The sequence below is a fragment of the Nanorana parkeri genome, unplaced genomic scaffold (genome assembly GCF_000935625.1).
Source record: "Nanorana parkeri isolate BGI_ZX_2015 unplaced genomic scaffold, ASM93562v1 scaffold144, whole genome shotgun sequence".
In the NCBI taxonomy this organism is placed as follows: domain Eukaryota; kingdom Metazoa; phylum Chordata; class Amphibia; order Anura; family Dicroglossidae; genus Nanorana; species Nanorana parkeri.
The window spans coordinates 120,420-191,522 of record NW_017306412.1 but is presented as its reverse complement, the minus strand read 5'-3'; the positions used below and the strand labels follow the sequence as shown (position 1 = coordinate 191,522).

General features: G+C 41.7%; 2 protein-coding genes across 3 annotated transcripts; one reads left to right on the top strand and one right to left on the bottom strand.

Annotated features, from left to right (window-relative positions):
- Positions 1-7,502: 7,502 nt before the first annotated feature.
- On the bottom strand, positions 7,503-10,375 carry DTD2 (D-tyrosyl-tRNA deacylase 2 (putative)). Its single transcript, XM_018554159.1, has 3 exons — positions 10,265-10,375; positions 9,038-9,107; positions 7,503-7,828 (listed from the first exon to the last, which is right to left on the bottom strand). The coding sequence occupies exons 1-3, from the start codon at positions 10,373-10,375 to the stop codon at positions 7,503-7,505; spliced, it is 507 nt and encodes a 168-aa protein (XP_018409661.1).
- A 2,973-nt stretch (positions 10,376-13,348) lies between these two features.
- On the top strand, positions 13,349-49,850 carry NUBPL (nucleotide binding protein like). 2 transcript variants are annotated; one of them, XM_018554157.1, is made up of 11 exons: positions 13,349-13,369; positions 21,105-21,252; positions 22,290-22,324; positions 24,853-24,943; positions 25,058-25,097; positions 34,842-34,932; positions 36,397-36,490; positions 39,916-40,001; positions 43,195-43,309; positions 44,376-44,464; positions 49,620-49,850. In XM_018554157.1, the coding sequence occupies exons 2-11, from the start codon at positions 21,153-21,155 to the stop codon at positions 49,668-49,670; spliced, it is 792 nt and encodes a 263-aa protein (XP_018409659.1). In that variant the 5' UTR covers positions 13,349-13,369; positions 21,105-21,152; the 3' UTR covers positions 49,671-49,850. The 2 variants fall into 2 exon arrangements, with proteins under 2 accessions (XP_018409659.1, XP_018409658.1); XM_018554156.1 differs by having other exon boundaries at positions 43,195-43,315; positions 44,382-44,464.
- Positions 49,851-71,103: the final 21,253 nt, after the last annotated feature.

Below are 71,103 nucleotides of genomic sequence, written 5' to 3'. Positions count from 1 at the left end.
ACGTTGCCACAAGGCTGCTTAACACAGACATCCACTGACTATACTTTGTATGAACCTGACTCTGACAGAGTTATCCAGGCTCCTAGTTTTGAGTCCAAGAGACTATGTAAAGGTTGTTAAAGCCCTGATAAAGGGGGAATTTTTGGCCCTTAAAATGCATTGGTTGTCACCCAAAAACCTTTTGACACCCATAGAATGACTAATATACAATTCTGGACTCTTGAGGACCCATTCCCACCAACACGTTGGTGTGAACTGTGTCCATCCGTGACAAGACAAATTTCCTTGTCTTGCGTTGGGGCTGCACTGGAGAAAACGGTACTCCATGCAGTACTTTTTTTCAGCACAGCAGTATGCAACGCAGTACAATTGTCTCACACCACGCTGTGCCCATAGAATTTAATGCGATTTCACTTGTGACATTTCAATAAAGTTAAAAAAAAAGTAAACAGTGCGATGTGCCAGGATTGATGATACTAAACATCCATTTCCAAAGCCAGAGGACCCATATATCAGGAGGACCCCCACTTTTTGGAGAGCAGCTTGACCCAGGAAAATTAGAACTAATAAAATACTTTTCTGCCACAAAACAAAGAACTGGGTCCAGAGCCTCGGGTCTTCCTCTACTAGTGGTAAAACTATAGCAACAGCAGCCCAAGCAGCTGCTATGGGGCCTGGGGGTGACGGGGGGCCCCATTAGGTTGTTGAGGCAAATTGAACATAGAACTTGTGAAGATAATACAGTACTGTATTATTAAGGGTTGGAGGGGTTGCAGTTGATGACAACTGTAGTCCCCTGTAAAGTCTACAATGTAGAGATGACTTCAGATGCACAAGAGGAGTCTTTGGGATCTTGGCATCATTACCCACAGCTCAAGGAGAGGTCGTCAGAGGACCCCATCACATTTTTGCTATGGGGCCCCCGTGATCTGTAGTTACGGCCCTGCTTCTACTCCTGTAACTTCCTCTCTCTGGTTCATGTGTCTCCTATCATACTCAATATTCCAAGTCTGGTTTGTATAATCTGAAGCTGTAATAAGTAATGGCACCTATCTTGATACATCCGACCTTCTGTAAGTAAATGACAGCAGGGGGTGTGTTTGAAAATGTATTTAAAGCATTAAAAGCATGTAAGCCAACTGGGTTCCCAGAATACTGACAAAAGGGAGTGGGATGGACTGGTGGACGTGGGCTATGCCTCAATAAAAACTAAAGCCACAAGGAAATAAACAGAGTTCCATGTTTTCATTTCAGGGCTTGTTCACACCATGTTCGGGCTAGATCCGGACCAGAACGTTTTTTTCTCTGCACCTAAAATGCATCCCAATGTATTCTTATGGTATTTCTGGGCTCTGTTTACACCAGTGCAGTCCGCTCCGATGCGGGTAAAACAAATGCTGCATGTATGAATTTTTCTGGTCTGGAACACACCAGAGCGCATATAAACGCATTAAAAGTGCATGCAATGCACTGGACTGCTCCTGAAAGCCCATTTTAAGCTAAAAAAAAAAACCTGCACTGGAACGCGTCAAAAACACACTGCGCCGTGTTTGCAGATCTGGTCTGGATATGGTGTAAACAAGCCCTCCAGGCTTTATTTTCAGTTCTTGGTAGTGTGTAATTTTTAGTGTAGTGTGTAGTTTTTTAGAACTGTACTGTGTCTGCACTAGATCCAGAAGAAAATTCTGTTTCCCCTTTATTTTATTACAACAAATTTTAGAACACTGCAGAAGAACTTTCCTGGCCCTTTCCTATCTATATACAGAGGAGGCCTGGATTGCCACCTGAAAGAGGAAGAAGAAGCCAGTTATAGCTGATCACGACATCACAGCAGTTATGATTGTCTATCTCAAGAGTGCTTATAAAATGTGTGCAGTTGTTGACATTTTTAAGGCTGAACTCTGGGATAAGCATATATTATCTAAATACAAAAGGCATGAGTATTCCTTCTTGAATCTTGTAGTGCTTTGTGTACATCTTCCAGACCTGTGTCAGTGTGAAACGTTTCCTCTGTACAGGAGCTTCAGATAATAAAGACCAGTCACTGCTGCTCTCTGTGCTTGTGCAGGGTGACTGGTCTTGTATCCTCCCCTTCCTGTAGTTTTCTGCAGTGGGTGGGGCCTGCTGGGTGCCTCTCACAGCGCTACTCTCTGCACATGCTATGTGCATCCCAGCGATGTTGGCATTGCTACCTTTACAAGGTTTACTATTTACTAAATAGTATTACTTACTATTTAGTTTAGCAAAGGCATTTGGTGCACACAAAGTGGATTTATATCATTTGTGGCCATTAAGGAATATATTTTGATGATTTTGTATCAGTTTGAGCAAAAATCAAACACATAGGACTAGTTTTCATTAGATTGCTATACCCTGGCACCAGGTATTTTGCAGTGTGCAATTATGTATACAGTTTTTCAATGTAAAAGCTACAGTAGCTATACAATAGAGATCATTGTATGGGATGACCAGTAGAGTGTGCTACTGGAGCATTATTGGCTTTACCATGTTCTTTGTCCTCAGACACTACAACGCAAGGAAAATTTAAATAATGCGTTTTGGTGAGTGACTATGTGCATATGTATCTAGGATTGCCAAATAAGAGCAAAAATAATGTTTCTTAGAGACAGAATACACCAAATAATTTTTGTAGCTCTCTGGACCTACAATGTATTTGCAACCCACTTTTGACACCTACTTAAGTTTACAACATACATACAATCTCCTATTGCAGAGACTGCTAGGTTACAGAGTCTGTTCAGACTTCTCCCAGACACTGCTTACTGTGCACCCTAAGAGATTGTCCTAACTGCCCCAATTCCACCCTCCTATTTATCAATGTCACTTACTGAAATGTAGAACATGGAGCAATGCTGTCTCATCCATCCACTCACAGAGGAGCTGTTGAGGGCAGGCGCAGAATGTAACGTTACTTTAGCATGTGTCCCCTACATTTGGCCATGTGGTAAAAACACAACAAAACAGGCATATACCCTGGATGGGGCTTTTAAGGTATGCAAACAAGGCCTTCAATTAAAACAACATATAAGCTCCAATATCTGAGTACTGATTCTGCAATTACCTAAATGCAGTTTGAGTCCCACAATGTCGTGATGAAATAGTACCAAAGTGGTAGTTGGAACATTGATGTTTCCTCAATGCATTTCACCATACATGGCTTCTTCAGGAGGATGTTACAACAAGTGTGGACCAATAGAAACAAGGACATGGACTTGAGCTATGGAGACTCCCCCCAGGGGGCTGCAGGAGGGGGAACGACCGTGCAAGGAATGTAAGGGCGGACGCATGTCCTATGCTGGCATGTCATAGGCTCCCACTCCCCCAGAAGGTGCACTGATAGCTATATAAAGGTTCTATTTAACTATCAAAAGTCTTATTCTGCGCTAAAACCTTTATCTTTCCTTTTAATTATTTTGTTTGCTATGTTGAAAAGCTAGCATACGGGAAACGTCAACAAGTTTCACCAGTCATTTTTTACATCTAAATTCTGAATGGTCCACATAATTAGGGATGGCAGGAGTGTGTGCATTGCCCAAAGCCATTGTGGTAGAAGGTGTTTTCTTGCTCTCAAGATTTTCACTCCAAGATCTGCAGTGCACAAATGATGTTGCAACACTACTGTGCTCTGCACAATTCATAAGGACAATAACTGTCCAGCACAAAACCAAACCCAATCATTTACCAAGAAGTCCACTATTGTACTTGCATATCCTATGGAGTTGCTCCTTCATTGCTTAACATTGCTATATCTTGCCATGTCACTGCCTCCTCTCTAGCAACTGAATTTTGGCAGTGATTTGAGCAGTGATGGAATGACTTTCCCTAGAAACGTTGCATTCCAGTGATCGTGCTGCTGGCGAACTATTGCCAGGAATACAATTACCCAACTGGCATGGCTCTAAATAGCCTATAGCTGCACCCTGTGTCATGAAAGCAGCAAGTACCCAGCCCAATGCAGGGCAATCCTGTAGGCATTGAGGTGTTTATACAGATTCAGAGACATACTAATAATTATGAAGTGAAAATGGTACATAATAGTTTCTCTGAAGTATGACATATCCCTGCATACAAGAAAAACGTGATTCCTTACTGACTTGCCCTTGTGAATCATTTCCTTCAAGAATGACGGCACCAGTTCCTAGACTGTATAACTTCTTGCTCTATTTTCCTTGTGTATTGGCTAATGCATGGGAAAAACACAGATGATGTCACCTTTATTTAAATCATTACAGAATACTATCAAAAAGCATGTCCTGTAGAAATTTAAAAGGGCACAGTACTGTACTTACTGTATATTATATTAGTATATATATTAAGGATTCTAAGATTTTCTATGTATATAATACTGTAAAGAAGTTCTAAGGGTGCTATACATTGTACGATTTCTGTTCGGAAATCATACACAAAAGGTCTTTCAAACAATAATAGAACAGTTGATGGTACACCGCCGATCTTCATTTTTGATATTGTGATCTAAATTTTTCAATCGGTCAGGTTGCAAAATCTTTCTCTGGCTGAACGAAAATCGATGCACATGCGCAACAGGAAATTATTTCTGTCTTTTGTCAAAAATTGGTGGGTTAGTATGGCTAAGGAACGATTTCCGAAATCAACATTTGACTATGCCTGATGGGGAAGTCTAGGCATAATCGAATGAGGGTTCGGGCCAGAAACGAAAAGTTTTGAGCGAAAACAATACAATGTAAGGCTACCTTTAGGCATTTTAATACAGAAATGCCCCTTTCAGACAGGTGGTCGTATCAGCTCCACCTGTTAGTTTTACAGACGGATCCGATAGGAAGCCAGATGTTATTCCCTGGGCTGCGTTTATATCTGATTCCCCATTGTGCTAACATGGGTCCGGTAAGTACATAGTTACATAGTATTTGAGGTTGAATAAAGACATAAGTCCATCAAGTCTAACCTTTAGCGTATGTGCATTTATGTTTGAGCAGGTGCGTGCGTGTGTTTTAATCCATGTGCGATTTTGCTCTTAGGCGTACCTGTACCCCTGTATGTTATGTTCTATGAGGAACGCGTCCAAGAGTTTCTTGAATGATTCCACACTCTTAGCTGCGATCACTTCCTGCGGCAGCGAGTTCCAGACCTTAACCGCTCTAACTGTGAAGAACCCCTTGCTCCCTGTGTGAAAAAAAAATAATTCCACCATTTTTTGGTTGTGCCCTCGGGTCTTTGTTACGGAGCTGACTGTGAACAGTTTGTTAATAATGTTGCTGTCGCCCTTGAATAGTTTATACAGGAGAATCATGCCCCCCCCTTACTCTCCTAACCTCCAAAGAGAACATATTTAATTTTAACAACCTCGTTTCATAGTTCAGGTCCTCGAACCCCTTAATAAGTTTGGTTGCCCTCCTCTGGACTTTTTCCAGCTCAAGGACATCCTTCCTGAGTATCGGTGACCAAAACTGGACCGCATACTCCAGATGTGGCCGAACCAGTGATCTGTAAAGTGGCAAAATGATAGACTTGTCCCTGCAATACATTCCCTTCTTAATGCATGACGGGACTCTACTTGCTTTGTTTACAGCAGTCTGGCACTGCGAGCTGTTCTTCAATCGGCGGGCTATAATGACCCCCAAATCCTTCTCCGTTTCCGACTTCCCTAGTGGCACCCCCATAAGTGTATAGTCTATTTGCCTATTTTTTTACTCCAAAGTGCATTACCTTACATTTATCGACATTGAACTTCATCTGCCATACAGTTGCCCACTGCCCGATATTATCCAGGTCCTCCTGTAATGTTATAATGTCTAAATCCGTGTAAAAGTAAAAATCTTTTCCTTCATCGTAAGATAGAGAAAAAAGCTAGACATACACGAATGTCACAATATTGACATCCCTTTCCGAACTGCTCTGATCTGCTCTGCTCTGCTGATCGGAAGTGACAGGCACCCGTGTGAAAGGGGCCTAAGATACAGTATTTAAAATTCCTGAAAAAAATTCTTATGTTGGTGATTTGGTGTATGGCAAGTGCGCATCACATGTGCGCCAAAAAATTAAAATGTTGTAACAACAATAGTTCATCATGTCCACTGTCTTTATCACAGTTCACGCATTCATTCTACACGTTGCCTGAAGTTGCTCTTTAAAGGTTCACTCCAGTCAAAACGTTAAGCTGAATCTTGGGATGCAAACAGGAGTCATCTGCTCAGGGATTCAGATTTTTGTATTCAGGCATTGCGGTTATGCACTAGTTCACCCCAATGACCTTTGTCTGTTATCTGCTGATCTGGGAACCTCTGATGGCTACCTGTTTATAATGCAGGCAAGAGATTTTTTTTATTTCACTTAAATTTGTTAGAGGGGATTGACTTTCCCTGACTTCATGGCCATACGCACTGGCATCCCATCATCCAATGACCCTGCATTAAATGCCAGTAAGGACACTGTCTAGAGACATGGCTCCTACTTTTTACCCTTTCACTGCTGGGCACTGCCTCCAATTTTTACCTTCAGGTGACCAAACCAGCTCTTCTATTTTTCACCTGTACATCACAAACTTGAAGGAACGCAAAAGAACCCAGGACCATTTCTGAAAGCTCAAAACCTACAGAATAAGGAAATGCCCCTGACTATTTTTTCTACCCCTGAGTCATTTTGAGAATGTCTATTAAAACATACACAAGCTAAAAAACGTTTCTACGGCATCTATTTAAAATCTTTGTAATGTAAACATATTTTTTGTATCTATGAATCCTTATTTGCGTAGGTATACATTATGGGGAATTTATCAAAACTGGAGCAGTTGCCCATCTCTTTAGTTTGCTCAGTTGAGATTTGCAAATGAGAGATAGAAGCTGATTGGTTGCAATGCTATTCTGCTCCAGATTTCGTCTGCTCCTGTTTTGATAAAGTCCCCCTTATGTGCGTATTGCTTAATTTTTTTTTAGATACAAAAATGTTTTAAATGTTTTCAAGTTTTACATGTTTCAAATAATTTATTTTATTTCAATTAATTAACTTTGTTAAATTAATTTGATCAAATAACGTTGACAAGTTCATTTAAAAAAACAAAAACCTTTAGATGTTTCCCCTGTGTGCCGAAGACAGAAATTGGGGCCTACTTAGTAGAACAGCACCCAGACTGGAAGAGGGAGGAGCAGCGCTCCATAACAGGCATGAGCTGACAAGAACCATACTGACAGGAGGAGAAAGCAGAGTGAACAGGAGGCTGTCTCATCGCTGTGCTGGTACTGTGGCTTTACTCATTCAGTTACAAGCTGGGGGCAAGAATAAAGCTATGGAAGCAAATCAAATGCACATGTACACAGTATGGAAAGCATTTAGTAATTGTAGGTCATTTTCTATAGTGCGTTCATATTACAGCATATGATACGATGCAACATGATGCAAAGACTTTTTAAAGAAAGTAATTAATTTTTATAAATCTATTTACTTTTACACTTAACACAGGAGCTATGGCAGAAGGAGGATGGCAACCCTACTCCTGATGTAAGAGTTCAGAATTCCAGTAAATGTGTGTAAGGTCCATTGGTATCAAGCTGCAAAACCTGTCTGTTTCCATATGTCCCATGACGCAGCACAGTCCCAGCTTCAACCCAGCTAGGGTGAGATTCCAATTCTTGTTGGCACTGAGATATGAACTGTGCATACAACTCCATGCCAAGCTCCTTGCCTGCATTTGAATGGTACTGCATGCAGCGGCCCTTTGCCTTTCCTCCAAGAGTTGCCTGAGGGACAATCAGAATGTTTCCTGGAAGTTCAATGATTGATACATGCTTCCCATTTTCCGTTTCACTCAATTTTATTTTCAGCACCGAGCTCACTGAAAAAGAGACATATCTTAAGGTTTACAAAAGAAAGAGAAAAAAAAAACACAAACATTTGTCCTACAACAAAAACTGACATGGTTCTAGGTCTTACGTACCAGAGGGAATCCCAGTTTTGCATTGGGCACGTGACTTGAAAGGTATTACCAATTTGTCCCTGACTCTGTCCACATATATGCCATGTGGGAGAATGTGCAATGTCACACGCGATCATGCATTGCATGTTGCAATGCCATTATTTCTTAATGGCACCCCAATGCACCGAGCCATCACACGTGCGTTGTATTGCACCACATGATAACCTATTACCGTGCGATGAATATGCAGCACATCAGTCAAGAAATTACTGCTTTAATAAGAGCCTAATGGCACAGGTGTTTTGCTGTTAGACAGGTTCTATGCTAACACACAAATGTCATAGTTAGGTAAATCAGATATCCTGGCAGTAGAGCAGGCCTCACTTGGTATATAAGGTGTGGAAGCTGACCTACATTATTGCCCAGTGATCTAAAAGGATCCTGCTCTTACCTATAATTACTTTACTCTTTCAGCAGCAAATAGATGTGCAGGACTGACCTGACTGCCTCTGGCATCTATGCTCATCACTGGGTACCTACACACAAATGTGGTCACATTGTGCAATTGTTCATTTTTAGCCTAGGGAAGGAAGTGGAGGAGAGGCTCTGCAGATACCTCCAGCATTGGTGATGGTGGCGGTGGGGGGACCATCGCATTCAGACATGGTTTTCCAACCCCAACAAACTCTGGCCAGAAGGTATCGGCTAATACCCCATACACATTAAAATGTATGCAAAGCCAAAATGTTTTTGTGTTTTGTGTGTTTTTAACAGCATATGGAATGGTTAAAACCTGTCAGTTTATTTTTTGTTGTCTACCTCCCATTGAGAAGATTTCCCTTCACTTCATGTCCAGGAAATGCAACAAGTGTTAGGTGTCTCCCTTGAAAGATTTCCTCTTTGTTCCTGTTCAGGTGAGATCTCAACATTTTGGATTTTCTCTCACTTTCAGTCCTTGTTAAAATGGTCATTTGGAAAAATAGGAAGTGTGAACCTTCCCAGCAGTTAGACAGTAATAAAAATAGAAACATGGAAAGTTTATTTAGAGCCATCTAGAATATTAAGCCGGTCAACAAAAAGCGCTTTCATTTTCTTTATTGGCACATAATGAAACTCCTCTTTACATACCTATTTTTGGAATTACATCTTTGGTTGATCCTTTAAAAAAGCAAAGATAGATAACCATACCCCTTTGTATCTGCAAAGAGAGAAGTAAATGCTGTTTAAACAATATTTAGCTATGCAGACTGCTTTCATTAAAAACAAAATTAGTTTTCATTTTTTGTTGTTTTAATCCGCAGCTTCAAAATAATTCATACAACAAATTCTGCAGAGTTTACACCATCACTCCCCTTTTATATATTGACATCAATGTGCATATATGTGTTTTATTGCTTGAATACACACATCTCCTAGGTCAATGGTCTTTTGACATCTTATAATATCCCAGTTGGCTGGCTAGCCTTGGGATATAAGAACAAGATTGGACATTATTGCAAATTAAGGGATGGAGAGGATAAACAACAGAATATTCTTGCTCTGCACCTATACACCTATAACCAAATAATAAAAGAGTAGGGAAAAATATTGTACTCTGCTTGCAGCCTCCACCACCCATTGTCCTTCATTGTTAGGATGCAGGCAAATCCCGCTACCTAGTGTCCTTTATTGCTAGAATGCAGGCAGCTCCCACCACCTAGTGTCCTCCGTTGCTAGAATGCAGGTAGGCTCTGCGGCCCTGTGTCCTTGATTGCTAGAACACAGGCAGCTTCCGCATTCTAGTTTTCTTCATTGCTAGAATGTAGGTAGCTTCTGCCACCTTGTGTCCTTTATTGCTAGAACGCAGACAGATCCTGCTGTCTAGTGTCCTTTATTGCAAGAACACAATCAGCTCCTACCATCTAGTGTCCATCATTGCTAGGACACAGGCAAATCCTACCATTTACTGTCTTTTATTGCTCGGATGCAGCCAGCTCCTACCGCCTAGTGTCCTTCATTGCTAGGATGCAGGCAGCTTTCTGCACCTAGTGTCCTTCATTGCTAGGATGCAGGCAGCTCCTGATGCCTTGTGTCCTTCGTTGCTAGGATGCAGGTAGCTCCATACCACCTAGTGTCCTAGCAAACAATAGAGCACATTTGTGCAGTATGCTGTCAACATGTGAACATTAGCTGTTTGTGTCCCCATTAGAGAAATTTCTAATCACTTGATATCCTGGAAATGAGTAGAAATCCCCTTAACAGGGACACCGCAATAAAGACCTGACCTATTACCCCTCTCGGTCAGGTCTTTATTGCGCTAAAACAAAGAGACATTTTGGCTGGAGTTGGGCTTAAATACATACAAAGGCTTCTTACCTCTGTCCATTCTGCCTCAGAGTCTTCATCTGGAGGTTTAACCTGCAGCTTGGCATGTAAACACTGTTGAAGGATGACACGGGCAGTTACCTCCCTGTCAACTGCTGCCATCTGCAACCAAACACAATGAAATTACAGAAAATTAATCAGCCTCAATTCACAAAGCTTTAACACAAGGATAAGGATCTTTATTTTAAGCATGTAACTGTCATTTCTGAAACTCAGCAGAAAAAACTGTCACCTTTTTTTTGAGGCTGGGTTCCCACCTAGGCGGTTTTCCGCGCTTTCGTACTCGCGGAAAACCGCACAAGCAGGGAAATGCCATTATTTTCAATGTGTATGGTTCCCATCTGTGCGGTTTTCCGTGAGTACGAACGCGCGGGAAACCGCCCTACGCCCAAAGAAGTACATGTACTTCTTTGGGGCGTTTTGGTCGGGCGGTTCCATTGGGATACAGCCAAGTATCCATAGTATCCCTCGGAAACGCGCGTTTGCCGCAAGTTTTTTTTACCGCGAATCGCGGTAAAAAAAAAAGCGCCGAAAACGTGCATATTCAATCCGGGAACCCAGCCTGAAGGTAAGTATTCTTAAAGCATATCTAAACCCAAAGCACAATGTAATATATTGCAGCTTACCAATTCTTAAAAGTGGCGGCTGCATTAATTTTCTTTTTAGGCTTTTTTTCCCCCTTTATTTTTACCTGGTGATCCGGCCATTAGCACACTTCCTTGGCTCAGTACTTTTTCATACTGGACACATCGCCCTCAGTGCAGCTCAGTAACTTAGTGCCCCGCTTCACTACTGCCCTCTGTCACACACACGTGCACTGGCCAAGGAGTTGACATGGTGGAACAGTGGAGCCTGATGTTGAGACACTAGTTTTCTTCAGGTCTGGCTCCTCTTAGCTTGACAGCGAGGTAATCCTGAGGAGTGAAGATGAGTAACTAGTTGCCCATCAGGTCCACCTTTCTTGTGATTGACAGCAGTGGACAGATTCCATAGCGCTATGAAATCCGCTAAGGAATCCACCCACTGCCATTCCTAATGGGGAACTGGTCTCTCATCATCAGTCATCAGGCTCCCCTCACTGTCAATGTTCAGCCAGGCATCATTGGTTGCTATGTTGCTGTGGGATACACAGCATCACTGGTTGCTAGGAGGCTATCAGCTATACAGCCTCCTAGCAGCCAGTGACGGTGTGCAGTCGAAAAGCATCCTAGCGACCAGTGACGATCAGGGGTAGCACACCCAAAGATGTGTACACATCTTTGCAGCCTGACTCTGAGCACTTTGGCCTCTCTCTGTATGCCAACAGAGACTTGCAGGGTTATTCACAGAAGGGTGAAAGGTTTGGAGATGGCCGGAGAAATGAACAATCTAGGGCAGAATACCTGATTTGGAAACATTCTCAAACTCAGCTCACTTTCCAAATTAGCTATGTTGTCCTAGATTTTTCACTTCTCCTGCCTTCTCCAAACTCTTCACCCTTTTGTGAATAACCCTGTTGGTTTTAATTACCTCCAGGTAAGTTAGTAATATCTCCTCTTCTTGCACCTCCTAGACCAGGGGTCTCAAACCTCCAGGCCCTCCAGCTGTGTTGGAACTACAAATCCCATGAGGCATTGCAAGATTCTCACAGCCATAGACATGACTCCCGAAGACAGATGCATCATGGGATTTGTAGTTTCACCACAGCTGGAGGGCCAGAGGTTTGAGACCCCTGTCCTAGACCTAACAAGCATTTAAGCCTTGCAGTGCAGGGGGAGTGAGCGGGATGCAATGAATCTTTTGTATTGCCTCTGGAATTGGGCTTGCCGACACTGTTTGGGTCGCAAGGTGGTGTGGCAATCAGAATTTTGAGCCCAGCCTCATCACTTCTGCCCAAAAACCAATGTTGTTTGCACCTTCCACTGATAAGCAGTAACAAGCTGGGAACAGCTGCATGTAGGCTGGGCAAATGGATCTATATTTTAGACCCCATTCACACTGAGCGACATGAGAAATCGTGCGATTTTCCACACGATTTCAAGCTGGGCGACATTGAGCTACATTGAGTGACAGTGCACATTTTGTTGCACTACGTAGGTCGACTTTTGGGAGGGACTTTGTTGCTGCTACGTTGGGCTGTTACTAATCAAAAGTCTTGATGTTACATCATTCGTTCCTTCCATATTGCTGTGCAAAAGTGATACTCTTCTGTAGCACAATGTCGTGTAATATCACCGGTAATGCACGACATTGAGCGACACCATTGAGTCTATTGAGGCCAAATCGCATGACATCCGCCGAAAAATAGGTCATGTTCAAGCTTGAGTGAAGAGCTACAGGCGACATTGAGCTATGGAGATGGGGTAGGAACTGCATGTTTATGGGCAACACACAGGCATTTCATTTGTCATATAATCTCATCAAACAACTGACCAGCTGTAATGGAATCCTGCTGCCCTAATATAAGTCAGTAGCTGGTGCTCTGTTCTATAAACAGAGGGGGGAATTTATCAAAACTGGAGCAAACAGAATCTGGAGCTGTAGCCCATAGTAACCAATCAGCTTCTCTCTTCGGTTTGTTCAGTTAAGATTTGAAAATGAAAGCGAGAAGCTGATTGGCTACTAATTGATAAATTCCCCCCATAGATTTTTGGCTACAACAAGCACACGTTTATATCACCAACACTCTATTATCACACAGCAGTCAGATCTTCTCCTGTCAGTGAAATCAATTATAGTCAATACAAATGTGTCTGGTGATCCTCTACTTGACCTCTATTTCAAATCATCATGAATGCAGACAGTGTGATGGTCCAGCTGTATACAACTCCCAGCACGTCCTGTCAATGAATCAGCTATGGCAGTTGCTACTCACCGTCCATGTATCCTTCCAGCTACTCCACTCTCCTCCTCCTGATTGGACAGACAAGACAGAGGCTTGGAACGCATACTTCCGCCATGTAACCGAATGGAACGCATGTCGGACTGAGGGCTCGTTGCTAAGAGACGGAAATGGCGGCTGTCAAAGGCCTCATCCAGGGGACCCGTGTTCTGAAGTCCCGGTCGTTTCTGCAACTGGGACAGTATGTTGCCTCCAGGGTGGCCTCCTTGTCCTCGGTAGGTAACTGGAGGTTATATTCCAGCAGCCTTGTAATGGCGCCCCAGAGCTGAGCACGTGGTTTAGAGAGGGTGAGATGTCAGCTGATCCTGAGTGTCAAGGACAGTCCCTGGGGTGGGAGACTTGTCCCTGGAAAAGTCTCCTTTTTCCTGTGTTGACCGATTGTACTATAACATGATTTGTATGTTGCATTGAGCTCTCATCAGAAGTTATGTTCAGCGAGCTTTTAATGTTGAAGAGCAACTAAAGGCAAAAGTTTTTTTAAAAATTATTATTATTTGGTTAGAGTGACAAGGTTTAGACCAAGGGTGGGCAACTCTGGTCCCTCAGCTGTTGTGGAACTACAAGTCCCATGAGGCATTGCAAGACTGACAGTTACAGGCATGACTCCCAGAGGCAGTCTATTGGACCCCTAATGTCACTTAGGGAGCCCCAAAAGAAGCTGATAAAGCAGAGATATGTTTTACCAGCTTCTTCTCTGGCTACAAAAGCTGGAGAGATGACAGGCTGAAGGTGGAAGTGATGTCGGGTCCAGAGATCAGAGGAAGGACCCATGATGATCTCCCTCCGATCTAAGTTCATAGAGCTGCTACGCTGGTCCCAGGCCTACATGGGGACTGCAGTGCCTGGGCTGGCTGGCAGCAGGCATCCGGTGGGGGCTCTGTAGCTATCCAAACACTAAGGCTGGGTTCACAACTGCACGACACCCGGGACATGCGGTCCTGTACAATGCAGGCAGCGATTGCCGATTGATTTCAATGGGGTGACATCCGTGCGTCATTCGCAAAAAAAAGGTACAAGTACCTTCTTTTTGTGATACACGACGTGTGTTCGGAAGCACAGGTGGAATTGTGGTGGGAAAACGTGCGATCCACCTGGGGTGCCATTAGAAAAGAATCGCACCCACAGCGCGATCAGTTCACACCTTGGCGACTCCTGACCGAGCAGTATCGTGCACGATTGCCGCGAGGTGAGGTGTCACCTAGCTGTGAACCGAGCCTTATATGTATAAAGCCATCGCTGGCTGTTTAAAATGCGGAGAGTTTTCCGCTTGTGCGCGAAAGGATGTTTTGTTTAAAAAGCGGACCCACTTTCAGTGTCCCATCCGGCCGTTTCATTACCACGGCCAGATGGGAAGGGGTAAAATTGTATTACCAGCTACAAACATTTTTTTTCAGGTTTGGACGTAGTGTTAAAGGTTCTTTGCTGTCTGTGATCCCACTGGGGAGCTTCATCCACTTGATTTGTAGCGGTGACTGTTGTCATAGACAACAGAAACAGGAAGTGAGGAGACATCCGTTCTTGTGGCGACGAAGTGGCTATTCATGTTGTGTCTCTAGGACAGGAAGTGAAGATAACTCATCCCAACATGACAGTAAAAGGATACTTTAACAGCACGGACATGGTCGGTGGTAAACATTGTGTCCAATAATACACACACTAACACCCAGAGATGTTTGGAGTGACCTAGAAATGTTCTTCATGGCTGTTGACACCTTTATTCACCAAAGTGGCATAATATTAGGGCTGCAACTAATGATTATTTTCATAGTCGATTAGTTGGCCGATTATTTTTTAGATTAATTGGATAAAAAAAGTTAAATAAATACCATCCTTAATTTTAAATAAAATACACAAATGCAGTGTTACAAACATAACGTTTCTTCAGAATAAAACTGCATGCACAATTTTTTGCAATCGGAACACACTCAGCATTGCGGTACTGTGATTTCCAGTGCAGGCGATCACACTGTGGGTAGGAGGCGCGTTTGGGATGCCATTGAAATGAATGGCACTGCAACGCACCCCCCGCAGCAGAATTTGTCAGGCTGAAACCGAAAATTACTTTTTTTTCCCCACCTTTTTATCTTTTTTTTTTTAAATAAATAACTGTGTTGTAAGTACATGGCGCTTGAACAGCTCCCGCCAGGGAAAGACAGCTGCCAGTGGCAAGATACCGCAGCTGGCAGCTGAATGTAAATCAGCAGGTAGTGGGGCTGGTGCAATAGCCAGCCTGCTATTGGCAATTTCTATTGCAATAGCAAGCTGGCTATTGCTCCCGCCCACTGCTTGCTGTGCTGTCCTCCCAGCATGGAGGAGAGAGCTAGGGGATCCAACCAACTAATCAATAATGAGAATAGTTGACTATTCTCATTATAGTTTATTATCGATTGGTTGGTTGCAGCCCTACATAATATTGATCTGAAATTCTAGATAACACATTGACATTTTTTTTACGTCATATCATTACTTTAAAGGAGAACTATGGGGTCAGGGCTTTTCCCCATAGTTCTCCTTAGGGTAACGGGAGGACACAAACTAGCGTCCTCCCGTTACCCTAAGCTCAGTATACCGCGGGCTACAGCTCACGGTATACTGAGACGCCGGAGCGGATCCCGACATCGATGTCGAGATTCGCCCAGCTGCGTGAGTGACAGCTGGATCTGCCTATCTAGAGGCAGAGCCAGCTGTGTCCGTTCCGTCAGTCAGCGCTGGCGGATCGGAGCGGGGAGGGGGGAATCCATCCCCTCCCCTGCCACGGCAGAGAGAGCATGTGTTCACTCACCTCCCGATCTACTGAGCCGACCTGTGACAGTCTCATTGTCACAGGTCGGCTAGAACTATGAGGTGAGTGAAAAGCACTCACCTCATAGTTCTTTAATAAAAAATAAAAAAAGCATTTATCAAAGAATGTTTCACCATAATAACAGCTCTATATGCCTTTAGCATTCCAGTTGTCAGTTTTGGAAGATATTGAGGAGAAATTTCCCAATACCAATGAGTATTCTGACAGACGCAGGTACCAGTTGTCAAAATAGAATAGGTGGCAGGGGGATTTCTTTGCCTGCGTGAATGGAGGAATCTATTAGACTTCTTATATTCAGACCACAGACCATAGGCTAAATTGTCTCTTTTGCTCACCTAAATCCATAGTCATGTGATACTTCAGTCCGGGTCTTCTCTCTTCTTCTGCCTGCGTGATATGGACGCTTCCTATTGGCTGTTTAGCATCAGGATCCAGGTGAGAGTCTGCATGCAATGAGGCCATTGTGAGGGGACTGTTCAGGACTGGGTGCCCCCTGCATCCCAACGGAGTACTTGGGGGTGAATATAAAATGTTTTACAAAGTAATAAGAAAAACAAACTAAATGGTTTTCAGGGTTGTGGTGCGTGCGTGCGTGCGCGTGTGTGTGTGTGTGTGGGGGGGGTACATTTTGGCTCTAAAGGGGAATTCCACCTTTTGAAAAAAGAATAAATTCACACTTCTTAAAAGAAAAACATGTTAGGTTCCTAGAAACAGAGTTACCAGGTATGTAACTCCAATTTTTGCATTGGAGGCAGAAAAACTTTACGGCCATGATCAGTGGATCATAGGTGCAATGCTCTGGCTCCTGCAGACTATTCCTCCCATCCCCGTCCATGCCTCTGTATAGACATTCAGTAACATGGATGGAAGGAAGTGTCAATAGACTACAAGTGCTTCACATTTGTATTCTATTAAGAACTAGTCCCTGTGGCGCATTGGCTGATGGGACTTGTAGTTACTCCATTCACAGATCCTGTCCAAGGAGCCACACATAGCTGTGCTGAATTCAAACATATGAACAAGCCTGCTGGGAAATGGGGGTTGGAGGGTTTTGCGTTCTGACCTTGATTTCTGTTAATTTATGTTGCACCCTAAATATGTGTGTAACATAAAACTTGGTCAGAAACGTGAACTTAGTCTTTAACTTATTGCAGGGGCAGGGGAAAAATGGAAAGAATCTGACACTTCTGGGTGTGTCAGATTCTTCTTTTTACAGCTGCCCTCTGTATCTTATCCCCCTGCGTCAGACATCATCTAATCATGTAGGAGATAAAAGTCCTATCACAGTGTGGACCTCTGGTGATGCAGGCTCAGCAATTTCTCATTTCCTTAGCACCAATATTAACGCCTCAGGATACACTGACACAGAAATGTAGCAGCTTCTTCGTGTGTTGAACATTTATTTATTCAAGGTTAAAAACAACTCATTTTCACTTCATCTGAACTCTGGGATAAGTAAATATTGTTAATACAAGAGCCATGTGTAATCTTACTTGTATTTCTTCCAGATCTGTGCAGTGATTCAGTGTGACCATTATCTCTGTGATGGAGCTTCCTGTAATAAAGACCGCTCACTGCTGCTCTTTCTCTGTGTGCAGGGTGACTAGTCTTGTCTCCGCCCCCTCCTGTAGTTTTCTGCAGGTGTTCTATCAAAGATTGGGACAGGGTTGGAATGTGTGACCGGTCACGTGGTCACACATTCTAACGCAGTCACGCCCATTTTTCCCCGGAGTTAAAATATGTGATGTTCATTTGTTCCAGGGCAGATCGGCAACGCAGAATGTATGTGCAGGAGAACCAATCTGCCCTGGAACAGCTGATCGGTCCTGAAATCTCACTTCTATCCGACTATGTGAATGCGATCTGACATTTCACAACGTCGGACAGAAGTGAGATTTCCGGACCAATCAGCTGTTCCAGGGCAGATCGGATTTCCTGCACATACGATCTACGATGCCGATCTGCCCTGGAACAGCTGAGAAAGCTTTGAATTCTACACCTTTTGCCGGTCACATATTTTAACACCGGGGAAAAATGGGCGTGACTACGTTAGAATGTGTGACCACGTGAACGGTCACACATTCCACCGCTAAAAAACTTGGCGGGATTATGTTAAAATGTTTGATCACGTCACCGGTCACACATTCTAACGCAGTCACAAACTTTGATAGAACACAGGCAGCCTGTAGTGGATGCGGCCTGCTGGGTCCCTCCCACAACTCGGGTCTCTGCACAGGTTATTAACAGCACAGTGATGATTTCACTGCTACTCTTAGGTAATATCTGGGTTTGCATAGACATTTTTGTGCACACAAAGTGGATTTATATCCTTTGTGACTTTTAAACAAAACAAAACAAAACTGTGTGTGTATATGTATGTATGTATATATGTATGTATATATATATATACATTTTAATATCATATCAGTATCTTGTCTGACTTAGGTCAGGTTAGGGCTGACCTAGGCACTACACTGACAGGGTCCAGGGGGGTGATTGTTGTTATCCATGACCACATTCACTTTCACACCTATCTTTTGATGTCCCCTTGATTATAAAACATCAGTGCTTTTCCAAAACAAAGGCGTTTCCTGGGGATTTGACATTTTTGAAAGCTAGTGTATTTTGTTTAGTTTTGTAAACTGCTGAGCATAGTAACCAGTCTTAAATGATTTACACTGTGGGTATTGCTGCACAAGCTGGTGAAATGTCTTGGATACAGGAGAGATGGACAATTTGCTGCATTATTAAAGATGTTTTGCAGGATGTTATATATTCAGTCTCTGCATCATGGAGGTGCTTCGCTGATAGGTGAGGCAAGGACCATTGTCCCTTTATTGCTTATGCTGTATGTACTGAATGTATTTTCCTTTAAAGGTTCTGCCTCAGAGCAGAGACAAAAATATTATTATTCAGAATTTGTATATAGCCAACAGTTTGCGCAGGGCTTTACAATATAAAGGGGAACAATACAGTTACAATACTATTCAAGACAAGAAGGTAAGAAGGGCCCTGCCTGTGAGCACTTACAATCTACAAGGGAGGAGCAAGTGATACAAGAGGTGATAAAAATGTCAGTTTTTAGGTAGAAGCGGGATAGGGTTGCTTGAAGAGATGAGTTTGGAGGGGTTGCCTCTAGACAAAGTAGTAGATAACTGGACAGGTTGGGGTAGGGATTTCCTGAGGATGGTAGAGACTCTGCAGAAGCCTGGAGGTGAGCATGGGAAGAGATGACAAAGGAGCTAGAGAGCGGGTGATCTTGGAAAGAGTGGAGAGGACGGTTTGGTTGATGTTTTGAGACAGGGTTGGAGGTATAACTTGGAGCAAAGTTGCGGATAGCTTTCTATGTTGTTAATATTTAAAATTGTTATTCTTTGGGCAATCAGAATCCAGTGGAGGGATTGGCACAGAAGGATGGCAGACACTGTAGGCTTGTTCACAAAATAAACATCTCAGAAAGTTGGGTGGTATAAGGCTGATGTACATAAGTTAATAATAGTATATCTACTGTGTCACCCCTCTCTTCACCTGACTATGCCATTAGGTTGGATTTACACCTACGTGCTTCCAGTAACATAATACATATTTACACGTTGTAGGTGGGCATTGTATTTCATTCTGTTTTTAATCTCGACTTGTGCAGAAGTAAAGTCCCCTCGTACACCCTGAGCCTAGGATTCACTCCAGAACAACACTTCAACACTATTGTTATCTTACTAAAATTTTGGCCAGGTCAAGTTCACTTTAAATCTCTTAATGCCTCTAGCAGCAGGATTCTCCCGCCCAAATTCCTGGCTCTCCCCTTTCCCACCTCATTCCACCTACTGCATTCCACATAAGAATAAAAAAAAAATGGAGATCTAGAGCCCCTTATAACAACTTCTGCAGGGGAGCAAAATTGTAAACATGGAACACAGGCCTCTCTGCAGGAGTCCTGCAAGACATGAGACAGGGAGTTTGAAGGCTCTGGCATCTGCCAAGAACTGAAACATCTTCGGGGTGGCAGTATGCAGTACATCTGTTCTCAAAGTATTCTAATATCTCCAGCATAGATGCAAAGTTACACTACAAAATTGAATAGAATGCCACTGAGTGACTCAATGTCCTGAATGCACAATGTAAGTTCAAAATCAGAATTTCTAAAGCATTCCAGCAAAGTATTTGTCTTATTCTAGCGTAGCTAACTGTCAATTGTTCGTATTTGGCTAATATATGGAAAAAAACTCTTCACGTGAAAATGAAACATTTGTATATTAAAATGACACTGACCTCGGGAGTTAAACCAAATACATTCAAGTACCTTAACTATTAACAACAATGTATCTTATTTGTATATCACTCGGCTGTAGAGCCTCAAATCATCTCTGAATTGGTGCTGACATTGTCCTTCCTTCTGGAGGGTGGCTACGTTTGCTCCCCATGGTCCCTGTGTGTGTTGTAAAGTAGCCAGCGCTCCAAGATCACTCCTGTGATGGACTACAATCTCATGTTTAGTTTACCAATTTTAACTGAGATTGTAGTCCATCACAGGAGGGATCTTGGAGCGGAGCTACTTTACAACACTCACAGGGATGATGGAGAACAAAAGTAGCCCCCCTCCAGAAGGAAGAACAGTGTCGGCACCAATTCAGAGATGATTTGAGTATCTATAGCTGAGTGATACACAAATAATACATCTTCTTTTTTTTTTAATAATGTATTTGAATGCATTTTTAAGCATTCCTCAACCCCTGAGTTTAGTGTCACTTTAAGATTTACTTGTAAAAAACAGGTGTAACCTTTTCAGTATAAGTTATATGCTTGTATGTAAGCAGTGCCCATTGCTTAATTCAGACATTAAAGCCGTTAATATTGACAAGGTTGGATAACAATGGAGCAGTACTTGGGGTATAAAGGACCACTTACATTACTACAGAGTTTTGGGATGGCCATACAATAGCTCCTCTGTGGAGCTGGTTGGGAATTTTTGGACCGACTCCTTAAACAAAAGTTGATATGAATGATGAAAAATCATATGTATCTAAATGTAATATTAGTCTTTTAGTTACTGGCTGCTCTGACATATAGCTGTTTACCAATAGGTAATCTACCTGATGTGGTATCCATCTGATTTCCAGTCTGTGATTTCTTGTGTTCTCTGATTGTAGTCAACAACATCTCGAGAAGAGAAGCTCAAGGACAGACAGATTCAGGCGATGGCTCGTGGCTTGCCAAAGCAGAAGCCGATTTCTGGAGTTAAGCATGTTTTGGTTGTAGCTTCGGGCAAAGGAGGTGTTGGCAAATCCACAACTGCAGGTATGAGATATCGAGATGAAGACCTAAAATGGTCTTTTTTTTTTAACCAAAAGCAAGCATTGTTATAAGTTTATGCTTACTTTATTTTAATCACATTTAAAGCCACATAAACCAAGTTCACGAAGTGAGCACACTGCAGATGTGTGCAGTTCATATATCTTCTGTGAGCCCAAGACTGCTGCATGGGGGGTTCAAGATGGAGAGCGAGAGGATATTGGTGAATGGGAAATTCTATAGGCTAAATCAACTCATCTCAGCTCTGAGCACTTCTGGATCCAGAGTCATCAGAATCACGGTGACAACAACAACTGTGGACTCTTTGTCCCTAATCTGCACTGGCTGGAGGCATTAGGGGTCCAATAGACCTATGTTGTCTCCATAAAGAGTACCTATTACTGCCTCTGTACTTGAATTAGAAGCTTTTGTCAAGTTGTATTAAAAAGAATAGATGCAAACCTGAATAAAATATAACCCCCCACACACACAGACACACACACACACACACACACACAGTGTGTATATATATATATATATCTGTCTGCTCGTCGCAGACGAGTGGATTTTCGAGCCCTGTGTATATGTATGTATGTATGTATGTATGTATGTATGTATGTATGTATGTATGTATGTATGTATACACACACGTAATTAGGAAGTAGCTCGGCTCCAAGCTCACTCCCCTGATAGACTACAATCTCAAAAAAAAATTATTAAACTAAACGTGAGATTATTAACTAAATCTTGCTTTTAGATTTAAATAATAGTATAAAGATTATAGTGTGTGCACCTAATTATCACATTTGTGTACATTTTACTGAAGCTATAGATTTCATAAATACTTCTGCAAGAGAACACATGCAGAAATGTGCAAAATAATTGTGACATGTTGAGCTGCATTTGGCACGCAGTTTGATGCATGTTCATGTGTGGTGATGTGTTTTAATGAGTTTCCATTGATTGAGACAGCATACACAACTTTTATTTACTTTTGTGCTGAAGTGTTAAATGTATTAATATATTTATTTTGTTTTTATCAGTTAATCTGGCATTGGGACTTGCAGCTAGTGAACACGTAAGTCCAGTAGTTTTTATTTATTAAATATTATTTTTATTTTATTAATAATAATAATTATTTTTGTGAGGATGAATGTGATTAGTCTGTGTTGACGTATCGTGCACCCCAGAGGTTGCTTGAGCAGCAGAGCTTCCAACGGGTCCTTGCGGAACGTCTGACCCGTAACTGTGTATAAAAGTTGGTAGACTCTATGCCAGAATCTCCTCACCCTGGGACAGGACCACCAAATGTGAATGACCGAACCCTCCACCCGGCAACTTGTAAAGGGTTTTAAAATAAAACAGTAGGCAAAACAAAAACCTAAGCTTCAGTGAAACCATAATTATAGCTATGTAGCCATGGGTGCATTTTGGTTTTGGATGCATTGTTTGAACATTGTTGAACTTTTTGGATGGAATAGGAAAAAGTTAAAACCTCTGCCAGTTTATTTTTGTTGCTCTTGTCCCATTGGGGAGATATCTCTTCACTTTCTATCTCAGAAACGTGACAAAAAGTGTGACAGAGATTCTACAAAGTGAGCAGAATTCCCCTCTCAGACAGTCACCAGAATATGTGTCCCCATATAAGATTTACTGTCCCTTCTTATTCTGGTGACAACTCTTAAACTTTGGTTATTCCCTCACTTTCTGTGTCAGAGATAATGACACCCAGGACAAATAGAGAGAGTTTGCAGAGACAGACACTATTGAAAACTTGGGGTTGTAACCCGTCTCCCTTCTCTGCTCTAAAAAAAACTAAAAAAACTAATTGGGGTGTACAGTACATACACTTTAATGGTCCTGTTCTATATAGGATACTTCCTTAGGGGTAGTTCTGATTTTCACCCCCACATTGCTGTACTGCAGTAATCCATCCCACTCCCTTTTGTATGTATTATGATGATTCTGGAACACACTTGCTAGTGATGCTGGGACACAAAACATGCAAATTCTAAGAAGTCTTTCATTGCTACATGCTAAGCTAACAAAAATCAAACGTGCCTTGGAAGTCCATATGTAATTGGTGAATTGCTGATCCTGTCAACAGAGCCAGTGAAGTTACATTGCACAGGTATCGGAAAGTACGCTACTTGCTACCGACCCTCTGTGAGCCCATGGGGGTGATTTACTAACCTAAACACACGCACGCACCAGGTGCGTGTGATTTTTCACACAGCAAAACGTATTTATCAACCAAAAAGTCTCTAAAAGCATATTTCCACTAATGCCATATATGGAAAAATCATGCACATGATGCATATATAATGCTGCTTCACAGTTTAGACAAAAATGGTTAGCTCATGCATTTACATTCCTGCATTCATCAACGCAAGCAACACAACATAGAGCTAATTTACACAACATCACCTTGCAATTCATGCTTGGCTATGCACAACACACCTGCTGGGTGTGTACACACTACAAAGGTGTTTAGATTCCACCCATAGATCATGCTGGGAGGGAACACACTACAGAGGTGTATACATGTTCATGGTGTGTTTATAAGGTTAGTAAATCAACCCCTGTGTGTTCATGTTAAGCAGGGGCTACACAGAAATTGGATTAATACAATTTGAATGAACTTTCTGACTTAAAGGACAGGCGCAGTTTTAAAAACCCACTAGCTCACCCTCCCTAGCCCCTAACTTGAATGAACCTAGAACTCCCTCACCCAGATACTTACTTAGCTCTCTGACAAAGGCAGCCTCCTCCAATGTTTACTCTGTTTTGAAATCTTCTCCTGTGCTAGCCACCCCATCACAGTGACTCCCCATTGACTTTACTGGAGTATGTCTCCATTCAAGTCTATGCGGAGTCAACACACGGGTACAGCTAGCGCTATATACTTCGAAACTGAGATGGGTAAACACCAGAGGAGGCCACCACTATCATCGAAAGGCGAGTAATTATCTGGGTGGTGCTGGAGTTCAAGGTAAAATCAGATTAGGGGACTAGCAAGGATGGGATAGTTGGTAGTTGTTCAAAAGTGAACTTGAACTTTAAAGGGGATCTTGCACAAAATGAAAAGTCCAACGGGTAATGCCCTCCCAGTCCACACCCTTCCCCCCTGAATGTACAGGGATCATGATAACTTTGCAACTTTATCGAGGCCTGAATGTTCCTTTATCCCACCCAACTATGGCCTACAGTATTCATTGTTTACTGTTCCATTTAAGGGCTGGAAACGAAGCTATGCTAACTGACGTAGCCTCCTTCACTTATACCCCTGTTTCCTTTATTGTATTCCTTTATTGTATTCCCCTATTGTGCTCTTGTGAACCTTTTATGGTGGCGCATGTGCACCTGACCAATGCCTGTAAATTTGCTTTTGTTAATTCTCACACAATAAAAAAAATTACTTGTGAAAAAAAATAAAAATGAAAAGTCTGCTTATTTAATTGCGCAAAATCGCAGCATTTGTCCTTTTGTGGTGTACTTCAATGAGATCATCCTGAGGACTGACATTGGATAGTTCTGTAATAATTGTTCATTATAGCTTTTCACATTTACAAAATTGGATATAAGATCTAAAGTTATTCCATCCAGGTAAATGCTGTGGGCTTATTGGATGCAGATGTATATGGACCGTCCATTCCCCGGATGATGAATCTGAAGGGAAGCCCGGAGGTGACGAGTAGTAAGTAACACAACCTTTTCTGTCTATTTGTTCCATTTAGATGCCGTAGACTTGTGATGAGCTACAACCAATTGCACTGGAATGATACTGAATATAATTTATTTCCTTTTGCAGAAAATTTGATGATCCCTCTAGTCAACTATGGCATTAAATGGTAAGAAATGACAGATGATGCCAGTGTAAAATAAATTTACTATAAGGGCCCTTTCACACCATAAACAGCGGTCAGCCTCTGGAACACACTGCATCGCATTCCGGCCAGCTTCCTATGTTCAGGGGCGTGGCGGTGCATTGAAGTCAATGTTCACACGTACTGTTTATGGTGTGAACCGGCCCTAATATTGCAACTTAATTTACAAATCACTTTATCAACTGCTTGGAATTAGGACTGTCCTAATGACACTTCTAAGCGGTATGTTTTAAGCGGAAAACTGTTGCAAGTTGAGTGGCAGATGTATCTGAGAACCTTTCTGCAACTGTCCGTGTTGACTTTGAAGATTGTAGGTGCAGGGGTTGTGAACACACAAAAAACTGTTGCTAAAAATGTGTGCTAAATGAGACTATTGATTTGCACTCATTATCTGCCTCATTCTGTTGTACGGTTGCTTGATAAATATCCCTCTGTCTTTAGTTATGGTAACCACATTAGTCCTGAGTTACATATACAGTATGTAGGTCTTCCTACTAAAGTTTAAACTTCTGCTGCAGTTGTTGCTGTATAGTTGTTTGCAGCCATCACCTGGCTTTCACAAGTGATCAAGTGGCTGTAGAGCAGCCCAATCATTGTATGCTGCTGAAAAGGGTGCCTTTCAGTGACTGATCCCCTCTCTGCTTACTGAATCTGGAAGCGACAACGAATTCATCACTTTCGGGTTCAGGCTTTCATCTGCAGTGGCCGGAGAAGACGGCGATGAAGCACGATCTGTGCTTCATCAGCTTCTGTGAGGTCCATAGGTGGCATTAGGGATGTAATGATATCTTCATAAAGAGGGCGTGTCACTTCCTGTGCTATCACATGGGGTCTTGTTATCCCCTATGTGATAGCCATAAAGTAAAGTGTATTAAAAAAAAGTTTAAAAAATGACATTTAGAAAAATTGCAAGGCCCTCACCCACGTACACGCACATACAAACGCAAACACGCATCAGGTGTGCCTACGTGCAAAAATGACAATTGCACCACACATGTTGCATATCACCACGAACGGAGTGAGAGCAATAATGCTAGGGGCCATCACTCACTGTTAAAGGAGAACTATGGGGTCACGGCTTTTCCCCATAGTTCTCCTTAGGGTAACGGGAGGACACAAACTAGCGTCCTCCCGTTACCCTAAGCTCAGTATACCGCGAGCTACAGCTCAAGCTATACTGAGACGCCGCAGCCGGAGCGGATCCCGACATCGATGTCGAGATCCGCCCAGCTGCGTGAGTGACAGCTGGCTCTGCCTATCTAGAGGCAGAGCCAGCTGTACCCGGCCCCTTTCCACGTCCGTTCCGCCAGTCAGCACTGGCGGATCGGAGCGGGGAGGGGGGAATCCAGCACCTCCCCTGTCACGGCAGAGAGCCGTGACAGGATCGAGAGGTGAGCGAACGCCGGTATCTGTTCGCTCACCTCCCGATCTACTGAGCCGACCTGTGACAGTCTCATTGTCACAGGTCGGCTAGAACTATGAGGTGAGTGGAAATCACTCATCTCATAGTTCTCCTTTTAACTCTGATAATTGGTGAGCAATAAAGGCTTTTAAAGCATCGCCTTTGGGCAATTTTGGATACCATAGTTGTTTTTGCCATTTCATGGGCGAGCACAGTTTTACGGTTTGAGGTATCTTTTCCTAACCATATTGATTTTAATAAACATTTGTACAAATACCGTGCAACATAGAAAATTGCAACTAGCATTTTTTATTCTGCATGGCTTTTGCTTTCAGAAAATATATAATTATTTGTTTTGTTTTTTTTTTTTTTTTTAGCCTAAACATTCACAGGGTTATTCACAAAAGGTTAAAGAGTTTGGAGAAGGCAGGAGAAGTGGACAATCTAGGACAACATAGCTAAACTGGAAAGTAAGCTGAATTGGAGAATTTTACCAAATCAGCTATTTTGGCCTAGATTGATCACTTCTCCTGCCTTCTCCAAACTCTTCACCCCTATGTGAATAACCCTGTCAGATTTTAACGTGTGTGTAAAAATTAAAAAATTGCTCCAGTAGCGAAATGGTTAAGGCATTCCAGCCAAGAGACCTCAGCTACTCAGACAGGTTTTTAGTGATACCTCTAGGGGGACCATTCAGCATATTCCTATGGATAATCAATAACTAGAGGGTGACACTAGTTGTTACATCACTTTCCCTGTCCTGGACTCGCCAATAATATAGAAAGATCAATTTATCAGGTGACATTTGAAGCTTAGTCTGACACAGCGTCTTTTTTCTTGCCAAAGACCTTCCCTCTGGGGTTCCCCCCCAAAAAACTCTAAGGCGGTGGTAGGTATACTTGATATACGGGACCCCAAGTGTGGCCCCTGACATGGCCATAGTGCTGTACATAATATTCAGTGAATATAATGCTACAGGGAGCTGTCATAGACTGCAGACAGGCAACAAGAGATGGTCAGAGACTGGGAACATGCTATATGAGTTACTGGAAACTGGAGACATTCATAGACTAGAGACGTGAGGCTGATAGTGATTACGGCTTTATAAATCAATGTGTCCATATTTGTGCTCAATATGCCCCCTCCTCCCCCCTTAAATATGACTTCACCATATTTATTACATCTTTCAGCAAGATCCAATATAAAAGACCAGAGAACAAAAATAACAAGACAAAAGAGATGGGCAGCGCAGAAAAAAGAAAGCTCTGTACCAGCCCAAAAAAAAAAAAGAATAAAAAATGCACAATTCTTTCTGAACTTATCTTTAAATCTGGGTTTCCCCATCTCTACTAACCTTAAAGCAAAACTCCGGGCTAAAATGTTTGTATCCCTTGCAGTGGGACTACCTCAGCACTGCAAGGGTTAATTGTTCTTATTTGTCTAGGTTCTAAAAAGAAAAAGTTACACTCACCAAAACCGCTGAGCTGGCTGGCTGCTACTCCGGTCCCTGAAGCCTGTCTCATCCACCGCTGTAGCGATGATATGTCCCTCGGCATCATCACATCCTATACACTGTGTATAGAACATGATGACTCAAGGATACTTAGACGGGGGGAGGGGTAGCCCACTTAAGAAGAAGTTAACTTAAGGGTTAAAAACCCTTTTGCCCGGAATTCTGCTTTGAAATTTTGAAAAAATATTTTGGGACCCAATATCTTTGAGACCCTATCTACCCTTTTTCTGACAGTAAATGCATACACATACAGGTACTGCTGATATCACATAGGGGTTTGCAGGGCATTAGTGCCCCTAGATGGCATTGAGTATAGGAATTTCCTATACATGCAGCACCATTTAGGGACTATAGTGCTCTGTGAACGGCGTAGCCAGACAGAACTTTTATAAATGAACCCCTTAAAGTGCAATATCTTAGTCTGCCCCTGCCCCCCGTTATTTAATACAGCCACATGACGGCTGCAAATTACAGAGCTTTGAATGTCTGCTTCTAAGGCCTCATTCACATGAGAAAAAGCCAGCACGTACAGCCCCATGCTGCCATGCTGCGTGCGCGGCCGTATCAGACAGCTCCCAGGAAGGACAAGTGCTGCGTGTGATTAGTACACAGCCCCCATCCTTCTCTATGGGAGTATGCGGCCGTATGCCGCCCTACGCTTACCCTAAGTGCAGGTCGGTACGGGTGCGGGTGTTTCCCGGCTCGGATGCAGACCACAGGCAGGATCCATCCTGTCAGCGTACGGGCACCCTCACGGACGTGCAGGGCCGGTGAGCGTAGGGCGGCATACGGCCGCGTACTCCCATAGAGAAGGACAGGGGCTGCGTACTAATCACACGCAGCACATGTCCTTCCCGGGAGCTGCCCGATACGGCCGTGCACGCAGCACGGAGCTGTACGTGCCGGCCTTTTCTCGTGTGAATGAGGCCTAAAGATACACCTGCAATCCGTGTTCTCCTTGTACCTTTAGGACAGCCTTACCTGCACTTGGCTTGATCCATGAGCCGAAGTATAGCTGTGCTGATGTAACAGAACTCTAGAATCAATTAGTATTAGCATTATAAAGCTTTGTTACCAGATATCTACGGTAGCTGTTATAGCTGCTCTTGTAGTTTTCATTGCGTAAAACAAATGCACTTATTGGTGTTCGTGGTGTTCTATATTTTATTGAGTTAGTATCTGATTTTTCCTCAGACAGTGACTGAAAGGAATGCATACCTTTTCATGAGCAGGTTAAATGATGAGTAGAATCTGTGAAAAACAACCTTTATTGATCTGTAAACCTGAAAATCTTGAAACATGCAGGTAATATCTATAATTAGTGTGCTTGTGTCTGCATTTTAGTCAGCATAGTTAGATGGGTATGCAGAAACTCTAATCTTTGCAGTTGTAGTATAATCTTTGAGTCATGAACTCAACTATGCTTTCTGACATTTTATCACGCAGTACAGCTTGTCTGGTTTGACCACGTTTCAAAGCCAAACATGACACCTGTTCAACAGTAAATGTTAGTTGGAAATGTATTTTAAAGCTTTATTTTTTTTCTCAGTGGTTTTGTGAACAATAAAATTTGCTAAACATTTTCTCATTTCTAGATTACGCTTTAGGTACATTATTATTGTGCAGCCCCAAGTGACAATGTAAATTTTTAGGGACCCAGCAGCTATAAGTATGCCAGTTGATTTAAGACTCCTGAATGTAAGTACTGTCATTGAACCACCCCTATTAAATTATTATTTATTATCGCTATATAGTTACATTGGGTGAAAAAAAGACACAAGCGCAACAAAAAATAAAGTAAAAATCTTGCATCCTCAGAGCCCTGACATGACACTGCTCTTACTAAGGCAAGTATTTAATGCTCATGCGTTTTAAAGCAGATGTCATCCAGAGCATCCAATCTATTTATTGGGACCTGGGAATGAATGAATAGAGGGCATCATTTTTTTTTAAATTCATTTAATTTGTTACTTTTGATTTAATTTGTGATTTTGTTTGATCTTTACATCTTTTTTTTTTCTTCTCACACACCCTTGCAGCCACAGATTAATAGTGATAGCAATCTATTTCCTGCAGTTATCATAAGCAATAGATTGCATTTGCGGTTATCTGTTATCACAAGGAGAGGCAGGACATCAGACAAACTTATATCAAGTGTAAATGATGTTATGGCAATTCCCTTTAAAAAAAAACAATTGTGGATGTATTGTTTTGTACTACACTGCTATAGAGCATTTAGAGCATGATTAGATGCGGCAACATATATATATATATATATATCAGAAATATGGCAGCTGAGGTCCAGCTGCGGAAACATTATGTGATACCCTTGCAGTGTCTGGGCACCAGAATAGGCCACGAACTTTGAGATATAGAGCAGGATTTACCCTGTAGCAAACATTGGAAATTTAGCAGCGGGGGTCCAGCTGCAGAAGCACTGTTTGGTACCTTTCATAGTGTGCAAACACTGACGGAGCTGGTAATGTTACAATTTTTTTGAGGGAGCTGTATGATAAATAAAAGTTTAGCCTGTAGCACCAGCAGCATTGATTTTTGTAGCCATCATCAATCCTCGACTGGTTTATTTTTATTTTTTTTTCACAAAGTTTTTATTGAGTTTTTGTTTTTCAAGATAACATGTTAGCAATGTAGAGAATACATCATCGCATTAAAATGGGTTTAACAAATTTTCAGGATGGTTCTAACAAATAGCAAGATCCATATAGTAATCAGAAAAGCTCATAAAGTATTAAATATTCAATAACTCATGGGAAGGGAAAGTTATCTCGGATAGTGTCCACCACTGTTGGCGTCAGGTTGATGTTAAAAGCTTGTGATTTTGTCTGTGTTAACAGGATATGTGTGAAATTTTTTTTTAGGGTGGCTAATAGATTTGGTAAAGTAGTTTGTGGGCGGCTTGCGGGGACAGGGCCGCTAACAGGCTCTACTCCCAGGGAACAAAAGACCCGGTGTTCGGCGTTACCCTAATCCCGCTGTGTCCTCTTGGGATCCAGATGGTGTTCGGTTTCCGGTCGGGTGGGCCGTGGCGGTTGCGGGAGCTGTTTTCCCAGAGAGGACGTAGGCGTGGTTCTTGCCTGGGTTGGGAGTGGGCTGCCGTCTGCTCCGTGGTCTTGGGGGGTAAGAGCTGCAATGATTCCAAGAGAGGGCCCGCTTCTTCTGGAGACGCAAACGACCTCAAGAGTCCTTGGTATGAAAAGGACACTTTGAAAGGGAAGCCCCACCTATATTTGATCTGATGTCGCTGTAAGGCCACTAAAAAGGGCTTCAGGGCCTTCCTTTTCAAGAGCGTCTGTGGCGCCAGATCTGAGAAGACCTTATACTCAAAGTCCTGGAAAGCAATGTCTCTCTTTTCCCATGCTGCTTTCATGATCGCTTCTTTGGTCTTAAAGAAGGTCGGTTTGAGAATAACATCCCTCGGGGAGCCATCTGGGCGTTTAGGACCCAGTGCCCGATGAACCCGGTCCAGTTCCAGCCTCTCCACTGGGAAGCCTGGTAAGAGTTCTTGGAACATGGCGGTTACTGTTGCATTGAGATCCTCAATGTGTTCCGGGATGCCGCGTAGGCGCACATTCCCCCGTCTGTTGCGATTCTCCAAATCCTCTAGTTTCAGGAGTGTGGTGGAGATGTCTGATTTTAGCGACTCGAGATCTTGCTCATGTGAATCGATCACTGTAATCACATCATCCATTTTATATTCCATCTCATTGATTCTGGATCCCAGTTCCTTGATGTCATGGGAGAGACGGGTGGCGAGTTTGTCAGTGGCCATTTGTAATTCTCGTTGTAGCAGCAGCTTAAATTTTTCTAAGAGCATAGCATCTCTGCAAGTTGGTTCGGGCTGGGTACAAGGTAACGGTGATTGCGACGCTGTTCCGTCGTTAGATGAGCCGTCCATATCAGCCATCAGTTCTTGTGAAGATGACTGGCGCTCCTGCGCTGGGGAAGAAGGCGCCATCTTACCCGTTGATCGGGTCGTGGCGGGAGTCGACGGAGCTCGCGTGCCGTTGCGGTTTGATCCGGGATTTTTGCCCATGGTTGGATTCCTCAGGAATCGGGGGTTGGACACCCAGTAATCCACAACATTGTCCCTTGTGAGAGTGTCCAGGACCCAATGTAGTCAGCAATTATTATTATCATTATTATTATTATAATACAGGTTTGCTTTTTTATAGCACCAAGAGTTTGTGCTGCACTTTACAGTACAGTTACAATACCATTCAAGAGAAGATTAGGGCATACAATCTCAAAGGGAGAGAGAAGTGATACAGAAGGTGGTAGCTGTGTGGGGATGAGTTGTTTAAGAAAAGTAAAAGTTCAGTTAGGTAGAAGCAGGATAGGCTTTTGTGAAGATATTCTTTTTTTAACGAATCGCTTAAAGGCAGGCAGAGTAGGAGATAGCCGGCAGGTTGGGGTAAGGAGTGCCAGAGAGTCTGAAGAAGTCTTGGAGTAAGCTTGGGAGGAGTAAATGAGGGAGGAAGAGAGCTGGAGGTCTTGGGAGGAGCAGAGAAGATGGTATGGATGATATTTTGAGACAAGGTCAGAGATGTAACTGTAGCTTAATATTTTGAATTTCATTCTTTGGGTGATTGGAGGCCAGTGGAGGGATTGGCAGAGGGGTTGCAGGCAGAGACTGCAGACCACTATCGTGCTGTCAGCAGCAGATATGTTAAAAGGCCCACACTGCGGAGTTATGTGGACTGGCTCTGTGGATGGTAGTGGCATGTACCTGTAAGACAGTGCCACCATATGGATTATGTTGGCTGCTCGCACCATACCTCTGCAAGCTGCCACTAGAGAAATGTTTTCCTCACTGTTGTTCTACCTCTCCCCTACAACTCTCTATTTCTCTAATCTGTGGCACCCAAGAACAGTCTTCCACTTTCTCCTCATCACTGGAGCCCACTTTGCACTAAGCTCCAGCTGCTGGAGGGAGTACTCAAGAATATGTAGCCTATCACACTGCAATTCACAGTAATTTAGCACATCCTAGCACATTATAGCACTATACAGCAACTAATTCTCCCTATACAGACTGTCAGCTCTCCCTAAACTACTACAGCACACTGACAAATACCTCCTGTGAACCCCCCCTTTTATTGTGAGGGGCTGGCACACGGCAAAGCCCTCATTATTGGCCATTGAAACCCTGGTGGTCACAGCTGAAAGATCAGGCAGTGCATTATGCTTATGGAAGATAAGGACAGCAGAAGAGTTTACATTTTATTGTGTATAAGATAGGCTAGAGAATGTAGAGAAGCTTACAATGTATTCGGATATAAAGTAGGACAGAGAAGGCGGAAGAGCTTACAGTCTATTAGGATATAAGGTAGGATAGAGAAGGTGGAAGAGCTTACAATTTATTGCTATATAAGGTAGAATAGAGAAGGTAGAAGAGTTTACAGTCTATTGGTATATAAGGTAGGATAAAGAAGGTGGAAGAGCTTACAATCTATTGGTATATAAGTAGGATATAGAAGGTGGAAGAGCTTACAGTCTATTAGGATATAAGTTAGGATAGAAAAGGTGGAAGCGCTTACACTCTATTGGTATATAAGGTAGGATACAGAAGGTGGAAAAGCTTACAATCTATTAGGATATAAGGTAGGATAGAGAAGGTAGAAGAGCTTGCAGTCTATTAGGATATAAGGTAGGATAAAGAAGGTGGAAGAGCTTACAGTATATTAGGATATAAGGTAGGATAAAAAAGGTGGAAGCGCTTACACTCTATTGGTATATAAGGTAGGATACAGAAGGTGGAAGAGCTTACACTCTTAGGATATAAGGTAGGATAGAGAAGGTGGAAGAGCTTACAATCTTAGGATATAAGGTAGGATAGAGAAGGTGGAAGAGCTTACAGTCTATTAGGCTATAAGGTAGGATAGAGAAGGTGGAAGAGCTTACAATACATTAGGATATAAGGTAGGATAGAGAGGGTAGAAGAGCTTACAATCCATTAGGATATAAGGTAGGATAGAGAAGGTGGAAGAGCTTACAGTCTATTAGGCTATAAGGTAGGATAGAGAAGGTGGAAGAGCTTACAATCCATTAGGATATAAGGTAGGATAGAGAAGGTGGAGAAGTTTACAATCTTTTTGGATATAAGGGAGGATACAGAAGGTGATAGAGCTTATTGTTTAATAGTGTGTAATGGAGGATACAGAAGGCAAAACATCTTCCTCTAATATTTAGATTATAAGGGATAGAGAAGGTGGAAGACCTTTATAGTCAGGATTCTGCTGGTGTGCAATGAAGGGGTCTTGGTCGAGGGGCTGCCTAGCCATTAACCTGCCTTGGGCCTTGTTTGGTCTCAGTCCAGATCTGAGTAAGGTACCCCAAGCTTTGGACTCCAACCATTTTGCTCTTTTTTTTTTTGTCTAGGTACGTTACAGACAATCACAGCTGTCCATAAGATTTCAGGAGACACTGCCCACTTGCCGATATCAGCTTTTGGGTTAAGATTCTGTTATCATTTTTGGATCCTTCTTTCTTTGCTGTGAGTCACTTATCGCTCTTTGTTTTAAATAAACATATAAATAAACCTGTTCAGTCACAGATAAACACACTGATTTATTATCAAGCACACATTGAGATATACCCACATATTTACTAAACAGATGTACTCCACATGAATCTGAATCAAACACATAATCTGACTCGCCAACGTATTACTGTGTCTCCACAAGAATGATTCATTAGTGCTGGATCTAAGTGTGTGTTAGTGGCAGTCTAGAGCTACACAGTCTGATGATTCCTTTGTGTGTGTCCATGCCAGCATGTCAATGGGATTCCTGGTAGAGGAGACTGCTCCGATCGTGTGGAGAGGCTTGATGGTTATGTCTGCAATTGAGCGGTTACTAAGGCAGGTGAGAATCGCTGATAATAATAAAGTACTATAGGTTATAGGTAAAGTCCACCTTTAAGAAAAAAAAAATGTGCATGCATTATTTTTTTGTATTGGGGACAGTAAAGCATTGAAGCCACAATCGAATGCAATGTTCTGGCTCCTGCAGGCTCTCTACCAAGGTACAGACATTCAGTAACATGGACGAGAGGGAGAATGAATGGTCTACAAGTGTGGTGACATTACTGCACTTGTGTTCCATTGAGAACTACAAATCCCTCACAGATCCTGTCAATGGATGACATGCACAGGCTCGCCAAATTCCGATATCAGCACAAGCCTGTGGGGAGAATAACTCTGTGACTCAGGCTGGGGAGGGGGGGGATGCTTTGCTGTGACCCTGTTTCATGGTACACCCTGAAATTGGGTATAACATGAAACATGGTCAGAAAAGTAAGCAGCCTTTAATCTTTTCGCTGCCAAGGCATTTTTTTGCACATGTTATAATCCACATTTCAGGCGTGAACATTACCTAAAAGCCCCGAGAATTATATATTTCCTGAAAGCACAGACCCTGTAGGACAAAATGGCGGCAGTTGCAAATATTTATGTCGCATGATATTAATGATATTAGAGCAAATCTTTTATCAAATCCATTACACTTAAAAAAACATTTAGTGCCCAAAAACACAACTTAATACCCATTTGTTCATAAAATATATAAAAAAAGAGGTTATGCCGAGTACATAGATACCCAGCTTGCCAAACTTAGAAACGGCATGCGCCCGTGAAACGGTGACAAATTATGGTACCCCAAATTGTCCATAGGTGATGCTTTACAAGACCATACATGTCATCCGAGTAAACTGTAAATACTGACCATAGAATTATTCTTCTCACTCTGGCGCATACTGCCATACCTAACATGTAGCGCAATTAACGGTTTTGTACATAGGGGCATCCAACGCGTATTTACATTTCTATGCATGCGGTCGCGGGGCAGGGCACATTCAAATTTCTGGTAATTCTAAATGACAAGCCCCCGATGTGGTAGCATATTAGGTGGTGGCAGGTACTCTTTAAGGTGACATTAGAGGTCTGTTAGACCCCTAGTGTCACCTTTCCACTGCAAAGATGCTTTTCAATCGCAGATCATGCTTCAGTAGCTTCTTCCTTGGCTTCTCTAGCCGGGGAATGACAACTGTGGAACTGGAAGTGATGCAAACAGCATTGCTTCCGGCTCCATTCAGCGGGGAAGAGATCTGGTGAACGTATGTTCACAGGTCTCTCTCCCTTCTACCCGCCGACGCCTGTGATGCCGACTGTCGGTTTACAGAGCTAAACGGAGTCCCGGCGGCTATATCCTGACTATTTAGAGGGGCCGCTGCCAGCAATGTACGACATACGTCGTTGCCAGCGAAAGGGTTGAAGGTTTCACCTGCACAATATGGTATTTAATATATATCACTTTTTTTTTATTTTACAGGTAGATTGGGGAGAATTGGATTACCTAGTTATAGACATGCCACCTGGAACTGGAGATGTGCAGCTCTCTATATCTCAGAACATCCCAATCTCTGGTATGAATCAGACAGAAAACCTTCACAGTAGTACATCATGTGTATCCTATTATAGTAGATGTAAGCTAACCGAATGGCATTTAGTTTGCTACAGCACTATGGGGGAATTTATCAATTTAGATGCATCATCAGAGTGTTTTTAACGGTCACATCCCTGATTTTTAGTGCATATAGCAACATATTTATTATCCTGGTTCTTGTTTCATTCCTAAATGCCTTCATTAGGAGAATTGCCTCTAAGTTGTCGAAAGCTTGCTGGCACCTCCTGAAGGACCGCCGACCAGCCTTGAAGTCCTTGAGGATGACTTGAGGATATGAAGGTGAATTATCGCAGCACAACTTCTAGAATGTGGGATGCTTTGGAGGTTTTTTAATGTTGCAAATGCTGGATGCAATTACCACGTATTATGCAAAATGTCACAAAACATGTGCAGTGAGTCGCAAACATAAATGTGTCGCAAGAACACTTTAAAAAAAGGTCCAAAACAGTAATAAATCTTTGCGGTTAGTTAGCATGACATTTTCTTCTTTGTGACTAAAAATGTCACAAAGAAATATGTTCATAAATCCCCCCTATGTATCACAGACAAGTGCCATGTTTATTTTTTTATAAATATGCTGTACCTCAAAGTTTGTTAACCCCCCTGCTCTAGAAGTAGGCCATACCCCATAGCGCAATTACAGAGTAAATGCGTGGGCAGCCATTTTGAGCAATAGCTTTTTTGTTAAGTTTAATTATACATTTATACCTCGAGTTCACGAACGCTTCTGTTCGCAAACAATTAGGAAGGAAGTTAGGCAAAATTTTGCTTCCATTCGCAAACTCCAAATCGGGTGAGGAACGCGACCGCGGCCATCTTCCCCGCTCTGACACATGGTCGTGGCTTCCTTTAGGCAGACAGACCTGTACACACTTGCCCAACCTATGGGGAAATTTGATTCGGTTCGCGACCAGAATCGTGGAGCGAATTAAGTTCATGACCCGAGGTACCACTGTATATTAACTTAGTCTGATCTTGGGGCAAGGATGGTGGCTGTAGGGGTTTTCTACTGTAATTGGTCTGCTGGGTCCCTTCCAAAGCTCTGCTCTCTGCAAAAGTTGTGGGCAGTCCAGTGATTGTCACTGCTACTTTTTAATGGTAACATCTGAGTTTTTCAAAGGTGTCTGGCAAATACAAAGTGGATTTTTACCCTTTGTAAATATTAAGGAATATATTTGCATGAAAGCTTTTGTGGCTGGAGTTGAGCTTTAAGAAAAGCAATAAGAAATCCTCTTTGATATGCGTAAAGCGTACCTAAACCCAGAAATTGAAATGGAATATTTTGGAGCTTACCAAGCCTTAAATGTGGTGGCTGCATTAGTTTTCTTTTCTTCCTTTATTGTCATGTGGTGATCCGGCCAATACAACACATTTTGTCTTAAGCTGGGTTCACACCTAGGCGTATCGAAAATGCGTGTTTGTTGCGCGTTTCGTGTCGCGCGTTTGTCGCCCGATTCACGGTTAAAAAACGTGCAACAAACGTGCGTTTTCGAGGGCTACCTGGCTGTATCCCAATGGAAACGCGCAACGCAGAGCGTAGGAACGTGCTACAAATCGCCCAGGTGTGAACCGGGCCTTAGAGTAACTCCACTCTATGGAGGAGCAATGGAGTCACCCTTGGACAGCAGCATTGATGCCCTGTCGGGAGGGTGGTGTTAGATGCGCCAGCAAATTTAGATGAATTTGACCTAACAAATCTGAACTCCAGCTAACACATTTTAAGCAGATACAGCAACAGTTTTTTTTGTTTTTTTTTCCTTTTGGCATAAAGATTTTATATATATGAATAAAAGCTGATTATTAAGCATCCCTGTCAGTGGTAAATGGCTTGTCTCAACCCTCTATCTGCCACCTTTGCTGGCCAGCAGTGTCATCACAAGGGAGGTGTGGGGGTGCAGCCCGCACAGGGAGAGACTATCAGAGGGGTTGACTGACAGTTATTTTGGTGTCACCCCCTCTGAAAAGTCAGGCACTTGGTCATGGACTGAGAGCCTGACAGCTGCACAAGAGAGGAGGGGGCCTGGCGGAATACCTTACCCCACCGGGTGAACGTCCCCTCCTCTCTTTGCCGGAGTCCATTCCCATGATGGCCGCCGGCAGTGAAATGCGCGAGATGTCATTACGTGCGTACGTAATGACGCCGCGTGTATACATAATTATGTGTGCACCGGGTGACACCCAGCCTGGTGACACTCCTGCTGGCTGGATCACCACATGAAAATACATGGGAAAATAAAGCTATAATAAAGAAAACTAAAGCAGCCATCACATTTAAGGATTGGTGAGCTGTAATATATAACAGTTTTACTTTTGGGTTTAGATACAATTTTTAATGGGGGTAATTTATATATTTCATCACATCATCAGCGTCTTTTAAACTGTTGCATCCCTGATTTCCAGGGGCAAATGGCAACAGATTTATTCCAGTTTGTTTCATTCTTAAATGCCTTCGTGAGGAGAATTGTCTGTAAATTGCCCCTGTCTCCAAACTGTAACAAGCTTGCAGGTAACCTCCTGGATGACATCTGAATAACTCTGAAGTACTTAGCTGAGGATTCTTTGCAATACTTTAAGAAGTGCTCAGGAGGACTGTGCGCCACTTTGGAGAGTTTTTAATGTCGCAAATGCTGTGTGCAATTACTGTGCAGTTGAGAAATTATGGGAACTGTCACATAACGCATGCAGTGAGTCGCAATCGTGAATATGTCACAAGAACACATACAGGCTAGTCACAAAAGGGTGAAGAGTTTGGAGAAAGCAGGAGAAGTGAACAATCTAGGCCAACATAGCTGAACTGGAAAGTGAGCTGAATTGGAGAATGTTTCCAAATCAGCTACTTTGGTCTCGATTGTTCACTTCTCCTGCCTTCTCCAAAGTAGCTGATTTGGAAACATTCTCCAATTCAGCTCACTTTCCAGTTCAGATATGTTGTTCTAGAATGTTCACTTCTCCTGACCTCTCCAAACTCTTCACCCTTTTGTAAATAGACCTGTTAGAAAAAGGTGCAGAACAGGGATACAATTTGCGGTTAGTTAGCATGACATTTTGGTCTTTGTGATATAAAAAAATCTGATGCAAACACATTCATAAATTCCCCCTATGAGTGTAAGAAATCTAGACATCACATTCGGTATGTGTTTGTCATCTGTTTAGGTTCTAAAATGTTCAATAGGCTTCCAGTGAAGCATCATCAATGCCGCAATGACATGTGGACGTTTTTCAATGAGGCCGCAGTGTTTGCTAACTTAAATGAGTTAATTGTGCCTTTCCCTCCCCTGACCCAGCATGTTGGTCAGTACATGTTCTCATCAAGAGGCAGTGGGAGAGGGATCTCATTCCAGGCAGTGAGTGGGAGCAAAGTAACTGAATGATTCATCTTCCCAGGGGCTGTGATAGTCTCCACTCCCCAGGACATTGCACTGCTGGATGCTCGCAGAGGGGCTGAAATGTTTCAGAAAGTCAACGTTCCTGTAAGTTCACTTTTCCTTCCTCATCACTACTTTAGTTTGAATGTTGTTGTAAAGCAAGAAGGGTTGATAGATTTATGTAGGAGGAGGATCTCACCCTCACAACATCATCTTTTTTTTTCAGCCGCTCACATTTTGTTCTGGTAAAAGCTTGTAACTATCTCACAAAGAGCATCAATATAATCAGGATTTTTATGTTCAGTCCTGCTGAGTAAAACACTTCTAAATTTTGCTTTGTTCAGGGTATGTTGCTTGGTAATAGCCAATATTTTGTTAAACTATAAGGATGATTAATCTTAACTAGGCAAGAAAGTGAGTTGACAGTGTCTACTGATCTTAAAGCAGAACTGCAGGCAAATTGCTTCAACACCCAGGTAAAATACACTGGTAAACTGTCTTGTCTGCCAAAGGATTGTAAATTCTGTCCACTTGTGTGATTTCAGGGGTGTCCCGAGGCCGGGTGTCACCCAGGAGCGGGGACCGGGTGACACCCCGCTATGATGTCATCACGCATGTGCATGACGTCACCGTGCGCAATTACGTCATTGCAAATGTGTGGCTATCTAATTGACACCTGCCGGCGGCCATCTTAGTGATGGACGCTGGCAGAGAGAGGAGGGGTCGTTCTCCCTGTGGGATGAGGTATGCCGCCGGGTCCCCTCCTCCTGACACTGTCGGGCTCTCGGTCCATGACCAAGTGCCCGACTTTTTTAGAGGGGGTGACACCAAAATGACTGTCAGTCATTTTAGTGTCACCCCTCCAATGGTGTCACCCGAGTGTGGACCGCTTCTCCCTTGTGACGCCACTGGTGTGATTCATATACTTTTGCCAGGCAGCACAGCCAGGATGGTGACACCACTTTCCCTGTTAGAGTTGAGGAATACAGGGGAGTCACCTCGTTGTTTGCAGCCAGCAGATTGGAAAAAGGAGAAGCATCAACGCACAAACTGCGTACTCTGCTCTCTCCTCCTTGTTAGCACAGCTGTAATTTCTTTAGTTTTCACCCCAGGGACCCCACTCCCTTTGGTTTGTAATTTGGTCATCTGAGAATCTATGCTTATGATGCTGGAAAGATATTCATATACGCAGTCACTGCAGACTTCTTGATACAATAAGCAAAGAGAGACGAAATATATACTTTAGAAAGTAAGTGAGGTTCTCTTTGGATTGCGGCTGCATGGATAATGTCAACTAGACCCTATATTTCAAAAGTCAGATTTGCTGCTCCGCCTGGGTTCAATGCAGTCTCCAGTACTTGTGCTTACAGTATGAATATGATGCCAAAGATATGACCAACAAAGAGAATAATAGCAGTCTGGCCTAGCACATACACTTACAGCGGACCTTTACCCCCTAACTTTAAAATAACACACCTTTCGAAATGTTTAGTAACGACAATCTTCAAACACATACTTCTAGATAATTGATGGCTTTGTATTCTTTGCATACCTTTCTCTTTTCTTCCCCAGTCTCCTGATAGTGGCCATGTTTACTAAGCGCAGATTACTAGCTATCCTATTAATTCCATGATTTCTGGCACATGTGACTAGACATGTGACCATGCACATCATCTCAGGGGAGGAAAATGCCTTTCCCTGAGATCTCATGAGATTATAGATGAGATTTCCCAGCAATGCTCTGCTGATGACAAGGCAATCCCAGTGTGAATTGCTTTGCCAAACTGAGGTCATTTTGCCCTTTCAAAGTAGGAAGTGAATGCTCTGCAGGTGTAAGTATTTCAGTAATCACAGCATTTTACACCTGACATTATTATTATTAATCATCATAATAATGAGAGATTGGTAGATTTTTTTGAGTGTAAATGTCCGCTTTAAGTAAATGGGGACTATCATTATGACTTAGACCAATCTAGAGTACTAGAGATCATAAATAGTGCAATGGCCCTGAGCAGGCAGAGCAGCTAATTGCAGCATGTCATAAATTCTGGTGCATTGGAACCAATTAATTGTAATAAAATAAAACCCCCAGTGGTGAATAAATACCACCAAAAGAAAGCTCTATCTGTCCCCAAAAAAGGGTATAAAATTCATTTCAGTACAGCGCTGCATGACGGAATAAATGTCAGTCAAAGTACCGCAGCGCTGAATACTGAAAAATGGCCTGGATGGGAAGGGGGTTTAACACCGCGGATGTCAACTGGTTAAAAAGGAGTGGGGAATTTTAGATTTGTGAGTGTAGCAAACAAATGGTTATCGTGATGCTGCTTTGCTTGCTGTGCAGGTAATACTTTAGTATCACTTTCTGGATTTTGTGTGTTATAGTGCTGATAATATGGTAGTCGTTCTAGGGCTGTGATAAAGAGAACATAGTGGACAGTCCCTGGCTATATTGGTAATGTACGTGAATATCACTTACTGGTTGTAGTGCTGATTGTTCCTTAGCTGTGGTGTTAACTTCATGATAATTCCTTAGCTATTGTGGTATTTATGTAGTGGTCATGGCTATAACGTTGATCACTTTCTGGGTGTTGTGATGACTCTCTGGCTGATCCTTAGTTCTAGTGATGGTTGGACCCTAGATCTAGTGGTGGTTACTTCCTAGCTGTAAATGTGGATAGTCCCTGGGTCTAGTGGTGGTCAGTCCCTAGCTGTAGTGACGGTTACTTCTTGCATCTAGAAGTGACTAGTCCCAGGGTCTAATGTTGGCCGCTCTCTAGCAGTAATGGTGATAACTCTTTGGTTTCAACATTGGTCAATCCATAGGTCTAGTAGTCATTTTCCTTGGCTGTTGCAGTGGTCAATCTCTGTGTCCATTAGTGATCAGGATCTGGTGGTTGTCAGTCTCTGGTGTAGAGGTTGTCCATTACTATGTCCAGTGGTTGTCAGTCTCCGGGTCCAGTGGCAGTCACTACCTTTCTGTCACTTCTCCAGTTGCTTATTCCCGTGTTTTACTGTCTTCTTCCCTCTTGTCACTGTGCCAGACCATGTAACAGTGCTCCTTAACTGCAGGAAATTACACTTATCCAAGGAGAAAAAGCAACAGGATCAGCTCAATTGGAACAAGTATCCGCATTCTGACTAAAAGGACTACTTGAGAGCACGTGGGCCTGCTTTATTTTGTTAGTTTTTTGTGCTGCAGCAGGGACCCTGTATTTGTAGGACTTTCTTCATGCCAGTAATTAACTTCTGCCTTTTTAGAAATAAACGTACAAATTATGATTTTGTCTCCTGGCAGGTGCTGGGTCTTGTGCAGAATATGAGTGTTTTTCAATGTCCTAAGTGTAATCATGAAACCCATATCTTTGGAAAAGATGGTGCACTTCAACTTGCTGCTTCCATGGGACTGGATATTCTAGGTAGGAGTACTGTTGATGTGATAATCTGTAATCACTAAATGTAAATGCACAAGATTTGACAGTTTTAAAATAAACATTTTTCTCTGCAGCGTTACCTTAGCTGGCCTAAAAAGAACTTAAAGTAACTGTCAAACTGCAGTACCTTGTAATGTCTGCAAGCATCTTTATTAGGCTTCAAATTAATCCCTGAGTCATTGGATCCCTTTGGATTCCAGTCCTAGTCTGTACAAGGGGCTGCAACTACTCTACAAGATAAGATCAAGCCCTGCACCTCCTGATACGACAACCAATCCCTCAGACATTAGACATTGTCAAATGCCAGAGGCCCTTCTGCTTCACGGAGTCTTTGTTGCTTAATAGATGAATATTGGAAGAGGGATTAACCTTTTATAAAAAGGTTCAACTTTTATTTTTTTACATATATTTATGGTAGCTTCCATGCTAGTGCAATTGGGAGATTTAAATAGCATGTGAATACAATGTAGTGTACCAAGGTAGCACTTTCTGGACTTGTCTCTGCATCAGATATCATAACCTGTGGGAAATTGTCCAGTCCCATCAATCCTGATTCAAGGTTTGGATGATTGTCTGCTTGCATACAGTATTTTTAAAAGAAAACGTTCCGATTTCCCGAACCTAACGCATTTTGTCCGAGTAGGTGTGACCCAGTGGATGGGACAGAGTGCTATAACTTTTAGATTCATATGGTACCAGCAGGTACAGATTTTTACTGAACTGAACACTGATTTGGTGAAGTGAATTTTGTGATCTGTCTTTATTTGATATTTGAGCCAAAGAAAATTTTCTGTCAGCCCTAGTATCACATTCTTTGGGGTTTAGAATACACATAAGAGATGTTTAGAGACAGATTCCTTTGGCATGGAATTGCCCCTTCACAGTAGCTATTGAAAGCAGTAGGTGTAACACCACTCATGGACTCCCATATGCACTTTGAAGACAGTAGAGTGTATTTTCTTACAACTTTTGCAGACTTCACTGATGATATATAATGTTTTGAGGCAAAGAAAAGAAAAACAATTGAACCTATGACATTTATTGGTATTAGGTGACATCCCTCTGCATATTAACATTCGAGAAACCTGTGACATGGGAAAGCCAGTAGTGGTATCTGCTCCAGAGAGTGGAGAGGTGAGTAATATAAAACTGTCATTGTATATTGTTGTGTTTTATAAAAGGATCTCAGGAATGTAGAAGGTGCTCCTTACATGGAGTTTTGTAATAAAAACAAAAAAAACCCCTTCTCATTGCTAGTTAGTAGATTAAGTGGTTTGCTTCTCCTAATAACTCGCTGGTTTTACTGATTCTAAGGGTCACAATAAAAGTCTGCCCAGAGAATAAAATGTATTTCTACTTTTGCAGTCAAATTTGAGAAAACCCCTCAAACCCTGTATGTTTGTTATGTCCCCATTCACACAGCATGCCAAAAAATATATTTCAAAAAATATTTCTTACCTTTTTAGATGTTTTGTTGCAGCAGGCAACATGGCTGATTCTAGGTTTGAGTCGGCACCTTCACAGTCATCTGTCCTTCTAGAAAGACTTGTGACTGAAATTCGAGGATTGTGTTTCTCTCATTAACTTCATTAACATTTGAATGCAGAAGCCAGGCTGTTTTAATCTTTTAACCCCTTCATGACTGAGGTCGGTGGCAAAAGTCACCGGGAGTCTGTTTAAACAGCCCCGATGCTGGCGACGTACACTGTACGTCGTCAGTCACGAAGGGGTTAAACACTCACAGCCTCTCCTAACATTACAAAGAAGGAGAAGCATGTAGAAATGTTAACCATTAAGCAGCTAAGAACCCCTAACCCACGTAAAAGCAATTTTTCAACTGCAAGCATTTTTTATTTTATTTTTAGCTTATGCTATATGAATGGGAACATATAACAGATATAAAATAGGTGTTATCCCAATTTGGCTGCAAAAGTGGAAATACACTTTAAGAGAGTGATATGCTAAATAGTTACATAGTATTTGAGGTTGAATAAATACATTAGTATACATAAGTCCATCAAGTCCAACCTATTGCGTGTATACATTTATGTTTGAGCTGGTGTGTGTGTATATGAGTCCATGTGTGATTTTGCTCTTAAGAGTACTGGTACCCCTTTATGTTACGGTCACCAAGGAACTTGTCTAGGAGTTTCTTGAATGATTCCACACTCTTAGCTGAAATCACTTCTTGCGGCAGTCCAAGGTTTAGGTCAGGGGTGCCCATTATGTAGATCGTGATCTACCAGTAGCTCTCAAAGTTGATGCTGGTAGATCACGAAGAGTGTGAATGCGGCCCCTTTTATTCCATTTTGGTATATTTATTTTGCTGTGCACACATGATTACCTATTAGCCTGAGTCTGCTGAGCCAAGCTCCCTGACACCTTTCCGGGGGATGAAGTGCTATGTATTACATCAAAGAATATTAGTTTACACAGCCTGTTGTACTATACAGCAAGGTGAGCCAGGAGAGAGAGAGAGAGGGAGGGGTTATTTTTCGTTGGTAGATCTCATGTAGCTCGTCATTTGAAAAGTAGATCTTAACACAATATATTGTGGCCACCCATGGTTTAGGTGTTATGTTGAGGTTTTAATTACTTTGTTGTTTCCAAAAAATAAGTAAACAACAAAGTTAATACTTACTTGCCCTGCAACCCATGCCATGGAATTTCACCTTGTTGCAAAGCTACTGCTGCGTGAAGGATTTTCTGCATCCAGCATATCTGGGATTGTCGCATGCCTCAGGCGCTCCTCCCACTGACCTCTGCGTCACCACAGGATACAATAGTGATTTAGAGACTGGTGGATAAAACCACAGCGATCAGCGAGGAGGCCTACAGCCAACATATTTCTGAATGTCTCACATGCTGAAGATGCTTTGGCAGCAGCAAAGACCAAAAACCAGCAGCCCAGGCTGCAGGATGGATAAATAATTAACAGTGGTCTTATAAAGGCATTTTTATGGTTCAGAAATGTACTATTTAAGTAAATAAAGTGCACTGAGTAAAAAATCCCTAACATAAATACCTGTGTACAATCACTCCATAAAATAAACAAGTCAATTCATCAGATCAATAAATACTCAATAATTTGATACACCGCTATAATAGTCCCAAATTGTGAAATTTTATTTAGTGCATCAACAAAGTTCATTAAAGAAGTTCATAATAACCATAAACTGTGTCCATACAACACAAAGGGACCATCCAGAAAAGCAGTAAAATGGTATAAACAGTATTCCAGTGACTGATGTGCTCCAAAAAGTGTGTTTTCCAAGTGCTTATTGCCAAATGCCTCATTTACAAGACCAAAATGACTATCTGGGTACAGAAGGCCATACACAGCTCGATATCATAGCCAATCCGATCAGGAGTAGTCACATTCATCCAGTACAACAATCCGGTGTCGCCAAGCCTTTCATCCGCCAATCCACTCTGATTCACAGTACTTTAATCCTCATACCACTGTCACCATGTAATCAAACAGAATAAAGTGGTATGAGGATTAAAGTGATCCCAGATGGTCATTTTGGTCTGGTGAGGGAAGCATTTGGAAAAAGCACTTCTTGGAGCGCAGCAGTCACTGGAATACAGTTTATAGCATCTTAATGCTTTTCTGGATGGTCACTTTTTGTTGTATGGACATGGTTTATGATTATCATGGTGACTAGGGATGCACCGATACCAGTTTTTTGGTATCGAGTACGAGTACCGATTTTATTTTTTTCCAGTACTCGACGATACCAGAACTCCCATTAAGGAAGCCGGGCAGCGTGTAATGGCTCTCTGCCCGGCTTCCTGATTAGCTGGAAAGCTGGGCGGCATGCAATCATGAAGTGACAAGAGAGCATGGAGCCAGCTTCCAGTCAGGAAGCCAGATGGTGTGTAATGACTTGCCGCCCAGCTTCCTGATACTAGAAGTTCCAGTATTGGGATAGGCATCAGGAGCATGCTCTTACTCGCCAAAAAACTCAGTATCGGCACCGATAACGATACTAGTATCGGTATCGGTGCATCCCTAATAGTGACATTATGAACATCTTTAACTTTTTGCACTATATTTATTTACATGTTGATGCTCAAAATTAATTTTTCTCTTACGTTTATTGAAGGGCACAGTGGAGATCTTCAGATCTAGATACCGATGGGTTATACAGTATAGTGCCACCTTCAGGAGTAGGACACTAGGCACAAAACAAAAGCTCAGCCTAGGGGCAGCTACTGATGGTGGCCAAACCCCCTACCAGCTAGAAGGGACCTAATCTCCCTGCTGGGAATCTTGGTTCTCTTTTTGGGTATGTTCACACCATATGCAGTGTGTTCCGGCCCGATTCTGGTCGGAATGCACTGCATCGCATTGCGGCCAGCTCACTATTTCGTGGGGCCAGAGGGGGCGTGGAAGGCCATTGAAGTGAATTAAATGATCACCCGCACGGGATTGCAAGTCACATTGTGCCTGCGGTCCGGTGCCAATCAAAATAGTGCTTGCAGCGATCAAAATAGTGCTTGAAGAAACTGGTATCGGTGCATCCCTAGTCACCAAGATAATCATAAACCATGTCCATACAACAAAGTGACCATCCAGAAAAGCAGTAAGATGGTATAAACTGTATTCCACTTCAATGGCCCGCCACGCCCCCTTCGGCCCCACGAAATAGCGAGCAGCCCACAATGCGATGCAGTCCGTTCTGGCCAGAATCGGACTGGAACGCACTGCATATGGTGTGAACGTACCTTTTGTGCAGGGAATTTTCTCTTTTTTTTATGGCCTTTGTCCTGTTGGGACATTGTCTTTCATTTCTCTGTTCTGCTGCTTGTCCTCGGAATGTTTCTTCCTTGTTGCCTGGCTGGGATTTGTGCTATGCCTATGTTTGTTCATTTTTACGGATCTCAGCGTCTTGCAAGCTTATTGTCTTGCTAGTCCCCAGAGTGGTTCCAGCCTGTTGCTTTGAGATATCTTGGTGGTTCTGTTGGGGCTGTTCGCACACCTATTTTCCATTGACCTTTTTCCTCCGTCTAGGTCTGCACTCCTATGCGTCTGGCTGCCATGTCCAGTTTGCTCTGTTTATTTGTCCAATCTTGCAAATCAGTAAGATGGTGTAAACTGTATTCCACTTCAATGGCCCGCCACGCCCCCTCCGGCCCCACAAAATAGTGAGCCGGCCGCAATGCAGTGTGTTCCGGCCAGAATCGGACCTGAATGCCCAGTTTTCTCTGTTTACTTGTCGAATCTTGCATGGTTCTGCAGCATTGCTGTTGTCTTTTTTGGGTCGGACCTTTGTGTGCCTTCAGTTTGTGGGCTAAGGTGTGATGTCCCTGCCTGGGGGAGTGTTAATTTCTCACCCCTCGGTAGTTACTGCTTTGGGACATTCCTTTGATCTCTAGATCTGAAGATCTCCACTGTGTCCTTCAGTGAACGTAAGAGAAAATAGGATTTTTTTTGTACTCACCGTAAAATCCTTTTCATTGAAGTACACAATACCCATCTCTCTAATTGTTTTGTTGTGTCCTTTGGTTGTTTGTACTGCTTTGTAAATAACTGAGCTCCTTCTAGCTGTTCGGGGGGTTTGGCCACCATCAGGGGCCGCCCCTAGGCGAGCTTTTGTTTTGTGCCTAGTGTCCAACTACTGAAGGTGGTTCTATATAACCCATCGGTATCTAGATCTGAAGATCTCCACTGTGTCCTTCAATTAACTCAGAGAAAAGGACTTTACAGTGAGTATTAAAAAAATCCTATTTTTCACAGTTTGGGACTATTATAGGTTTATCAAATTATTGAGTATTTATTGATCTAATGAATTGACTTGGTTATTTTATGGATTAATTGTACACAGGTATTTATATTGGAGTGCATTTTATTTATTTATCCATTGGGTGTTTTACACTTAAAGCACAGCAGCTTTGATCGTTTTCTTTTGTTTTCCATAATGCAAATATTTATTTATTTATTGAGTAATTTACTATTACTCTTTTGGGTGTGATCATTTAATTTTTAAGGCTCAAGAAGTGTATAACTCATGCAGCAGAGGTTATTCATATTGAATGTTTGTGTGCCTAAAAAGCTCCAACAATAAAAGCAACCCAGCCAGTTTCCTGAATCTTAAAGTGAACCTACTGTGTAGTGCGTGAATTTGAATATGTTTGAACAGGAGCTGAATTAACAGACTACAGACCTCCTAACAACAAAGGTACAGTATCTGTAGGTTAAGGGTGGCACTGTTGCTTGGGTAATGTTGATATTTACTGAATTGTTTCTTTAATTTCTTATAGTCTCACCCTTTTATTTCTGTAGGCCAAGGCATATTTAAGTATTGCTAAAGAAATAATGAAGAGAATTTCCTAAGATGGTACAGCCAAGTAGAGAGCAAGAAAAGAAACCGACGGTGCCAGTTCTACAGAACAGAAGGGTCTGTTGAGCATCCACTGGCAATCGGCCTGTATAGCAGAATGGTCACAGTACAGTAAACTTGAGATGAGGATACTGGGTTGTTTCAGATGTTCAGTTGCTGTGGAGATGGGACTTTCCTAAGCTGGCAAATGTTATCTTGTACAGTAGCCCATATATCAAATATACAGTTGGGGGAATTTATCAAAACTGGAGCAGACACACTCTGGAGCAGTTGCCCATGGCAACCAAACCGCATCTCTCTTCAATTTGTTCAGTTAAGATTTGAAAATGAGACAGAGAAGCTGATTGGTTACAGTGCAAATCTGCTCCAAATTTTGTCTACTCCAGTTTTGATAAATTCCCTCCAGTATGTGTCTGTTATTTCCTGTTGGATCTTGAAAGAACTTGAATTACATTTCTAAACTTTTTTTTCCTACCAGTTTAGTTTATTCCTCTTTTGATATCTGCTTCGGTGTAAGCTCTTAACAATTGCTGCATCTATTGACAATCAGGCTAATTTAAATATGTATGAACTCAGACCGACAGGGAACAGTTATCCAGTGTTCACCTTCTGTCATCTGTAGTTTGTGCTCCTTGGGGGCTGTTCATTTGTCTAATCTATTAAATGACTAAATAACTAATCTGCCTCATGTTTGGAATTTTATTCTGAATGATATAAAACAAGTTAAAAAGTAAGTAGTTACTGCAGAGATCACAACACTGACCCCCACCAAGCAAACTGTATTCAGGGCCAGATTTATACTTCACGACCAACTGTCTTGTGCCACCACCCTCCATCCCACTGGCTTGTGAGTACAGTGGTACCTCGGTTCATGGACTTAATTCATTCAACGTTTCTGGTCGCGAACCGAATTGCTTGCGAACCGAATCAAACTGTGATCTCGACTAGAGGAAGTCACGGCCATGTGTCAGAGCAGAGAAGATGGCTGCGGTTGTGTTTGTCACCCAATGCAGAGTTTGTGAACGGAAGCAAAATTTTGCCGAACTTCCAGTTCGCAAACCGAATTGTTTGCGAACAGAAGCGTTCGTGAAACGATGTACCACTGTATTATAGTTATCCTTTCTATCAGACAAATATCTTCTCCTTTGTGTCTTCAAGCACACTTGTACTAAAGGAAATCTATCATGAGGGCAAAATTAAGACTACTATTTCTGACTTGAAAATGTTAGTTGCCTGGCCTTTGTGCTTGCCTACAACTTAAAGGAGAACTATGGGGTCAGGGCTTTTCCCCATAGTTCTCCTAAGGGTAACTGGAGGACACAAACTAGCGTCCTCCCGTCACCCTAAGCTCAGTATACTGCGAGCTACAGCTCGCGGTATACTGAGACGCCACAGCCGGGACGGATCCAGACATTACTGTCGAGATCCACCCAGCTACGTGATTGACAGCTGGCTCTGCCTATCGAGAGGCAGAGCCAGCTGTACCCGCCCCCTCTCCCGTCCGTTCCGCCAGTCAGCGCTGGAGAATCGTACAGGGGAGGGGGATCCCTGCAGAGAGCCGTGAGTGACAGTCACGGCTCTCTGCAGGGATGGATCGAGAAGTGAGCGAGCGACGGTATGTGTTCGCTCACTTCCCAATCTATTGAGCCGACCTGTGACAGATTCATTGTCACAGGTCGGCTAGAACTATGAGGCTGAGTGATTTTCACTCGCCTCATAGTTCTCCTTTTTAAAGAACGTGGTAAAAACATTCACTTTGCCAAGAATACCCAATCACACGCAAGCAAAAAAAAGCAACAGGATTTTAACTTGCACTTGATTGGATGATGAAGTCAGCAAAGCTTCCCCTCATTTACTAAGCAAAGAGAAAATTATTTTGCAAAATGAACAAGCTTTTTGCCTTCAGTAAGTTAACCAAAAGTTTTAAAGTCTGAGTCAGCAAAACAGGCAAATCGCATTTTCATAAGAGGTACAGCAGTGACAGCTTTATTTTTTGTAGCAAACAAATAGTGTGAGAAAGAGATATGGGGGTTGTAAATGCTGGAATTGTATCTCGCAATGATGAAGTATTTTGTAAATAATGTATGTAAAGAGGACTAATCACAGTTATACAAGAATAGTATTAATTATTTTAAACTATTAGGGCTCATGTACATCGGCATCAAACTCGGAGTAAAGACAAATGCAGTATTCTTTCAGGTGAAAATGGTTTGACTTTTTATTTCTCCAGTAGTTGATCAGAGATCAGTTGCTGCCTTTGCTTTAACACAGCTTCTGAGTGTATATAATAGCGTCAAGTAACAGAGCTGGGTAGATGTGGCATTCCTATTTAAGTGTATGTAAACCCTAACAAAGAAGTTATCTTATTTGCTCCATTTTGGTCTGTTAAATACAGCTATTCCTCAATTAACGACTTACCGGTACCTGTTTTGCAACCACTCGCACTTATGACCAGCTCTCCAACCGTACGTACAGGAACGTGGCAGCGGCAGTGCATCGTCTCACCTTCTTCACTGCTAGACTCTGTTCTCCGCTGCTAGTCTCGGTAAGTACTTTATTGACTGATTTACTGTACAGTACTGTACATCTCCAACACTATACAGTACTGTATACAGTTCCTCACTCTATACAGTGATTCGTTTAACGACCTAGCCGTAGGAACGGAACTCGGACATTAGGTGAGGAATAGCTGTAAAACCTTTTGCAAGCATTTTGTTATATTTCTTTGATAAATACTGTGAGGATTAGCTTCCAATGGTAGCACATTAAGGACACTTCCACTCACTTACCACGTCTTTTTAAGGGCTTCTTTGCCCACTTTTATTAACTCAAACATAAAAGTCCACACAGGTGTTTCCCTTGCAGGGGTCTTCAAACATAAAAGTACAGCTTTTCTGTAAGCAACATAAGATTTTTAGAATCTCACCAACTTCAGGTTGTTCCTTTAAACAAAACCTTTCACAGACAGGTTGCATCCAACACGCTTGGTACACAGGCTGTTTCTTGTCCTCTTTGCCACACAGGCTAGTCTCTTCACCACACAGGTGATACACTCCTCCAGACACATACTGGTTCCAGGGTGGAGCCCTCCTGACTCCTGCACAGAGATCTGCTCTGTCTCCCAGGTGGAACCCTGAACATTAACCAGCAGTCTCTTCATAAGGGCTGTGCACAGGTGCACAACCACTCGGTACTGGTCAACACTAAAGTCTGGACCCAGGAATGGAGATTCCATCCCTCCCAATGCTCTTTGAAATCTCTCCGTTCCAGGAACCCAGGCCAAATCCGGAAAACCTGGGAAGAATTGCCAGCTCTTTCCCAGTAAACGTTTGTGCTTTCTGGAACTGCTCAGCACCCCTGGCTGAGAGTCCTGGATGACTATATTGCCAAAAGACACCATGGCATTGCCACGCACTGCCACAATACAAAAAAATTGTTTAGCTTGTCAGACTTACCTTGTGTTCTCTGTACACTTTCTGTGTTTTCTCGAAGAGCCCTCTTAGGTCTTATCTTGAACTACAGAATAATTAGCCTTTATGTAGTAGAGATCTGAGAGTAGGAGTGCTTGGGTAGTTTAGTAAAAGACATTGAGAGGATGGACAATACTCACTCCTCAAAACCCTGTGTATTGTTAGCCCAAAGCAAGACTTAGAACCTGACTGCATTTCTGGCAGATCAAAAAGTAATTTTCTGTGCTTGCAGGATCTTTAAAGGGATAAAACATAGGAAAATGTGCATATGAGGCAGAGATATATTTAATGTGGGGCTTTTTTTATTATGCCTTGACATACACTTTAACTACAGTACTCCTGTGATTTGATGTTATCATACATGTTCAGTGACCCCTGACTTTTTTCTAGAGTCAAATCCATGCCAAGTAGGGGAACAGCCAAGGAATGTAGATAAGCAATAGATACCATTTCATAAGTAAGGTTAAAATAGACATTACAGTAATTTGACTAAGGATTAAGATTCTTGTGTAAGCCTCTCAATGACTGTTTCCCTTTAGGTCTGCTCTAGTCATGAGTGCCTGTATGCTGTTTCCCTGTTACTATAGCAACATAGTCAAGATAGGTTCTATGCATGTGTAATGGACTCAACTGTTATGTAACATCTCAAAGACCCAATATGACTCCAAACATTTCCACTTCCTTACCTTTTTTTTTTTTTTTTATAATAGTCCATTTTATCAAATCCATTTCTGAAAGCCTGCACCTGAAGTTCCCTCCTATTACTGAGAGGGTCCTGTTCTCTAACACAAAGAATTATCCCTTTTCTGTATTTCATTTGAAGATCGACAGACACAGCACTTTACTACCTCCAATACATAATTCCCCTAGCTGATAATCTGTATTGTAACTGTTCAATGTCAGCTATTGGTGTGAGTTGGAAGGTCTCCTTCTCGTACATGCATTATGACATCCCTGCACGTTTATTGTGTTACCGTGCATCCTCACTTAGCCTTCCCTTTTTGTATAAGTGTGTAAATCTTTCTACCCATTCCTTTATGGGTGCAGCATCAAATACCTTTTATTTGTTTTACATGGGAGGTCTCCTCCCCTCTCTCCCTTTAGAGGACTGTTTTTATTTTGGATCTCCCTTTCCTTGCAAGCAAGGATTAGGGGAATTCTGCTTTAATCACCAGCTTTTCATTTGATTCTGGTCAAGACATACTTTGTGTGTCCAACATTCCTTCCCTGAGTTTCAGGCTTAGGCATCCTAGGCTTCAGCCTTTACCTTAAAAACATCCTTGTTTTGGTTGTTTTTTTTTATACCTCTTTTTGCTGTAGATTTAAGTTTTCACACACCCCCTGTTACATTATGGTGGTTGCCGAGTTGTCCTCCACTTTACTGTTGTGACCCATTATCCTCCGATAACGTTCTCCCCTAGAGGTACTACCTGTCCTGCTCTGGAACACCAGATATATTCTTGGGGCCTTTCCTTATAGTACCAAATCCATACTTCTCCATTTTTTCATTGGCCCTCAGACACTTTTCCTTTGGATACTCTTCTAGTAAGATTCCACGGCTGTTGGATCATTCAGTAGCTATCTCCCACCTCTCTGTTTGACCACCTTTTGGATGTCCCACACGTCTATGATATCCCCGTGTTCCTCAATGGACAATTAAGAAAATAAGATTTTGGTACTTGCTGTAAAATCTTTTTCTCTGACTCCCTTTGAGGGACAGAGGTCCCACCTCTGAACATCTTGGCTCTATGTACTGCTTGCTCACAAAACTGAGGTATGGCAGTTAGAGGCGAGGTTGTCCATCAGTGTTTTTTCTGTTTGCCAGTGCCACCTCCTGAATGCAGCAAACATATCTTTAATTTCAGAGTTGAACACTAAGACTATACAGCAGGCACCTCCTAAATGTGCTGCTGCAGCCTTTAAAAATCTCAAGTAAATATTGACTTGCAGAAAGTCAGTATTTCCATAGCAATGGCAAGATCGTAGTATGAAGAGCTTACAGGTATCCTTTAAATGATTCAGTCTTCCATGCATCTCTGAAGCTACAGATCACATTCACTAGTAATATTTATTGCTGTCTCTTATTAGCAAGCAGATTACCAGATATAGCAGTTCGGCCCACCCTCATACCATCATCCAGGCTTAAGAGGAAGTTAGAGACATCTCTGCATTTCCTTACAAACTGGACTTTGACTCTTTTTTTTCCATTATAGGGTGCGGCTACTGTGCGCGCCACTCTGCAGAGTCAAGCAAAGGAGCTGAACTGATCAGTTCCACTGGAATAAGAAGCTGTTGATCAGAGCTAGATTCCTATGTGGAATGCCTATACACACACTTTTAGCCCCCTACAGGAGTGTACAAATAATTCCTGTAGGATTTACTGTAGCCCCTACAAGATGTGTGCATCTGTTGGTTCATACCGAAGAAGTAAAAGCTGTATGGATGTTGATGTCTTCATATGTACAGCTGACTATAGTTTTGCATATCAAATTGAAAGTAACAGAATATGATGATATACTGTTGTTTGCTTGCAGGAAGATAAGATAAGAGAAGCTCATGTTTTTTATTTGCACGAATGGGGATATAAATCGCACCGAACACCAACATTTAAAAAATTGGGGTAGAGCAGGGGGGGTGTAAAACACCTGTCACCAGAACAGAAATAGAGGGGAAATCTTTCAATCATGGCTAGTGTTCAGGTGACAATTGACAAGAGGGTGCAGCACTTACTTTGGAGAGAGATATCCTCTTATTTCCTGTTGTTTCTACAGGACAGGAACTAAAGGTAATTCTCCCCACTGGGATACAAATGAAATAGAACTGGCAGGCATTTTAACCTTACTTTATCCAAAACTAATAAAAATGGCTTTAGATATTCTTTACCCATATCTTGAAAATAACAACAAACACACCTTTTAGAAATGTTTAGTAATGGCAATCTACAAACACATACTTCTAGATAATTGCCGGCTTTGTATTCTTTCCATACCTTATTTCTCTTTTCTCCCCCAGTCTTCTCACAGTGGACATGTTAACTAAGGGCAGATTACTAGCTCTCCATTTACTTCTGAAATGGTAGCACATGTGACTAGGACATGTGACCATGGGGAGGAAAATGCCTTCCCTGAAAATGCCTTCCCCTGAGATGTCATAGGATTACAGATGAGATTTCCCAGTTAACATGTTAGCAGGAAGTGAATGCTTTGCAAGTGTAAGTATTTCATAATCACAGCATTTTCCACTTGACATGTCTATGTTATTATTATTCATCATACATAGAGGGATGCATTGGTAGAATTAGATTTTTGAGTGTAAAGGTCTGCTTTAAGTTACAGCTGTTTAATTTTTATCTGAAGATTACTAAAAGGAATACAAGGTGGATTATATAGTCTGTCAGGAAAAGATCACAAAACACTTGAAAGGTCACCGTTTAATTGACATGTTCTGGAATGCTGACATTAAAAGCATTAACCGTAATGCAGGTTTTGGGAAATTAAACTTTAACTGACCTGTAATACGAAATAAGAAATTCTATCTAAAAGAAATGAAATTACCCACTACTAGATGCATGGAGTACAGAAATGTGTTTGGTTTTTAATTTGGTTTTTTTTTCTTCAACAAAGGGAATTTACATCTATTTATATCCCACTGTAATCAGTCTTTCCTCTGGCAATCCAATGTCCCAGCCACAATCATACAAACACTAACACAGGGACTAATTTAGGGGAAGCCAGTTAACCTTTCTGCATATGGGAGAAAAGCCATGTAAACACAAAGTACATGCAAACAAAATCCTTGGTTGGAATTGAACACAGGACTCCAGTGACCAAAGGTTAATGTAGGAATCTCTAGACATGAGGCTCATTGGTTTGAGTAGTGTGCTCACATATTTTAGCTCAACTGCAACCTAATACTTCATAATTTTGTGTGTTGAGGTCTTTGAGGAAGCATTTTGAAGAGTAAGTATACTTTAAAGTTAATCTCCAGGCATATAAACACTCAATTAAATATATTGCTCAATAGCCAAAGGATATAAATCCAATTTGCAAACTCAATTATTACATTGTAAGAATAGCAGTGACATCATCACTGTGCTGCACATAACTCATTCAGAGAGCAGAGCTGTGGGAGGGACCCAACAGGCCCACCCACTACAGGCTGCCTGCAGAAGACTACAGGAGAAGGTGGAGACAAGACCAGTCACTCTCTACAAGAACAGAGAGCAGCCAGAGGCAAAGTTTCATGCTGTATTCCTGCAATGATCTGTAAGAAATAAACAGAGCACACCAAGATTCAAGAAAGAATACCCTGTGTGTGTTGTAAAGTAGCCACTGCTCCAAGCTTGCTCCCGTGATGCACTACAATCTTATGTTTAGTAAGCTAATTTGTATTGAAATCATAGTCTATCATGGGAGTGAGCTCGGAGCGATTGCTACTTTACAACACACACAGGGACCATGGGGGAGCAACAAAAGTAGCCACCATGCTCAAGGAAGGACAGTGCTAGCACAAATTCAGAGATGATTTCAGGATCTACAGCCGAGTGATACACAAATAAGATACATTTTTATTAATAGAGTACTTGAATGTATTTTTAAGATTTAACTCCTCAGTTTAGTGTCACTTTAAGGATCCTACTTAGAGAAAAAAATTGGAGAATCTTTCTCGTGCCATGTATTCATTAATTGGTTCGGCTCTTCAACCATTATTGGCTAGGTTCCTTATTTCCCAGACTATTTCCTTTTTGTGTTAAGCGACTTTCATTATCAATTTGTGGCTCTTCCCTTTGGGTTGGCCTCAGTTCTAAGAGTTTTTTACAAAAGTTCTAGCTCTGGTTCTGGGATTATTTTGTCGCAAGGGCATTCAGATTATAGGATACTTAGACAAGCTTTTCAAGAACAGTCACTTCCTATCTTGGAGCTCAAGATCTAGATGGTGCTGCGGACATTAGAAGACTTCGGGTGGATTCTGAACATCAAGAAGCTATCACTAGTTCCAGCACATCGCTTGGAGTATTTGGGTCTTTTGTTGGATACCCTTCACACAAAAGTGTTTCTTCCTTATATAAAAATATTGAAGTTCCGGGATCAAGTTTGGTCACTTCGATCCCATCACCATTCCTTTCAGAGAACCTGCATGAGAATACTGGGATTGATGGTGTTAACCTTCGATGTGGTACATTTTGCTCAGTTCCATTCCACGTACAGAGGAACATTCTTACAGCGAGGGACAAGTCTCCTCTATTGCTGGACAAGATATTCAGATTGAGTGCCCCGGCCTGGATGTTTTTGCCGTGGTGGTTGACATCCCCTCTTTTGACAATGGGTAAGTCGTTTCTTCCCATAACTTGGAAGATTTGCATGATGGACGCCAGTCTTGTGGGATTGGGAGGCCTCTTGGGATGGGGAGATCTGTTCAGCGTTGTTGCTCTCTGGAGGAATCCAAGCTTCTGATCCATTCCCTGGACATGAGGGCAATTCATCTGGTGTTGTTTCACTGAACCAGCCTTCCGTCTGAGTGTCTGATTTGAATGAATTTAGACAATGCTACAGCGTTGGCATACATCATTCACCAGGGAGGTACCAGGAGTGTGTTGGCTGCAAGGGAAATATATTTGAACTTCAGATTGCAGCAATTTCAAAGGTGCATATTCCAGGAGTAGAAAACTGACAGGTGGATTTTCTCAGCAGGCAAAGTCTGGATCAGGTCTCTCCATCCAGAGGTGTTTCAATCTTCTGGTTTCTTGTTACAACAAAAAGGTGGACAGATTTGTGCCCAGAGCGAGGGATCCAAGGGTGGATGTGGGGGGTGCCTTGGTAGCTCCCTGGGATGAATACACGCTAATGTATGGCTCTCCTCCACTGGAAATTAGAATTCCTTTGTGTTCTATCCTGCTAAGCAGACAAGGCAATATTGTCTATTCTTCAGAGCTGTGTCTCTCAATGGACTCCAAAGAAAAGATTTTACAAAAATAAAAAAATCATATTTTTAACCGCCTCCTGGCCAGCCGTTGTGAAGAATCCACCGGCTGGGAGCTTTCTGGCTCTGAGCGGGCATTTTTAAACGTCCCGTCAGCTATGCCCACTCGCGAGCGGGAAAGTGCCAAAATTGAAAAACAGCCAGCGATGCCTGTTTACATACAAGCGATCACTTGTATAACGTGCCAGTCCGTGGCCCCAACCACACACACACCCGTGGTCCCGGGGTCCGCTGTGCCCAGTGCGAGCCTGGGACCAGAATGGTGGCTCTGTGACAGGGGATCAAAGGTAGATCAGTATACGAACTCCCTCCGGTCCCCTCTCCGGTGTCAGAATGCAGAAGTGGTGTACATTACATCACTTCCGCATTGTTGTGTCACTCACCAGCTTCAGAAGCTGATGAAGCAGATCTCTGCTTCATTAGCTTCTTCGGAGGTCCCTAGGTGGCATTAGGGGTCTTGGAGATCCCTAATGTCACCATAAAGAGGACCTGTCACATCCTCTGTGTTATCACATAAGGGGGGTTTTCTTAGCCCCCTATGTGATAACAATAAAGTTAAGTGGGAAAAAAAATAAATTTGCACACAAAAAAAGTCAAATGAAAAATAATTTTTTTTAAAACACAACATTTTATTGAAAGTCCCCACCCATACATACACGCATGCAAACATGTGTTGGGTGCGCATATGTGCGAAAACGACGATTGCGCCCAATACGCCACACATGTTACATATAGCCGCAAAAGTCGCAGTGAGAGCAATAATTCTAGTGCCATCAATCACTGATCACACTAAACTGATGAGCGGTAAAAGCTTTTAAAGGGTTGCCTATGGTCAATTTTGGGTATGGTAGTTTTCTGCGAGTGCGCGCAATTTTAAAGCTTTACATGTTTGGTGTCTATTTACCTGACGTGACGCTGTCTTTTATATTTTACCAAAAAAATTAATAATAATAATTGTATTATAACATAATGTTTCAAAATTTTCAGTAATTTTTCCTTAATATAGTAAAAAAAATAAAAACCCCAGTGGTGATTAAATACCACCAAAATAAAGCTCTATCTGTCCCCAAAATATGGTATAAAATTAGTTTCAGTACAGCGTTGCATGACCGAATAAATGTCAAAGTGCCACAGCGCTGAATACTGAAAAATGGCCTGGCCAGGAAGGGGGTGTAAACACCTGGTCTTCAAGTGGTTAAATCAGGTGCTCCTTTGGCTCTACCAAATCATTCTACACTGCTTGCTTTTACTTGTTTCTCTGTGCACAATGTTTTGTTGAACACTTTGACTGTTTAACTAAGGACCAAGCTATTCCCATTCACAATTTTTTCAGATATAACAACATACAGGGTGGCCCAAAGGGCCATAACATTAAGCTATTTTATAAGAAAGACAGATAAAGTGATTTAAGAAATCAGCGAGCTAACACACAGATTTCAAATGCAATGTGAATCAATATTTTACAGGGGATAAGCAAATGCATATAAATTTCAAGGTACACAGAGGACCGCAACAGCATAGGGGAAGGGGAAGTTTGCTACAAAGTTAGAGGTAGTTTTAAAATATAACATAGTCAATCAAGAGGGAAAGAAAATGTGTGTTCAAGCAACAACTCACTAGAAGGGCAAAGTAGGATGGTCAGCCCCTCAGAAATCAGGGAGGGAACTGGGAGAGGGAAGAGAGAACGAAGATAAAAGGGGGCGAAGGAGGTCAGACAGGGAGCCTATATACAGAGATTGTTTTAACTCCTAAGGTAACTAAGGACTGAGGGTTGAAAGAGGAAAGTAGGTTGTTTTCAATAAATAAGAGGCAAACAAGGACTAAATTGTTCTACAGAAAAAAATGCTATGAGATGCTGGCATTGCATAACACAGAGATCATCTAAAGCTGGGATTCCCCTGTCACACTATGGAAGGTCAAAGGTGTTCATGTAATATGTTCACTATAAGTCAATATAATTTGACAGTAAAGATCTAAACCAAGTTTCCATGGGGGTCTATTTTACTTAAGGTACTGACACATATGTTCACTTTGAATACCTAATCAGATTAGGAGGGGTTTAAGAAAACAGAAATTTCCTGGCCCCGATTGCCGTAGTTTTTTTGAAGTAAACAGGCTAGGGTGGAAATGTTTTCTTTAGTAAATCAGCTGCTAAGTCTTTGCAGAAGGAGCTTAGAATGCTATTGTGATCCCAGAAATCAACTGAGGATGACTTCCCATTTCTATGCTGCTTATTGAGTTACCACAAAAGTGTTTGGCACAAAACTATAAAAATAAATAAAATGCTATTTAATATTGTACTAGACCCATTACCAAGAGAGATGGCATTTTTAAACCCATGATTTTACACAAGCATTACTGCAGCTTTGCACAGCATTTGCTGTTAATGCTCTAATCTATATTAAAAAGCTTAGTATAGTATATTGAACCTGACAGGAAACTGTTAAGCTAAAGTCCATTAAAGCATTAACATAGTTGGCATTAAGGTCTGAAAACAGACTGTCTAGAATTACAATAGGAGCTACTAAGAACTATGGAAGGCTCGTCTATATCGTTTCTTGAAGTGTGGTCTTGCTTCTGTGACCATGTATGCAATATACACTGTTCTTTCTGGTGAGATAACATACACATGAAATCATAGGCGTGCACAGCCTATTGCATAAGGGTGTGCACACAAAAGTACAAACATATATGCGTATATACAGTACTGTGCAAAAGTCTTAGGCAGGTGTGAAAAAATGCTGTAAAGGAAGAATGCTTTCAGAAATAAAAGTGTTAGTTTATTTTATCAATTTACAATGCAAAGTAAATGAACAAAATATAAATCCAAATCAATATTTGGTGTGACCACCCACTGCCTTCAAAACAGCATCAGTTTTTCTAGGTACACTTGCACGCAGCTTTTGAAGGAACTCGGCAGGTAGGTTGTTCCAAACATCTTGGAGAACTAACCACAGATCTTCTGCGGATGTAGGCTGCCCCAAATCCTTCTGTCTCTTCATGTAATCCTAGACAGACTCGATGATGTTTAGATCAGGGCTCTGTGGGGGCCAAACCATCACTTCCAGGACTCCTTGTTCTTCTTTACGCTGAAGATGGTTCTTATTCTTAATGATATTGGCTGTATGTTTGGGGTCAATCACATGCCTCCCTGATGGTATGGCTTGATGGATAAGTATTTGCTTGTATTTCTCAACATTGAGGACACAATTGATCCTGACCAAATCTCCACCTCCAATGGCAGAAATGCAGCCCCAGACTTGCAAGGAACCTCCATGATGCTTCACTGTTGCTGCCTCCTGCTACAGCCAAATATTTAAACTTTTAACTTCAGTCCAGAGCAGTCCTGCGGCCACTTTTCTGCACCCCAGTTCCTATGTTTTCGTGCATAGTTGAGTCGCTTAGTCTTGTTTCCATGTCAGAGGTATGGCTTTTTGGCCTCAATTCTTCCATGAAGTCCTATTTTGGCCTGACTTCTTGGGACAGTAGATGGGTGTACCCGGGTCCCGCTGATTTCTGCCAGTTTGGTGCTGATGGCACTGCTGGACATCTTCCAATGTCGTAGGGAAGTAAGCATGATGTGTCTTTCATCTGCTGCATTAAGTTTCCTTGGCCGACCACTGTGTCTATGGTCCTCAACCTTCCCCTTTTTTTTGTGCTTCTTCAAAAGAGCTTGAGCAGCACATCTTGAAACCCCAGTCCATTTAGCGGGCAGCATGAGCTTTGCTGATTACAGAGCTACAGGTATGTCTTAGTAGGGAGCTTGTCAGACCTCTGCATTGAGACCAATGTTTCCACACAGCGTCCCATTCTGAGCTGTTTGTGGGGACAGGCTTTTTTTTCTCAGGCTGTGGCTGCTTTAGAAAAAAAAAAGAACCATAAGACATTAAACACACTTTTGTTTTGATGCACCTAGAATATATTTAGTTCCTTTAAACTTAAAGCACAGTTTCACCTTAACTGATTTTGCTAGGTAGTGTTGTCTGAACTACGCTATCTCTGTTAATATTGTTGCTATGTCTTTGTGTAATTTGTACTTATAAAATGCAAGTAAAAGGAGGAATTTATCAAAACTGGAGCAGGCCGAATCAAGAATAGCTGCCCATAGTAACCAATCAGCTTCTCTCATTCATTTTCAAAGCTTAACGGAACAAACTGAAGAGAGAAGATGATTGGTTACTATGAGAGAAGATGATTGGTTACTATGGCCAATTGCTGCAGATGATTCTGTCTGCTCCAGTTTTGATGAATCCCCCCCACTCTGTCCTTTGCTGTAAAACAAAAGAAAGACGAGAAGACCTGCTGAAACTCATAATGTTTTATTGCAAATTTATAGACAATAAACTTTGAGTTAAAAAAAAATAAACCTCTTCTCCTTTAAGTGCATTCATAAACTTCTCCTTTAAGTGCATTCATTTTTTTAATAAAATGATGAGCATAATCCGCATGAAACTGAAATGAATAAATGATGCTAGCATGAAAAACCGTGTGATTACCAACCTCTGCACTGCATTCTCCATCATATCTTTTACTTCAAAATAGTCAGCTGAAATATATATTGATTGCCTTTATGGAGGCTCGTCTTTCTTTCAGTGTTTCCCTAGGATTTTGGAGTCTAAAATATGAACAGTACTGTTGCTTGTTTATTATGAAATCAATATCCATCTATATTTGTGCACGGCAGAAGCACTACAATAATATAAGAAATGACTTTGTTCATTAAATTAGAATGAGAACAGTTTATAAATAGATGTCTAGCATTCATTTGCTTAGTAATAAAGGATGTTTAAAGGAATAATAAAATGTTTGTTGGAACAATTCAGAGTGATGCACAGTGAAAAGTATACTGCCGTTCCCTCGATGCAGAGGACACTATACTGATCGCCAATGATTAGCTAATGTTTTGCTAGTCCCTGCTGCATAGTGGAAGACATGATGAAAGATTCATGTTGCTCATGGAAAAGTTTATTTTTTGCACCTCTGGTAATATTTATAAATATATGTCATACCAATCGTATGAGGGTCTCTTTAAAGATTCATACAATACGTGGTCATTGTATATAGCCACTGCTATAGGTATTTAACTTATGTCCATCAATACTGTTTCTGATTCTATTACCTGGATCCCAAGAAACACTGAACATGGAAAACTGTTTATTTAATATTATAATTTATTATTACATATTTAATAAGTAGCAGTGTGCAAAATTCAGCACCCCATAACAAACATAGCAACAAATACTTGTCATTTTCTTTGGCTGCTGTAATAAATGGGTGGGCTTAAATGACTGTATGTTCTGATAATCTTATCATAACTATATCAATGTTTTAATAATCAGGCCTGGATGAACAGCTGGCCAGAAGAGAGTACACAAAGGGTTGATTAAATAAACAAGTAGAACGTATTCACTTTGCAAGATAATTTTCACCTAGTTTATTGAATGTGGGGAAGCTGTGCTGGCTTCAATCCAATTATGTGCAAGCAAAATTCCTGTTTGTTCCATTTTCCTTGCACATGAATGGTGTGAGGGAATGCTAACTGAATTTAATTTATTCTCTCTTGATATGGCACTAGTAAAAGGAGGTTGATGATCACCGTATATAAAAACTTAAAAAGAACGTATAGTACAACATTGTTCACTATAAGGTGACTATAGTGGACAAGGGGGCACTTTTTGCATTTGGAAAAAAAAAATGTTTCACCTCCATATGTTAAAGTAAGAGCTGTGAAAATGTGGAAAGGTCTTGCAGAGGAGCTGGTTCTAGGCAACTCTAGAGTGATTAAACAAAGGGATTGATGTGTTTCTAAATGCACAAAATGTAAGTGGCTAGTAATATTTATAAGAAACATTAAATGGTTGTAGATTGTTGTATCCAATTGCCTTTGGAGATCAGGGAGGATTTCTTTCCCTGTTGGAGGAAATTGGAACTTGCTTTTTTTTGGGGGGGCGGGGGGTTTGCCTTCCTCAGGAGTAACGGCATGTTTAGGGTCATGAACATGCAATGTACTTCATTTTAATTTTGTCTTTTGTTTGAAATTGATGGACATGGGTCTTTTATAAACCTAAAGTTGTAACTATCTACAAGAAAATCTAAACAATATTCATTAGGCCTTTTGTAATTAGTTTACTGGGCGCATAAGTGCATTAATTGAAGTTTTTTAAAATAAAATATTCAGCTTTAAGACACCTGCTTTAAGAGGTGGCACATATTGTATATCTTAGTATACACTGACCATAAACACCGTGGATATCTATCATTTATAATACAATAAAAGCAATAACAAGCCAAGGGGTCCTCATCTTCACATTGTATGCCTTCCAGGCTTAAAAAAATTGTGATCTAGATGGTCTTCCACACCTGTGGAACCTAACAATTGCAACACAATCTTGTATAATAACTGCTTAATTCATGAAACCGAGCCAGGATCACGGATCAAAGATCAAAGAAGCCCCTGCATGGCTGAACTCGAGCCAACAAAAATGACTCAATAAGCAAAAGTAACTCTTTTTTTTCCATGATGGAAAATGATTTGTACTGGAATCTTTATTATATAAATTAGTACCATCATCTAGCTGGGTATTATAAAACCATTACAAAACAAAGATAAGTTTACCCATCAGTTATCTAACTGTACAGATTTCCTGCAATATCCCTTTCTGACACACATCCCAACCTACTGGCTTATGCCACCCCTTGCAGACTACTAAGAGACCATGGAGTGCAATTGACATGAATTTCATTGCCATTGTCAACAATTGCTCAAACATTCCATACTTTTGTGTCCGCTCTGGATTTACTTCTATGTCCAAGCTTGCATAGTTGTTAAGCAGGAGGTTAGATTGCATAGTTACCCTAAATACTTAAAAATAAGTGCAGCGCTAATAATCTTTAAATTGAGTGAAAAGTGCCTTGTGCAATAATCCATAAAGCACATAAACAGAAACAACATTATCAAATATTATTCATTATGTACAACTCATAACTTCAAGTGGATTGCATTATTCCAAAATAAAAATACCTAAATATTATTTACAAATTATTTCGGATACTAATCTACCACACTTACGGTAAATTAATTAAAATAAAGTTCAATCTTTGCACCGGGAATATTATTGAAAATCTCTTTTCATTTATTTATTACAGGTATTTATATAGTGCTGACAATTTACGCAGCGCATTAGACATTCAGATCAGTCGCTCCCCTTAAGGAGCTTACAATCTAAGGTTCCTATCTCACATGCATACAGGGCCAAGTTAGACAGGGGCCAATTAACCTTCCAGCATGTCTTTTGAAGTATGGGAGGAAACAGAGGTACCTGGAAGAAACCCACGCAAGCAGATGGTGACCTGGCCAAGATTCGAACCAGGACCCCCACTGCTGCAAGAAGCACTAACCACTACACCACTGTGCAGGGACAATTGAGAGAGGAGCCAATTAATCTACCAGCATGTCTTTTGGAGTGTGGGAGGAAACCGGAGTAAACCCACGTAAGCACAGGGTGAACATGCAAACTCCTTGTAGATAGTGACCTGGCCAGGATTTGAACCAGGGATCCCCAGTACTGCAAGGCAGGAGCGTTAACCCTTACACCAATGTGCTGCTCTTTAAATTACACTTATCTTCCAACGTGCACCTCTGTGAACACAGTCATGCTCCACCCTTAAATGGACTGATTCTCACCTTCTCTGATGGAACTACAGTATCTATCACAGATAAGGTTAAAAAGCACCTGTGTAATATATGGAATCTGTCAACTGTGCAAAATACGTAGGGGGGAATTTATCAAAACTGGAGCAGACAAAATCTGGAGCAGCTATGCATGGCAACCAATCAGCTTTTTTCTTTAGTTTGTTCAGCTAAGATTTGAAAAGGAAAAAGAGGCTCTGATTGGTTTCTGTGCACAGCTGCTCCAGATTTTGTCTGCTCCAGTTTCGATAAATTCCCTTCCCATTTCATATTTAATTGAAAAAATATTTATTAAAACATCTAAAACTAACATTGAAAAAATAAATCCACAAACACTGTTCATCATAGCGCTCTCACGTGTGCTGGGGACGCTGGTAATCCTGACCTTCCGCCTGCTGCTATGGGGTTCCACCAACTCCGATGACGTCACTAGCTCCACCCTACTCACACCATTAAGACTTAATCCGTTACCCCACCTTCAGACAAATGCTCCCAGTTCCCCTCCAAATTTTAGTTACATCTAAATATTGACAAATACAATTTACTATCACAGATGAATGGTTAGACAAGATGCACAATATGATACTCAGACAATACATGTCCTCCTGGTACTAGATTTGCTGAATTGGCTTTTGCAAATTCCTCTTGCAGAATTTGCATTCAAACTTAGCTTACACCCTATCATCAACAACTTCAGCAATCACAAGTACAAATCCAGCTCTGCAAGGGATTTGTGAATAATAGTCATACCACAAGTTCAAGTAGTTCAATAATGATCATTAGTCAGGAAAGAGCTGCGAACAACACGAGCAGCCAACCAATAGATATATATCAAGTAACACATTATATCAAGTAACTTTTAAGATATAACCATCAAGTTTCTAATGTTATAAAAATGATTGTATTGTCAAAATGGTTTTGTTACTATTATGATGCCGTACTTCACGTGATATCAGAAATAGAGTAGTGATGTGTCTTATTGTAATGCCACGTTCAAACATATTCTGTTATTCTCATGTGATTGCATACAATTATTTTATGACAAAACAATCAATAAGCTGAGGGCAAGTATTGTGATGTTATGATCTCACATTTTAAGGTCTAAACAAACGGACATAATTAAAAACATTATTTCAAGCACTAACATGGAGTCCATGAAGGTTTTTAATTTATTACCATGGTTTTAAAAGTAACTGTTTTGTCTATTTTGATAATATTTGTGATTTTCACTTTTGTTTCTTTATGGTGTTGATTTTGTAATAAATGTTTTCATGGGTTAGCATAGTGGTCATATTTAAGAAGAAATTTATAGAGATTTGGTAACTTTATAAGGTTAGTTGAGGCCTATAAACTGGTGCAATTTATTGTGAAATATTTTTTTTTTTTTACAGGGACTCAAAACTGTTGATGGGCTTTGTAGTCATTGTCAGGTTGTGAAAAATTAAACCAGTGTAATTAATAGGAATTATTCTATTCAGTGAAAAACCATAATACCCAGGTATTTTTGAGTTCAGGTAAACAAAACCATGCCAGCCTCTCCTTCCATGGTTGAAAGCTCTGTATCCGCTCTGTATCTCTGTATCTATTGGCCAAAGTGTGCTATCTCCAATACTTTTCTGACTCCTTTCCCATTGGTAGCGGGATATCCATTGTCAACTATTCTATTTATATCAGATTTAGATCCCCTAGCTCACCTTATCAGATCCAACCCCAATATTCACGGAATAGATTTGTGAAGTACATCCAATATATAATAAGCTTATTCGCTGAGGACCTACTTTTGACTGTAACTCAACCACTTATAACTCATTGAAATGTATTTTGCACCCTTCCAAAATTTCTGGCTATCTCAGGACTGACCAATAATGAACATAAATCATCCGTCCTCAATATATCCCAGCCTGCTATAACATATTTGAGGTTCTTAAGCATAACTTTAATTTCCATTGGCCATCCAATTATTTGGATTACTTGGGCATGTGTATAATAGAATTTCCCTCTTTGTTGTATTCAGCAAACTATCTTCTCCGATTCAAGGACCAGAAAACCCTTCTATCTTGTTCTAATTATACCATGTCCTGGATGGGTAAGATTAATGCTGTGAAAATGACTGTACTACCAAAACTCTTCTATTACTTTTCCACTCTCCCCTGTTCTGTGTTGGAGGGCAGGTTCCATAAAGAGAACCTGTCACCTCCAAACTATCACATAAGGGATTTTAATCCCCTATATGATAGGAAGAACATTACATGGAAAAAGTAAATAAATAAAAATGTAAAGAAAATGTAAAAAGTTAAAAAAATAATAAAATATATAAAGATTTAAAAAATGAAAAATAAAAATGAAACCCTGCTGCCCCCGCCATCTGCATGCAAATAAACGCATGCGTAGGACATTCTGCATGTGCTTTTAGATTGCAGCCGCCATTCCATGGTGGTAGCCAGAATTCTCTTACACACACATAATGTGCATTAAAGGGTAAGTTCATTTTCCCAGGTAATATGGAGAAAAAAAAATTACCAGATGAAATCTGGCCCTGTCTCTCCCAAACCGCCACCCCCCTGGCTATACTTACCTTTCGGCGAACAATCCCTCCCCTCCGCCAGTATGGGTGTACTATCTGTCCCCCGTACTGCTATCCAGCGCAGTTCTACCCTATGCATTTTGAATTTCGCTTGCAAATTGCAAGCACCCATTGGTCAAAGTGGTCAGATGACTGTGCCGACCAGTGAGAAGCGCTATTTAGCACAGTCAAATATGTTTTGCTTAGGGGTGCACCAATACTAGTATCAGTGCGATACAGAGTATTTGGGCGAGTACTCGTACTCACCCAAATGCTCCGATACCTTCTCCGATTTTGGAACAATCAAGCAGGCCAAACAACATGGAGCCGGCTTCCGTGGCAATCAGGAAACCAGGCGGGATGTCATTACCCACTGCCCGGCTTTCTGATTTCCAGGGAAGTCTGCTCTATCCCAGCGGAAGCACCGGTATTAGTATTCAGTGTCGGCGAGATCCGAAAGCAAAAAATCGGTACTCATACTCGATACCGAAAAACCGGTATTGGTGCATCCTTAGTTTTGATTAAAACTATTTTTTTGTATTGGGACAAGTAGATTGTCATGAAGGACAATTAGATTTGGCCCCCGCTTTAGCCCTTGGACAAGTAGTTTTAAAAAAAATGTCCACACCCCTGTACACACTTGCTGGGGAACATCATATTTTGTACATCATATATTGTAAAAAAAATGTTTTCTTCAAATAGTGCAGTCTTATTACACTGCACTTGAAAACCCCATATTCCTACCAAACTAGGGCAGCTGGTTTTAGGAATTGATTGATACCTGCTGGCACCGTGACTTGGCAAAAGTCATGATTGTAGGTGCTTGTAATCTAACACATCTAAATCAAACTACCCTCTGCCATGCTCTACTTCCCCACAAAACACATAAAATGGCACCCGGCACCTGTGTGGTGAGTTTTCACATGGGGGAGTGCATGTGTAATTTACTTCTGCTGATGCAAGATGTGGACAAAATATTTCCTGGGCCGGGGGTGTACTTAGCACTAAGCACTATGGGGAGGCCTGTCGATGTGACAATAAATGCACAGAATAGTCATAGAACAGTAGAATGTTCATTATTTCTTTTTTTGGGGGGTGGTGGACCAGCTTGATTTGCTGTGTGTCCTGGCTTGCACTAATTGGTTCTTCCATACTTATCTGTGAGTGCACAGATCGTCACCATCACAAGTCTTTCCCACCCTAAAAGTTGTTCATCCTTCCCTATAAACTATGTTATGAACAATGGGATCCAACAGCTTATTATACAGCACATTTTATGATCAACAAATTTCAATTCCTTGTTATCTGCAGAGCCTGCATCAACTCACAGTACACACATCACACATATGCCACAGGCCTTGCACTCATACAATATGCTTTAATTACTGTGCCACAAGCAGAATATAGTATAAAAAGTGCAGTGGTCAGGAGTATGAAATGTTCAACAAAGTGTATATAGTGCAGGGCTCAGGAGTGAATTATGAACAGAATGCAGGGCTCAGGAGTGCGTAATGCTCAGAGTACAGGGCTCAGGAGTGTGTAATGCTCAGAGTACAGAGCTCAGGAGTGTGTAATGCTCAGAGTACAGGGCTCAGGAGTGTGTAATGCTCAGAGTGCAGGGCTCAGGAGTGAATAATGAACAGAATGCAGGGCTCAGGAGTGCGTAATGCTCAGAGTACAGGGCTCAGGAGTGTGTAATGCTCAGAGTGCAGAGCTCAGGAGTG

Excerpts from the sequence above, each read along its gene's own strand:
- DTD2 (XM_018554159.1), bottom strand. The coding sequence starts at position 10,375 with ATGGCAGCAGTTGACAGGGAGGTAACTGCCCGTGTCATCCTTCAACAG. Across the intron at positions 9,108-10,264 it reads CTGAGGCAGAATGGACAGAG|ATACAAAGGGGTATGGTTAT; the intron begins GTAAGAAGCCTT and ends CTCTCTTTGCAG. Across the intron at positions 7,829-9,037 it reads AGATGTAATTCCAAAAATAG|TGAGCTCGGTGCTGAAAATA; the intron begins GTATGTAAAGAG and ends TCTCTTTTTCAG.
- NUBPL (XM_018554157.1), top strand. The coding sequence starts at position 21,153 with ATGGCTCGTGGCTTGCCAAAGCAGAAGCCGATTTCTGGAGTTAAGCAT. Across the intron at positions 22,325-24,852 it reads GACTTGCAGCTAGTGAACAC|GTAAATGCTGTGGGCTTATT; the intron begins GTAAGTCCAGTA and ends TATTCCATCCAG. Across the intron at positions 25,098-34,841 it reads GTCAACTATGGCATTAAATG|CATGTCAATGGGATTCCTGG; the intron begins GTAAGAAATGAC and ends TGTCCATGCCAG.